The sequence below is a fragment of the Euprymna scolopes genome, chromosome 45 (assembly GCF_053919585.1).
Source record: "Euprymna scolopes isolate OS-2025 chromosome 45, ASM5391958v1, whole genome shotgun sequence".
NCBI classification, from domain to species: Eukaryota; Metazoa; Mollusca; class Cephalopoda; order Sepiida; family Sepiolidae; genus Euprymna; species Euprymna scolopes.
In genome coordinates, this window is record NC_136526.1 from 51,556,310 (window position 1) to 51,628,398 (window position 72,089).

Sequence of the window (72,089 nt, forward strand, 5' to 3'; positions counted from 1 at the left end):
CCGAAAAGGGAGATATCACCGCAATTAAAGCTGCGCTGTACAAGGCATTTGCCATGGATCCTTGTACGGCCTATGAAAAATTTGCTTCCAGAAAACTTCTACCAGAGGAAAGCGTGGACGTTTTCTTCGCTGAGTTAAAGAAACTCGCAGTTCTGTTCGGTGGAGGGGTGTCAGAGCGGACGCTCGTGTACGCGTTTGTGGCGGGCCTTCCCACTCGGGTGAAGCAGCTACTGAGAGCCTCAACCAGCGTTTCAACAACGACCATGGAACACTTGATGGAACGTGCTCGAGCCATCATCAAAGATGAGGAGGACCTTGGGAACCAGTTGTGATGGCGACACAGACAGGCCAGATTGGCGCTCGGGAGATTCCGAATCAGAACCCTGCAAGCAATGGGAAATGTTTTCGCTGTGGCCGACGTGGACATTTTGCAAGGAATTGCACCAACAGGGGGCGTGTGCGCTGTTTTAATTGTGGCGGTTTGGGGCATCTAGCCCAAAACTGTGCAGGAAACGTATCAGGGGAGAGGACGTCAGCACCGCCCTGCTCCCTGAGCAAAATTTGAACAAGGCGCAACCAGTGATGACCATCTACGTAAACAGGATACCCTGCTCAGCACTTCTCGACCCAGGCTGTTCGCATACTATAGTGAGCGCCAGGCTGTGTCCAAGTTGGACTTAGAGGAAGATCAAAGTCACCACGATAGGAGGCGAGACCCAGACATGCTGTGGAGCTGGAACTGTCAAGATCTACATGGACACCGGTGCAGCCACTAAGATCAATATGCTCGTGATCCAAGGAAATCTCCTGGGGTTTGACCTGTTGCTGTGATACGATGCCATCAAGGCGCTGGGAGGAGTCGCAATTCATCGGGATGGAAAGGTGCGATTCTTGGAGGCCCCAGTGTGTGCAGCGCTCCATATCGATCGGCCGGATTTTACAGTGGACTACGACTCGTGCAAGAGGGCCTGGATTGCATCTTGGAAGTGGACCGAGGGAATGGCACCGACTAAACTCAAGAATGGGGTTGTAGAGTACCCTATACCCAGTGGGGCCCGAGCAGAATATGAAAGGGAACTAAAGGCGTGGATCCAAGATGGCGTGTTAATCTCCTACCCTGAGGACAAGCTTGGGCCTCCCAAGGGTCTAATACCCTTGATGGCAGTAGTCCAGCATAACAAGTCGAAAGTACGGCCCGTGCTGGACTATAGGGAGCTTAACAAGCATATTGAAGCCTACACTGCCGATGCTGACGTATGCGCCAGCAAGTTGAAGGAATGGCGTAAGAAAGGCACTAATGTCTCGATATTGGATTTGCGAAAAGCCTATTTACAGGTGCGAGTTGATGAGACGTTGTGGCCGTTCCAGACAGTTTGGTTCCAGGGGCAGAGGTACTGCCTTACACGCCTCGGCTTTGGCCTAAATGTGGCACCACAGATCATGAAGACTACTGTCAACACAGTATTGTCCCAAGAAAAGCCCATGAGGGACTCAACATCAGCTTACATTGATGACGTATACGTCAATGAAGATGTACAGTCTGCGTCGTGTGTCAAAGAAAAGTTGGCTCAGTTTGGTCTGGAATGCAAGAATCCCGAACGTTTAAGGGAAGGAGCACGTGTATTGGGATTGGATGTTTATGAAGAAGATGGCACCCTACAATGGAGGCGTGGCAGTGAAATTCCAAGCATCCTTAACCTCGTTACAAGGCGGACCGTTTTTTCTTGGTGTGGAAAACTTGTTGGTCACTTACTGGTCTGTGGCTAGCTCCACGCAGCTGTTGGTGTAATTAAACGCAGAGCAAATTTAACAACCACGGGTTGGGATGACATATCCGATGATGCCCTACTAACTCTGATGATTAAAGAGACACTGGAGAGAGTGAACAAGAAGGACCCTGCCTGTGGGCGGTGATGTGTTAACGGAGACAACGTAGGTGTGTGGGTTGATGCCAGTTCTTTGGCGTTGGGAGTATCGTTGGAGCAAGGAGGAAACGTGTTCGAGTATGCGTGTTGGCTGCGGCCTGTAACAGATTCTCAGCATATCAACCTGGCAGAGCTGGACGCTGTTGTAAAGGGGGTAAATCTGGCACTGCAGTGGCAGTCTAAGAAGTTGACCTTGTACACAGATTCTCTCTGTGTTTACCACTGGGTGTCTGACACACTTTCAGGACGGACACGAATCCGTACCAAGGCAGCAAGCGAAATGTTAATACAGAGAAGGCTAGACACGCTAAAAAACCTGGTATCTGAGTATGGGCTATCACTGAGCGTTACTCTGGTGCCATCACATTGTAATCGTGCTGACCAACTGACCCGAGTACCTCACAAATGGTATGAAGCCGCGAAGATGGGAAAGGAGATTACTGCTCGATCTTGTGCAGTTGCAATCGACCCATGTCAAATACAAAAAATTCATGCACAGAGCGGATATCCGGGTATCAAGAGGGCCCTTTATTTTGTGAGGCGCGTATACCCAGCAGTGACCAAGATGGATGTCAGACAGATCGTCAGAAATTGTGAGGCTTGCCAGTCTATTGATCCTGCACCAGAGCGATTGCAGAAGGGTCGCTTGGAAGTTGAGAGTGTGTGGCAACGGCTGGCCATGGATATTACCCATTACAGTGGCAAGCCCTTTCTAACTCTCATTGATTGCGGGCCTACGAGATTTGCGGTGTGGCGGCAGATGACCAGACAGGATTCAGCAAATGTTGTTCGCCACCTATCATCCATTTTTTTTGAGCGAGGTGCGCCGGAAGAGCTCCTGACTGACAATGATGCAGCGTTTTGTAGCCAGCAAGTCCGGCAGTTGTTAGATGAGTGGGGTGTCCGACTACGGTTGCGATGTGCGCATGTGCCGTCAGGAAATGGCATTGCTGAAAGAAGCCATCGCAGCATCAAGAGAATTGCTGCCAGGAAGCGATGTACTATTACGGAAGCCACATATTGGTACAACATTACACCAAAGGATGGGACGTCCCCTTCAACCGCACCTGTGAATGCTATTTACACGTACCGAGTCGGAGTGAAGGGAATCAACACTACAGCCGACAAGGGAACATATAACAGATATGAAGTGGGAGATCCAGTGTGGGTGCGGCCCCCAGGAAATCGGTGCACCGACAAGTTTAAGCGAGGACAAATATCTGGAGTGATTAGCCAGCAGTCTGTTTTGGTCGATGGAACTCCACGACATGTGCGAGATCTTCGCCCAGCTACCAATGTGTGTCACACAACTACAGAAGAAAGCAGTGAACCGTCTAGTTATAAGCTGCCGATGCACGGATTCAGTGAGCCCCCTCCAGAGACTGATAGCGATACTTCATCTGATGAGGCGGAACCAGATCCAGAGCCCGAATCTGAAACAGTGAATGTACCTCTTCGCAGAAGCACACGCACTAAAAGGCCCCCCAGTGCTCTCTATGTGATCATCAGATCAGGGGGGAGTGTAACGTGCATCCAGGAGATAAGCGCCCGCGTGTTTGCGTGTTGTGTGGGTACATGGGAGAGACGGATGAGGGGAAAAGACTTACCTCGAGACCAGCTCAGCGTTACCGACCAAAAATAGAAAAGAAAGACCAAGATGGCGGCCGCCGTCTTTTGTAAAGTATGATGTCTCGCAAAGTCACACGAATTCTCGGAATATGCAAATTTAGCCGGCCTAGAACGACGATAAAAGCGGGTGATGAGAAAGACGTGGGGAGAGCGACGATTGAGTTGGCCGGGGAATCGTGTGGCTGTTGCTTCTCGTGCCGTGTGAGGATATTTTACCGTTGTTGGATTCCGTGCAGAACCGGTGTATAATGGTTATTGAATTGCTGCAACATTTATAACATCTTTTCCTGAACTTACCGTGTTAAAGAGAGAGTCGGGCGCCATCTTGAATTTTTCCTTACACATTTTTGTTACACCCCCGAATATTCTTGAGTGTGGCAGAAAGATAAAATAAAAGTAACACACAGAAAAAAAGCAGACACAGAACCCAGTCTCGCAACAAGTTGCAGTAGGAGATCCCTGGAACCATTGTCAAGAAGAAAAAGGGTCCAGAAGCTAATTACTACAGATGCCCAATGGAAATAGACTCCGGCACAATCCTACACATATTTGTGCCATCAAAATTCCGGTTAAAATGTTCAATTTAATATCCCTTTAGCTGACAGCACACAGAAGACAAATAAATCGAAGGAAATTAATCTTGCAGATGAAATGACTAAAACAAACATCATCCGACCATTAAATATTTAATTATTCATATTCCCTTTCGAAATATTTTTATAGGCACCCCTATGTCTCAAAGAAATGTACAAATCTTCTAATCGTTTTGACAAGTTTCACATGATATTGTTGAAGGTTCATTAATGATGCCCAGTTCCGACGTTTGTCGTGATTTTTATTCGTAAACATTTATTGTAAACGCATATTGTTCAATACGTTAACAGTTTTCTTTTAAAATGTGGGTCATTCTACGTACTTCTATTAGAGTATTTGCTACCGATAATATGCTGCTTTCAATTTTATATTTCTATTTGTTTGTATGATAAATTAGGGAGAAATCCATGTGCTGATATCATAAGGAAAAAGAGAATTAATACCTATTCCGCATTAAAAAAAACGTGTTATCAACTGGGATAATAGCACTAAGGGAATATGTCTGGAACGATGTACCAGCAGTCCAGACAAAAAGAAAAGAGCAAGTGGTCGTCTTGAATGTATTATTGTAACAACAAATATGGCTAACTCGCATCTAAATCGAGTAGACTTATAAAAACATCTTTGTGATACAAAGACTGATCTCCTTACACAGATCATAACATCACACATTATAAATCAAAGAAAAAATACAGCAGGGGAATGTTATAGTACATCAGATACTATTCACTTCTGCAGCTGAGATTGGAATTAATCTTTATCAGCCTGACGCTCATCTAAATAAATGCGAAATCAACCTCTCCACTGTTTGTTCCTTCTTTCTTACTGCGCCTCCCGAGGGGGGGGGTCACCTCAAACACACAAAAGGGAATTAATCCGAGAAAGTAGAATCTCTACTCCCGTTGCACTTACTCTCCTGCTACATCTGGAATCTCCCCAGCACCGAAAAATGAAGCTCATTTTGTAGTTTCCAGCTTCACGCACACACAAGATTTTGCGAGAACGCACGTAATAAAATGCTGGCCGCCATCTTTGTTTTTCCTTTTCTCAGCCTGAACTCACTCGCTGCACACCCACAGTAACACTTCTGTTTTTCTTAGCTTCTGACCACACCATCATATTTCGTCGCCTCTCTCTACTTGGCCTCTGAGGTGTCTCGTCCTCCTCCCGTTGCTGCACATTCCACTCCATTGCTTCACCTTCCACTGGTCTGATGTTGAGAATATGCCTTGGTACTTCGTCCACCAAAATGTTGTTTCTGGTGTCCCTCCCAGTCACGCGAGCTCTACTCCATTGTGTGGTGCAGCGCACCCTTGGTGGCTTCATCCATACCTCATCCCCGAGTTTAATGGTCACTGTGGGTCTGCCTCTCTGCTTGCCGGCTCAAACCTGGGATGTCTCCTGGAATATACGAACGTTTACAGTTGCGGAACCGTCTATGACACTTGTCCCAATCTAGGCGACATATTATGCCAGTAGACAGCTTTCTCAGCTGAGGTGCCTCCTCTTTCCGCAACTGCCTTTATGGTGTGGTGGTTTCTCTCCATGATCCCGTTACCACTGTGTCTCTAGGCAGCTCTGAAAAATTGTTGGATATTCCATTTCTTCATTACTTCCATCACTGCTACTGATTTGAATGCGGTCCCGCTGTCGGTTAACAGCTCTTCCATGGGACCTCGCTCCAAAAACACCTCATCGAGGATTGCCGCTATTTCATTGCCTGTTCTTCCACGTAGCTTCTTCCATAGGGCCAATCGCCCGGGCCAGCAGTCAATCATGGTCAGGTAAAGTCCACCTCTGTAATGGGTGACATCGCATGTCAGTCTCTCCCAGGTCCCACTTACCCCCAATTGACCAGCTTCATGCATGCTTGGAGTAGGATCAATCGACTGACATCTGTCGCATGTCCTGACCACTTGCCTCACTTACTCCTTGGTGACACTCGGGTCAACTTTCTTCACCAAGTACCACGTCCTCTCTACCCCCATATGGTGCCGATTGTGCAGCTCTCGTATGCAAACATCATCTAGATCCGATGCAGCAACAATATCTTTCTTTGGCACAAGCCAGCTCTTCTTCACTTTCGTGAGAGCATCTGCTCGGTTCTTCTCAGAAGCCACCATGTCTATGCGAAACTTCAAACAAAACTCCTGCATCAGCTCAGCTAGCATCCCAAGCCTACGCATCACTAACATCTCTGCTGCCCATTTCGTTCTTATCCTTTTTTCGCTTGAAATGAGGGATTTTAGCACAGCAAACACAGTGGCAGATTCTCTTTTGATGCAGATGTCACACAGTCCCCATTTCAAGGGTAGGTTGACCCCTTTCATTATCGCATTTAATTCCGCTACATTGATGTGGCTGTCATCATTCTTCTTCATTAACCAGGCCATATTTTCTGCAATCACTGCTCCAACTTCCAAGACAACCCTTGTTGCAATGTTGCACACGACTCCATCCAATGTTCGCGGTATGTTACAGGTTCCCCGGACTGGGTCTTGCCGTTCTGCTTCTTTCAGGGGCTCTTCCATCAGGCCGACCGTTCTTCCTCCCACTTTATCATCCCATCCTCTTCCTTCGGCATGCCTCTTTATGTAGCTGCATGCTGGTCTAAGCCAGCTAGCAACGGGGTAATGTCCGATCAACTTCCCGCATAGGGGAAAAAGTTCCCGTCTGTTGAGCTCTTGCTTCAGTTGCGGGATATTGTTCCCCTTTCGAAACTCTAGGCTGCCCGACGCACCTCGTTTCAGCCTTAGCTCCAAAGCAGTCCCTCCATCTAATTTTTCCGGCGCTTTGGCGACCAACCCAAACCTCTCCAAATGAGCCACCACCTCTTTGGCAGTTACCAAAGTCTCATTCACAAGAATGTCGTGTATGTATGAACTCACTGCCCCATCTCCTTTTTCCCATTGTTTCCAGAATCTTCCTGAGGATGGTTGACATGATCTTGGGTGCCGAATTCAACCCGAACCCCACTCGCGTAAGGCAGTAGGTTTTGACCTGACTAACTGATATTTCCAGAGCTTCTTGGCGATACGGAGTTGCAAATAGGCAGATTTGGGATCTACCAACATTCTCTAATGGTCTCACAGCACACATCTACGGTGTCGCTTCCATTATGGCACTCAACATGTTGGTTCAGCTCTCGGAAATCCAGGACCGGTCTTACTTTTCCTTTAGTTGGTTGCAGAACAGCCATCAACGGCAAAATGCCCAATTCAATGTCATCCGTCCAAGGCAGCAGTATACCCTCCCCAATCCATCCGTCCACTTCTTATTCAAACTCCTTTCTCGCCCCTCCTCTGAGCGAATTAGTGTAGAACGCCACCCTGTTTGTCAGCGATCGCACCTGATGTTTCCATGCCCACTCCACTGCTCTCAGTTGAATTCGGCTTGCTCTGTCACTGCACTCTCAGCTAGTCCGAACCTCACATTGTTGCATGTGATGGTAACGCCTCCAAATCGGCATATCACATCCATTCCAATGATGGCTTGGACACTAGGCACCAGATGATCGGTGACAATTGCATGGACCCTCATCCAGTGTTTATCAATATCAATAGTGATGGTCTTCCTCCCTTTACATTTCACTTGCGACCTACCGAATGTCACTACTTCACCCGTCCCTTTCCATCTTCCGACCAGGGTCGTGTGCACCATGGTAGTGGTACAGCCAGTGTCGATCAGGACCATAACTCTCTGTCCTTCCACCACGGTCTTCTGCTTGGGCATCTGCTGCGAGTGCGCCACTATTCCCACACTCGTGCATTTCACCACCAAATGGCCTCTCCGATTGCATTTATAACACACTATCAATTGCAAGAACTTCCTGCAGTCTCTTCTCATGTGTGGTCCCCCACATTCGAAGCATGTCACCCTCTGGTTTGGTAGACTCCTGCCCACATCCTGCTGTACTGTTGCTGTTGTCCTGCCAGACTCCATGGGCTGGATGCTCACCAAGACCTTTGCAATTTTGAGCAGCTCACTCACATCCAACATCTCCACTCCCAGGACCTGCTGCAAACGTTTCGATATCTCTTCTGGGAACCCGGTAATTAATATCATTTTGACTATGTGACTCGTAGCGTGTCTTCTGATGCCTCACAACTCAACCAATCTCCTTATCTCGTTCGCATAGACATCAACAGATTCACCAGTCCACATCTCCTCCTCCGAATTATAAAAGGCCTCGAAAGGCGCCTCTGCAAAAGCTTCGATCAGTCGACCCTTGATGGCGTCTGCGTCACCCTGATCTCGTTCGCTGAGCTCCAAATAGAGGGCCAGCGTGTTCCCTTCTAGATACAGTGGTATTACTGTGGCCACATTGTCCAACTTTTGAATCCTTGCCACAAGGTCCATTTTAAGCCACACCACCACATTACCGTCGCCATTAAAAGGCTTACTCATGTTGCTTAAGCCAGCATTGGCCATCGCCGAAATAACTTGCGCCTCCCGAGAATCTCTACTCCCGTTGCACCTACTCTCCTGCCAGATCTGGAATCTCCCCAGCACTGAAAAATGAAGCTCGTTTTGTAGTTTTCAGCTTCATTCACACACAGGATTTTGCGAGAACACACATAATAAAATGCTGGCTGCCATCTTTGTTTTTCCTTTTCTTGGCCTGAACTCACTCGCTGCACACCCATGGTAAACTTCTGTTTTTCTTAGCTTCAGACCACACTTACTAAATTTCAAATTACTACTAAATATCGCTCAGAGTATATACTTAACTCCACCTGACTTAGTGTTAGTTGTAAGCTATACAATAAAGATATGTATAAATTTATGATTCGTTTTTTTTAAATAATTATTTCTCAATAAAATATATTTGTATGAAATGTATTTTTTCTTGTTATAAAACAAAATAGGACATATCTCTTCTGATTTACAAGCAAAGAAAACGTACATAACAGAACTAAAACCGGATGTTGATTGGACAAAGCCAAACTTAAAACATCATTTAAGCATGGGCTCTGCATACGAGTTCTGGTCGATAATGAAAATATTACTTTCTTTTTCTGCCAACTAAACGCTTTGCACCCAGTGTTTCCTCCAAGTCGTCTCGAGGCTACTAGAAGTCACCCACCTCCAGGTTCTGAAAACGTCCGAGTAAAGGCCACGTACCCAGTTCACTGATGTGCTAAAAACCTCATTACGACAGATAACCCAACAGTTCAGCAGCATCACATGTAAGTCAACGCCACTAACAAAGAATCTACAACATCGCAATAGACACAAACAGTTCAACAGGCGAATAGTAGGAGACAAATAACATTCTAATTTCAATATAAAACCCAATTAGCTTAATGAAAAGAGGAAATTTTATGAAAATTTGCTGCAAAGAAGTTGGGTTCCCTCTACCCTGCTAGAAAATTACTGAAACCTGAGAGTATCTTGTACCTTTACAAAGCCACTGTTTACCTGTGTATTGTTGCCATTAGCCTCTGATTGCGTCTTGGACAAGGTCCAAAGAAGAGTCACCAATCTAATAGGTCCCATACTGTCAACTAAGCTTCACCCCCTGGTCCCTCACCACAATGTTACATCCCTGTCTCTGTTTTATAAGCATTTTAATGGAGTGTGCTCTGATGAACTCATCGCACTTGTGCCCTTTTAACGTACATCCTCATGATAAACCCTGCTTAGCAACAAAATCCCACCCATTCATGTAGAAGTTCCTCGATACTGGAACCTCTTACTGAGAATAAATATATTTTTTAATCTATTGTATTTTTCTTGCAACATACGCTTATTTATATATATATCATATATAACACTGGTATGAGAACGCACAGCAAGTGAAATATGGACGGCTACAAAATCATTATCTCTTCATTTTACAATTTTTATTGCCGAAAACACAACACTGGGCGTGCAACAGAACCCACCTAGGCCTGGATCAATGAGGAGAAAAAATCGATAATGGCTACCACTGGAACATAACTTGAACACACATGCAAACACTCTTTTCTCTTTCAACAGGAATTGCTAACTTTTATCTATCTATCTATATAAACTAATTCTACGACTAAACATATTACTGTTTGACTTTAAAACGGAAATAACACAACCACTTGAAGGCACTGTACAAGAAATTTTTAGCAGCCAGTATCATCGACAGCAGCAGCGACCTCATGGTTTACTAATTTAAATGTTTGGTTTATAAGATCAATGATGATTGGTGCTAGCAGTCATCTTCTGTAGCAAAATGTAGTAGGCAAAAATCAGGAACAAAGATAGAAAATAGTCAGTTTCGCCCTGCACCGTCCACCTCTAGAAGAGAGGGGTTTCTTGGCTGTAATGACCGTAGAGAAAGAAGGAGACCGGAAAAAAAGGCAGAAGAAAACTCGCTTCTCGCAGATTCATGGTTCGTCACAAAGAACAATCCAATCGCCAGAACCGCCTACACACAATCTGCAGGACACTGCCTGACTGCTTCCTAGCGTCCTGCCTTTATAGTTGCTGGGAATTATATATTTGCATAATCATGCAAGAGCACACACGATTCATGCATGGGATCAATAAAAACGCCAATAAAAACCCATGGACGCCATCTTGGAACTCTCTTCCACTCTCTTCCTCTCGGCCCGCAGCACAACAACAGACGTATCCGACATAAGCTCTTTATTTTCCCCCATTTCAGTTATTGTCAATACTGCTACATCTTCTTTTCTGGTTTGGCAATCCTTCATGGTGAACTGCGCACGTGACAGAGTGTATAGAAAGGTTAAATGCACAGCCATGCTCCCTTTTTCTTTCCGTTTATAGGTGCTGACAACATAGCTTTTAGGGCGCAACAGAAACCACCCATGCTTTTGACATTGGTTGATGAGGATAAAAAATATTTATCTGACCATAATTTTAACACACATACAACTATTTTCTGTTACATACAGATGGACTAATTTTACGACTAATTCTTTTATAAATGAAGAAACTCACTTTGTTTTGTGTTGGTTTTGGTACGCACGGGAGTTCTATATCTATTTATCCTATTTGGCTTCTAATTTGAGGGATTTCCCCACTGATTAAAGCGATCTTGATATACCTCATGCTCTTTAGGATTTATGCACCCAATAACCCTTGTTTGACGACATTATTCGTTCAACGAATTGATGAGTTTTCCTTCAGTTCATCTATGCCAAACCACATTTGTCTTACAACATTGTTTATTTAGTGTTTTTGAGCTTGTTTGTGTAGCAACATATGCTATCACATTGTAAATATACAAAATACTTTAATAGAATGTGGTATATTTTAACATCAGCATATTTTGTAAAAGGCAAAAAATATACTTTACAAGAAACGAATACTTAATAAGAAAATGGTTTCTTTGCAACATGCGTTTGCATATGTTGCAACATATTTTGTTTCCTTGTAAAAGAAGAACCACATATTCCACATGAATATGGTTTCTCTCCAGTATGTGCACGCATATGTCGCAACATATTTTGTTTCTGTATAAATGAAGAGCCACATACTTCACAAGAATATGGTTTCTCTCCAGTATGTGTTTGTCTATGCTGTAACATATGTTGTTTTATTTTAAATGAAGAGCCACAAACTTCACAAGAATATGGCTTCTCTCCAGTATGTGTCCTCATATGAAGCAACAGATTTTGTTTTGTTGAAAAGGGGGAAGCACATACTTCACAAGAATGTGGTTTCTCTCCAGTGTGTATTCGGATATGCAACAACAAGTGGTGTTTCCTTGCAAAAGAAGAGCCACATACCTCACAAGAATATGGTTTCTCCTTAGTATGTGTCTGCATATGCCGCAACATGTCAGCTTTTCTTGCAAAAGAAGAGCCACATACTTCACAAGAATGTGGCTTCTCTCCAGTATGCATTTGCATATGTCGTAATATGTGTGATTTTCTGGTAAAAGATGAACCACACACTTCACACGAATGTGGTTTTTCTTTAGTGTCTAAATTAGAGTTCATTTTCCAAGTGGAAATATTTTAGATTTTTTTAGTCGAATTTGTTTCTCTATATTTTTCCTATTGTTCTTTACATTCATATTTTATTCAATTTTAATTGATTTGAAATTTAGTAGTTTGTTCAAAAGTTGAAAAGTGTAAAAAATTCTATTTTGATATTTTCACATGTAATCCATAAGTATATTCATAAGAGAAGTGGCACACTGTTAGATTTAAATGTAGATAGCTTTCTTTAAACAGAACACATATAATATAAAATGATACCTAGAACTTATATAAATATTGTAATGTAATGTAGATTCTCAGAAGAAAATATCTATATATTTTGTATGGATGCTTAAAAAACAACTATTTTATACTCATAAATAGCTATAATGTCAGTTTTCACCATCAGCAATACGTGTTTCTTTTCTAGTAAATGCCTTAAATTCTACATCTAATTAAAGGCCACGAGTAAATTATTCATATGCGCATTAGTTATATGCAGCCATGAGTAAATTGGAAAACGTGTTCCATTAAATAAAAGTAGGGAAAGAAAAAATATACAGTTTGTAAGAAAGTTTTTTTCCAATATATTATCATAAGCATCTATAAGTGTATTAGTCATATCGCAACATAAGTAAATTAGTGCTATGCATTTGCTACAAGTATTCGAATTTGTGTGCTATAGAATAATGTCGGTCCATCCGTCAGTCGGTCTGTCTGTCTTTTGTGCTCGGCCTCTTTGGTTAAGATCAAAGGTCTGTTGTTAATAGATGCTGTTCTTAGCTTTTTAAGCTTTTCTTGGTCTCTTGGCCAAGATCAAAGTGTAGTATCTGTTCCGGCAGATACTGCAAGCAAAGGCCATATGTGGAGGCAGCCCCACGTATAAGACCTTGGTCAATGTAGGGGCAACCCTTCATATTAATTGTAACTATCCAGCTCCCCTACTCCCCGGGGATTTGGTCCCCATTTCCCCTTCACTCCTCACATTAAAAATCGGCCTTGTGCCTCATTTGCTCGGGGGGGGGGGGCAAATGAATACAGCTTTTCTTGGTCTTTTGGTCAAGATCAAAGTGTAGTATCTGTTCTTACTACATGCTGTACTTATATTTGTAATTTTGTGATATAAAGTGGGGGTCACTTTTCTGTATTAATTTAATGTAAAATGATCACCCACTTTACAACCAGTCAGTCTCGAAGCCACTCAAGTTATTCTCCAGATAATTCAAGTTGTTTTTGAAGGGTTCCAGTTATTTTTTTAAGCATTCAAGTCATTCTTAAGGTCATTCAATTCATCCTTGAGTTCATGAAAGTCATTATAAGTAATTTACTTTTTATTTATTTAAGTCATTTCAGCCAATTTTTCGGTCATTTTAGTTTATCTTTAAGAATTTCATGTCAATCCTACATTCACGCATTCATTCATTACACGAAAGCACGTGACTAATGAATATCAGTCTTGTTCTATATATTATCTTGTTCTATATATTATCTTGTTCTATATATTATCTTGTTCTATATATTATCATAAAATGAGATTGGGTGAAATAATAAATCGTACAGTTCATGAAATTATGATATTTCAGGTTTCCGACTTTAAACTTTAGGAAATTTGCATTTGTTTGTCTTTGTGTTGATTGCTGTATATTCTGAAAAATAAAAATAAATAAAAAACGTGTTTATTTTATATACATTCTTTACAAAAAACTAAACGATATTATAAAAATGTAGACAAAATTATTTTCAAAGACAAATTAGATTATTAAATCGTGAACTAATGAAAACATGAACTTATTGTTTATAATTTTGTTAAGAAAACTTTAAATGCAATATTGATTTAATTCGAAATATCTACATAATTTTTGCAATATTTATCCACTAAATTGAAACAAATTTTAAAGATAATATTATACTTAATTTTAACAAAACATAATTGTTGCAATATTTATTCATTAAAATAAATTAGTTTTATAGATAATAGTGTACTAAATCTGTACGAAAAATGATTGCTGCAATATTAATTATAATATGAATTAGTTTTTATGGATAATATTGTACTAATTTTTCACAAAACATAATCGTTGTACCTATGTACAATGCTTCCCCATGGGACAGTAAGACACCAGGGTCGTTTTTTTAACGTGGAGAAAAGGTACAAAAATATAAATTGTCACAGTAGTGAAGGATTTCTCCTATAAGTACCGACAATTGGTAATGGTGCATAAAAGGCGATACTAACTTTTAAACACACCGGAAGTTGGTGCCCGCGTCTCCCAATTTAGTTATGGAAGCACAGAATCGATACAATTTTCAATTGTATTTTGCTTGTTGATTTGTTTTTTTTAAATAAAAATATATAAAAACACAAACTTTTTTATCAATTATTTTTTTATTCCTTAATCGCATATCCTATATATATATATATATATATATATATATATATATATATATATATATATATATATATATATATATATATATAACTTAATTAAACATAGTTCCTATTTACAATGTCTCCCCACAGGAGAGAGTTAGACACCAGCGTCGGTTTTTTAATGTGGAGAAAAGGAACAAAAATAAAAATTGTCTCAGTCGTAAAGGATTTCTCCTCCACAAACTGAGAACAACAAATGAAAGTGCCGCATCTGAAGAACAGATACTACACTTTGATCTTGGCCAATCAATTAAAATAAATATTTTTTATAGATGACAGTGTAATAAATTTGCATAAAATAAAAATTGCTGTAATATTTATCCATTAAAATAAATTAGTTTCATAGATAATTTTGTACTAAATTTTTACAAAACAGAACTGTTGCAATATTTATCCATTAAAATGAATTATTTTTTATAGATGATATTTTACTAATTTTTTACAAAACAGAATTGTTGCAATATTTATCAATTAAAATGAATTAGTTTTATAGATAACATTGTATTAAATTGTCACAAAACCTAATTGTTGTAATACTTATCCATTAAAATAAGTTTTTACAGATAATAGTGTACCAAATTTTTACTAAACATAACTGTTGCAATATTTATTAATTAAAATGAATTATTTTTATATAGATAATATTGTGTTATATAGGGGTTTCATTAAAAGCGCAGTCTTATTAAAAGAGAGTCTTATTAAAGTGAGTCTTAGTGAGTCTTTTATTAAGAGGGATGTTGTGAGAGAGACTTAGAGAGGGATGTTGTGAGAGATGCTTCGTTTTATAAAGATATTCATATTTATAAAAACATTTATACTTAGATGTGTAGATGGAAGCTCTTTGAGTGAGAAGACAGTGTTCAGACAGTCTTAGTGTAGATATGAGATGTTCACATTGTCGATATGAGATGTCGAGACGTGTATGTAAGATGTGTATGTTAAGACATTTTATAACACAGATATATAGACATATAATACAATTTTCATTTTACCTTTTTGGTAGAATCACAACACAAAGACGACGTTTATAAAAACACATGATGGGTTTATTTCTTCTCACGACTGGCCGTGGTTTTCATCATCAAGGATTCAAGGCTTCACATTCTAAGTTTCAAAGTGACCGTCTTGCTTCTAGACGTTCGAATTCCAAACTGCAGACTATCGTCTGTCGTTCTCAAACTCCCTCCAAGTTTCTCTCCCAGTTTCTCCTTAGTTTCTCACTATATCTAGAACTTTTCATTTTTCCATGACGTCATACACATGTTAAAACATGTGTCTTCTTTCACGTGTTCTGGACCTGCGTGTCCAAAACTTTTTCCTCTGTTTACAAAAGGAATTTTAACCTATATTCTCTGTTAGCTATATTTCCAATATGTTAAAAAACATGTTTATTAAATTATCTTTTAGCTGCATTCTTTCAATTGAATTTTCATAACAAAATTGACAGTGCACATTCTTTTCTTGAAACTATTTTATCTCTAAGCTAAAACAATCGTTTGTTTTACATTCCATTTTCTAATTCTCTCACATAATCTATTTCTAAACCTAAATTACGAGGTTCGAATTTCGTCTATGCTATTTTATTTTCATTTTAACTAAATCTCTCTATTTTTATACTTACATGAAAAGGGGACAGCCCTTATGTAACAATTGTACTAAATTCTCACAACAGTTGTTGCAATATTTATCCATTAAAATGAATTAGTTTTATAGATAATATTGCACTAAATTTTCACACAAGTGCAGCATGCATGGTCCCCCATGAGTGCACGGTGAATGTGGCATAAAAAATAACTAAGTTGAGTAGTAGACCCCACCCCTATTAAGCCCCAAAAGTCTCCGGGAGATGTCAAATCCTCCTAAAAATGAACAAACGGTGTAGTTTAAGGCCTTAACATATGTAAATTTGAGTTCTGCACCATGCAAATAAAAAATGACTAAGTCCATCATTTGCCCCCACCTTTATATTTAGTCCCAAAAGTCCCCAAGGCCGTAACATATTTAAATTTGACTTCAGCACCATGAAAAACTGCTAAATAAACATACACAGAAAATTTTGGACAAATATGATAAAACAGTCTTGAAAATGGAGTGTTTTTATTGGCTTAAAAGAGCCCGTGGGGCACATTCAAGAGTTATTGCAAAGTATAAACAAACAAAATTATATAGAAATCAGTTAGTTACAACTTTTCAGAAAGTTTCTGGTTTAATCCAAGGCATCATTTTTTTAATAAGCACAAAAAGGGTCAATTTTAGCCATTTTACTGAAAAGGCACCCCTAGAGGGCAACCTGAGTTTTCCGGAAAATCCGTTCTGTTACTTTTTTACTCATATCATGTTTAATTTTTATGCAAAATTTCTAAAAATTCCAAGGCGTAGTTATTGCAAAAAGCGCAGATGTGCGAATGGGCGAAGGTGAATTTACAGGTCTAACCTCCTTTTGTTAGGGGACTAATAATCGTTACAATATTTATCCATTAAAATTAATTTTTTAAGGATAATGTACTAAATTCTCACAAAACATAATTGTTGCAATATTTATCCATTAAAATGCATTATTTTTTATAGATAATATTGTACTAAACTCTCACAAAACATGAGTGTTGCAATAATTATCCATTAAAATGAATCATTTTATATATAATATTGTATTAAATTTCACAAAACATGATTGTTGCAATATTTATCCATTAAAATAATTATTTTTATAGATAATATTGTACTAAATTCTCATAAAACATGAGTGTTGCAATATTTATCCATTAAAATGAATTATTTTATATATAATATTGTATTAAATTTCACAGAACATGATTGTTGCAATATTCATCTATTAAAATAAGTTATTTTTTATAGATAATATTGTACAAAATTTTTACAAAATCTTCATCCTTGAGATGCAAAGTGCAATAATTTTGTTTTTTTAATTTCCAGAATATTTATAGTTTACAAATGAAATATTTTTCTAAATAAGATTTGAGAAGCACCAATACTTTATTGGTGATCGTTAAAACTGTAATAATAATAATAATAATCTTGTTTTTTTTTGCAATATCTTTTTAAATAATGTTTTTAATGTATGTATCAAAATTATAAAATTTTGCTTCTTTTTGTAACATTAAAATAAAGTATCCTGTCATTTTACTAGAATATGAGTATAAATTCGAAGGTAAATCAATGTAATTAAAATCAAATTATTCCAACTCAAGTTTAAATTACTTCTTATAAATTGAAGTTAAAATTACTGGCATATTCAAAATACGATAAAACGTTGTTCATGGAATTTATTTATCAAATAATTTTGATCAGTAAATGTAATGCCTTAGGTGTATTAGAATTTTTGTAGGAATTTTTGACACCCCTAACACAAAACTGCAAATAAAATATAAAAAACTCGTAATTTCTCTTTTAAAAATGGGTTGTTTATTTTCCTTATAAATTATACTTCCAAAATAAACTATTAAAGTTGTATAAAAAGTAATAGAAATATTTTTTTTTATTTTTTCAAAAACAGTAATGAAATTAATTGAATTTTACGAGTTCAGTATTTTTCAATTTTTAAACTTTAAAAATCTATCAAAATTTTTCTATTGATTCTATTTTTACGATATTTTCAGGGTCAATGTGAAACTCTATGCTCTTTCCAATAAAGCAAATAAAATATTTTAGACAAACGTTTTTTATCCACGCCCCCCCCCCACTTTGAAATGTCTATTAAAAACTAAATGATTAATTTACTCACCAAAGTTTTATATATCACAAATTGAAGATCAAAGATCAATAAATAATATATTCAAATTTAAAACCAAAAACGTAGTGTTTTTTTTAATAAATTTACCTGTAAAGTCCGAAGTTTAAAACCTATTTTTTAAAACACGTTTTTTTTTAATGAAACCTTGGCCCTGGCTCCTTAAATTGAAAAAAAAGTTTGAATTACATTTTTCGAGTAGTTATAAGCTTGGAAAAACAGGGGGTCGAATTATTCAATATTGTTCACAAAGTTTCTGACACACCTAGAATGCTTGTGTTATAATATAGTAAACCAGTGGATTTGAATAATAAAAATACATTGATGTTTTAAGTAGCATGGACGTGGTAGTATTTGAACAGAATCACACCCGTCACTAAATAATATAAGTTATCAATCAATCATAATGATGCAACCACTAAGAGTGTATTTTAAATGATTCACTTCTGCCATCAAATTGTTTTTTGTTTTGCTTTTTTTTTTTTTTTTTTTTGCTAATGTATTTTAGCCTTTTAGAGTTTACGTAAGGACACATAATACTCAAACACATTACTTGCGACGTTGTCAATATCAAAATCGGAATAAAAAAGAAAAGAAAAATAATAATTTGACAGTTGGACTCATTGTATTCAACAGTCACGAAAATGTCAAACAACGCATTGGTTAAAGCCTAGCGGTCACGCCTATAACAGTTCCGACTTGTTTGTTTTAAGTATTTAATTTGAATATCATATTTACGTTTATTCATTTATATATTGCAAATAAAGATAATATATAATTAGGAAATCCAGCATATCCGTCGAGACAAGATTGGCAAAATAAAAAATGTACGTAATAAATAAAAAAAATGTATATAATAAATAAAAAGTGTGTATATATAATAAATAAAAAATGTATATAATAAATAAATAGTGTATATAATAAATAAATAGTGTTTATTATTTTAAAAACAAAAGTTCTGTTTATATTGCATAGTAACATAACGGTGATTAGGAAAATTTGGTTCCTTTTATGTGATATAGGGTTTGAGAGTATTTTGATAATCTTGACTCGAGGAATATGCTGGACTAGGTGTATCAAAAAGTGGCCATTAAAAATGATGATCAGAACTTTAATAATTCAACTTACTATTTTTCGAAGCTTATAACTATTTGAAAAATGTAATTCAAACCCTTTTTTTTTCAATTAAAGGAGCAAAGACCAAATTTTAAAAAAATAACAGCCTTAATAGCAAATTATGCAATATTTGTTTTTTTAAAGTGGTTTTCTAAAAAAATATAAAGAAAATCAATATATTTTTACTTGCTTATAAATATATGCATGTATATAAATGTCAAAAATCACTTACTTAAAAAATATATACTATTAAATGGGTAGTTCCATCCTTCATTGTTAAGAATTTATCAATATTTATATTTTAAATTCTATGTATTTGTTAAATAAAAGGATTTTTTTAAAGCAAGAGTCATAGAAAATCGCATTTTCGCAACGTGTTTTGGGTGAAGCTGTAAATAGCTGCTGCTGCTGCTAAAATGAAATTTATGAAGTACAGATTCGTCCAAGGGACATAAATAATGTCTCTTTTTTATTGCGTGTGTTAACCAAAATTAGTATTTTTCATCCTTCGTAGTTAAAAAGGAAACGAGCATTCACTTATAAGTTTTTCCTCTAGAACAAAAAATCCGCTTTCGCTTCATCGATTTAAAAAAAAATTCTTTTAATGAAATACACAAGTTTTTGATTGATATATTTTAATACTTCTTTATCGACTAAATAAATATCTAAAAAAAGAAAACATTCAATGAAATAGAAATAATTGCCGTCAGCGTTTGGTATTTATTTGACGATGTAAGCATAACATGAGCTTTCATTAAAAAAAAACAACGTGTTTTTTAAAAAAAACGTTTTACACCTTGGACTTTACAGTTTCCAAAAAGCTCTTCTTTTTTTGTTTTAAATTAGAATATTTTCTTTATTGATCTTTTATCTTCAATTTGTGATATATAAAACTTTGGCACATAAATTAATTATTAAAATATTAATAGACATTTCGAAATGGGGGGGGGGTGAATTTGAAAAAACCCGTTTGTCTAAAATATTAGATTTGGTTTATTGGAAAGAAAATAGAATTTCACATTGACTCTGAAAATATCGTAGAAATTGAACCCATAGAAAAATTTTGATAGATTTTTAAAGTTTAAAAATTGAAAAATATTTAACTTGTAAAATTCTATTGATTTTATTACGTAAAAAAATGGCTGCATGAAGGCACGCCGGCATTTTGTAAATATTTTGTAAACACTGTTTTTTTAACAATAAAAAAAATAATATTTCTATTATTTTTTAAACAACTTTAATAGTTTATTTTGGGAGTATATTCAATACAGAAAATAAACAACTCACTTTAAAAAGAGAAAATACGAGTTTTTTAATATTTTATTCGCAAGTTTCTGTTAGGGGTGTCGAAAATTCCTCCAAATTTCTGATACACTGCTGTGTGCTGCTGAACTGCCCATAATTTTATTGTTTTTATTATTATTTTTTTCATATTGTGAATAAATATTATTGCTTTGTTATTATTTTATTATTGTTTTTCAAATAAGTATTTTTTTCGTACACTTTTAAAAAATATATTGCCTTTAAATAATTAATTAAATAATTATTTAGTAAAATTTGTTTTTTTTTTGTTTTTTTTTTCATGTGAAAATATATCCAGTATATTACGGTTATTAAAAACTGCAGTTGATGAAAAGTTGAAGGGAATTTAGAAAAAGAGGACGGTAATCTCCAATTACAATATTGTTGGACTTTTCGGTTTTCATAAACTGGAGAGTACAATAAATGAAACTGCTAAATAACCAAAATAATAAACTTACACACACACACACACACATACAAAACAAAAACAAAAAAAACGTGTTTGGGGTTTGTATTACTGTACACATAGATTCGAAAAAGTTGTCACAAAACAAATATATAACAAATAAATGTTATCAAAAGCAAGATAAGTTACTTTTCTACCCAACTGGATATGTTTTTAGTGTTTATATTTAATGTAACATGTTTATTCAGCTCGAAAAACATACAGTGTTTACCGATGTATTGGAAAATTTTAAATGGCAGCCGACTCTCTATGTAAGGCGAAGGCGGTAAGTTTGGGAAAATGAGTGATAAATAAAAGAAACAGACAAAATACTGTTAGAAACTCGCTCAATATATGTTACCGTGACATAGGTTGATATACATTCGGCGGGTTTTTAACAGTATTTTGACTGTTTTTTTTATTTATAACTCCTTTTCCCAAACTTACCATCTCCGAAAGAGAGTCGGCCGGCCGCCATTTTGAATTTTCCAAAACATCGGTAAACACTGTATGTTTTTCGAGCTGAATAAACATGATACATTAAATATAAACACTAAAAACATATCCAGTTGGGTAGAAAAGTAACTTATCTTGCCTTTGATAACATTTATTTATTCTATATTTGTTTTGTGACAACTTTTTCGAATCTGTGTGTACAGTAAAACAAACCCGTGATTGTAAAAAAATCTGTAACATTAGCATTTTTTGTTTATTTATAACGCATTTAAATTCAAATAATAATACTTACATTTTTGTTGTTGTTGTTGTTGTTGTTGTTGTTGTTGTTTTGCAATCTGTTTTCAACAAAGAAACGATTAAAGACGTATTCATTAAAGCGACATCGGTTTGACGGGTAGAATTAAAAAATTCAAATTGGCGACGGTAAAAAAAAAGGTTCGCAGAAAATGAAATCAGCGGTAAATTAAAATTAACTAGTTCGGAATAGAGTCGATATCTTTGATAAATATTACGGGTCAAATTATTATTCTTTTATTTAACGCAATATTTGTTTAATAGTTTAAGAGAAACAAAGCAAAACATGACGGTGCATTGTGCATTAATGTATTTATTTGCTTCTTCTCAACCAAAGCAAATAAGGCACAAGGCTGTTTTAAATGTGGGATAAAAAATAGCTCCCCTAAAAGTAGGCAAAAAGGGGGCACTCTGGTTACCAAAAATAATAATTGTTCCAGTATAGAGGGGTTCCCCTCCATTGACTGGTACAAATTATCTTAAGTGCACTGCAGCAGTGCAGCAGTGCACTGCAGCAGTGCAATGCAGCTGCAGCACTGCAACATCTGCAGAACAGATAATACACTTTGATCCTAGCCCAAAGGATGCATTAATGAACGCTTTAAATGTTGAATTTGAACAATAGGGACGTCCAACGATTTAACCCCATGTAATACAATGTAACTGTGATGTAATTTAATATTATCATCATAACTTTTGTGTCATTTAAAAGAAGAATGTTCAAATAAATTAGCAATATTTTTAACAAATTTCAAGCGTACGAAAATAATGAAACTGAGAGAGCAGAATCCTGTTACTTTTCTACCTAACTGGATTTGTTTATAGTGTTTTTATTCAATGTAACATGTTTATTCAGCTCGAAAAGCACAAAGTGTTTACTAGGGACTGCCAAAAGTCATTACAGAATTACCCCACCCTATATGTAACACGATGAAACTCTATTATAAATTAATATTATCAGTATAAATTTTTGGGTAAAATCCATTGAAAGCGGTCGGTGGTTCTATGAGAAAATAAAGCTGTGTACGCATTATAAATGTTTCTTTTCTGTGTCTTATGTTATACATTAGTACATTAGGGGTCATTTCGAGTTAAAAGTTTATTTACTGCACTCATCTGGACTAAAGAAAATCATGATTTAAATGTGTATGTCTCGTCTACATAACTAACGATAATTCTCTGATATGGCCGACAAGACGGGTGATCAAAAAGTCAGATCGAGCGTACCGGAAAACGAAATGAGATCAAATGAGGTCTCATTTCGTTAGTCTCATTTCGTTTTTCGGTACGCGGTACGCTCGATCTGATTTTTTGATCACCCGTCTTGTCGGCCATATTAGATATTCATCGTTAGTTATTTAGACGAGACATACACATTTAAATCATGATTTTCTCTAGTCCAGATGAGTGCAGTAAATAAACTTTTAACTCGAAATGACCCCTAATGTACTAATGTATAACATAAGACACAGAAAAGAAACATTTATAATGCGTACACAGCTTTAACCACCGACCGCTTTCAATGGATTTTACCAATTTTTGTACCATTTAAACGAAGAAGGGCAAAATAAACCAGTAATGATTTTTTTTAAATTTTGTCATCGAACGAAAATAATGAAATTGCGAGACGAAAATCGTGCTTACATAATTGGCGCTTTAAAATAACGTTCCCATGTAGTAGACATTCCGAACGTTAAAATATAGGTGGATTATGGCTTACACAAGGCCAAACGACATTTCTTTTAACAAAACAATAAAAAAAAAGGGTTTATTTAGAAAAGGCGAGATTGTATCTCAGACTGGAGAGAAAGAAAGTATAAATGTCTGTTTTAAAGTGTCGTCTGCCATCAGGCTGCACTCCTCAACAAGTAGCAGTGGGAGGAGTGAGTGAGAGAGGTGTGTTTAGGTTGCTTGCTGGCGTCCCTCGGGCGCTAGCAGCTGAGACCCCAAAGGGCTAAAAATGGTTCTTAAGAGGATAGCTCAAATCAATGCGCCCTGCCAACCGATTGGTCAGTGCGGCCAAATCACTTTTGCACTGGGCATTGATCCGCTTACAATAAATAGTTTGTTAACTGCTACAAAAACATACCCGTATTTAATAAATCTAGCAAAAATCAACTAATGGTCAGATTTTTGTGAAATTTTCGAAATGCAGTTTTCGTAAAATATACGAGGGGAAATATTTTTTTTTAGTGCGTGTTACCCCCCCCCCGTATTAATGTTTCGAAATTCGACCAAAATATATTTAAATCTGTCGAAATTTCTATTTATTATGAAACATAAGAGTAAGTAAAAATATTTATTTTTTAAAAATTTAAATACACATATTAAACAAAAATTTACTTTGAAGTTACAATTAAAAAAATTGATATAAACTTAATATTATTATGCTTTTTATTAAATACCGCTTTTTCAAATTAATATAATCAGTTGAATTGCCAAGACAAAGAAACTTCGTAAACATTAATTAATTCTTAACAGATTAAAACGATTAAATTCCATTATTTCAAAATGTTCCGTTATCGCATAGATTTTTAAATTATTGTGTTTAAAGTTTTTTTTTAAATATTAAGTTTTAATATAAACATGACTGTAATATATGGCGATACGGAGTTATCCCCCCTTCACCAATAACTTTAATCGTGTTGACTTCGCGTGTATTATCTCCCCCTTGTCTATACGCTCTTCAGTAGAGAACTATATTCTGAAGAAAACAGTCCTGTATATATTTTATCGTGTATTAAAGCCTTCCGTTTTTAAGGTTATTTCTGTCTTTTTCTCTACTCACTTCAATTTAATACACGATAAAATATTAAATATATATAACTACAAAAGCACGAAGATGGACAAATTCTTAAAACCTGACAAACTGGGATACACTTCCTAACAGCGCTTCCTCTACGAAAATATTCAACCACTGGTATCGGACGTTTTCGGCTTTGATGAGGAGAACTGAAATACGGGATGATATCGATAAACTAGACCTGCTGATTACGTACATTTCCTCAGATGTCTATGAATACGTAGTGGAGCAACAAACCTACGAAGCAGTAATCAATCGACTCAGGGAATTATACGTTAAACCCATCAACGGAATTTTCGCCAGACATGTGCTGTCAACTCGCGCACAAAAAGAGGGAGAAACAATTGACGAGTACGTACAAGAACTACGACTTCTATCAAAAGAATGTAATTTTAAAGCAGTTGATGTGACACAAAACCGGGATGATAGTGTAAGAGACGCTTTTATTACTGGTCTACGATTGAACACCATCAGGCAACGGTTATTGGAAAACGGGACTCTCGACCTAGATACCGCCATTGACCAATCTAGGGCACTCGACACAGCTCAGAAAAACTGCGATTCTTATTCGCGCTATTTTCCACCAGTCAGTGCTTCTACAACTGAGAATGGGAACGTTTCAACGATGGAAAATTGTGCTGCGCTCCCCAACTCAAAAACACAGTGTTATTTCTGCAACGGACCACGTCACGATCGCCAATTCTGCCCAGCTAAGGAAAGCATGTGTCGCCGATGTAAAAATCAGGCATTACGCAAAAGTCTGTCGGTCCAGGCCAAATACAACTACTTCAGCTTCAATACATTCGTCAACTGAAACACACGGACTTGCTACTATTACAAACAACAATAAGTCCGCACCCGTAACAGTAGCTTCAGATTCAACGGCAGCTTTTTCTCTTTGTTCCTCTTCATCGATACTAAGGCAAGCCACTGTATACATAATGATTGGAAAAAATGAAGCTGCAGCATTAATGGACACCGGGAGCTCTGGATCTTTCATTTCGCTCGACTACGCGAAAAGAAATAAATTAAAAATAAAACCCACTTCAGGATCCGTCTCCATGGCCTCTTCGCCTCTGAATGCTCCAGTAAAAGGACTTTGCTCAGTCAACCTCAACTTGCTAGGTGAGTCTTACCCAAATACTCCTCTCTCTCTACTACCAAATCTTTGCAGTGACGTCATTCTTGGTCAAGATTTCATGAGACAACATTCTGGAGTCTTGTTTGCTTTCGGTGGTCCTAGGAAAGATCTCGTGTCTTACCCTACTGCATGCAGCGTACCATCAGCTTCAGTAGACAGTCCCCCACTTTTTTAAAACCTTGCACATAACTGCAAACCCATTGCTACTAGGAGATTCGGAGGCAATGAAAGAAACTTTATCGAATCTGAAATAAATACGATGCTTCAGGAGGGAGTAATTGAAGAGAGTACATCTCCGTGGAGAGCTCAAGTTCTTATTGGCTCGAATGAATGACAAAAAAAAAGACTGGTGGTTGATTACAGCCAAACAATCAATAGATTTACAAAACTAGATGCTTACCCCTTACCTAGAATGGATGACTTGGCGTGGGAAATCTCCCAATATAAACTATACACATCACTAGACTTAAAAAGCGCCTATCACCAGATACCTATTCAGGAGAAAGAAAAACCGTATACGGCTTTTGAAGCTAACGGGAAATTATACCAATTTTGTAGAGTACCATTGGCAGTCACGAATGGAGTGGCCTGCTTCCAAAGAACCATAGATAATCTAGTAAAACAAAACGGTCTCCTTGGTACCTATGTGTACATATACAACATAGTAGTGGTAGGAATGACCAAGCAGGAACATGATAAGAACCTCACGAAATTCAGGAGGTAGCTCGGCTACACAACCTGACCTTCAATAAAAATAAATCTGTTATATCAACAGAATCTATTGATTTTTTGGACTACACAATATCTCAGGGTAAAATAAAACCTGACGCAGAAAGACTACAGCCACTGAAGGAACTGCTAACCCCAAGAGATAAAGCAGCACTATGGCGAGTTGTCGGGTTGTTTTCATACTACTCTCAGTGGATTCCCAAATTTTCAGACAAGATCAGACCCTTGATTATAGCCAACTCCTTCCCCCTGAAGAAAATGCCGTGAAGCATTCAAGGACCTCAAAGAAGAGATCAAGGATGCCTTACTACACTCCATCGATGAGAATATCCCACTGGTAGTGGAAACAGACGCCTCTGATACAGCTGTTGCGGCTACATTGAACCAAGCCGGTCGTCCTGTGGCTTTCTTCTCACGTACACTAACACCTACTGAGCGTAAACACGCCTCAGTCGAGAAAGATGCTTGCACCATAGTCGAAGCTGTCAAAAAATGATCCCACTATTTATCTACTCGACATTTTACAATTGTCACCGACCAACAAGCAGTGCATTACATGTTCCACACAGAGAGACTAGGTAAAATTAAAAACAATAAGATCCAAAGATGGAGGATGGAGCTGGGGTGTTATGACTACAACATAATGTACCGCCCAGGCAAGAATAACATCCCTGCTGACACACTATCAAAATCACATTGTGGAGCTGTCGTTAGCAGAGAAAAACTATTCGACCTCCATACTCGACTCTGTCATCCAGGCATCACCAGACTAACTCACTTCATAAAAATTAGAAACCTGCCATACTCGATAGAAGAGGTTAAAAAGGTATGTGCCTGTTGAAAACCTCGTTTCCACACACCAGACGCAGCGAAACTAATTAAGGCCACACAACCAATGGAACGACTCAGCATGAACTTCAAAGGACCCTTACCTTCCAACTCCAAAAATTGATATATGTTGGTAGTGATAGACGAATATTTGCGCTTCCCATTCGCTTGTCCAAATATGACAACAGATGTGGTGATTACGTGTATAAACCAGTTATTCACCATTTTTTGAATGTCCTCATATATCCACACTGATTGCGGGTCTTCATTTGCGTCAAAGGAACTCCGGGAATACCTTACCAGTTTAGGCATAGCAACCAGTCGAACGACTCCATATAACCCTCAAGGGAATGGACAATGTGAACGCTACAACGGCATTGTCTGGAAACACATACAACTGGCGCTAGCCTCTAGAAACCTCCCAGAAGCTCAATGGGAAACCGTACTCCCAGAAGTACTACACACAATCAGATCTTTGTTCTGCACTGCAACTAATGCAACCCCGCATGAGAGACTATTTTCTTATCAACGATGCTCACCAAGTGGACACTCCCTACCTTCCTGGCTCGCTACACCGGGCCAAGTACTTTTACGTCGTCATGTTCGTACCAGTAAGTATGAACCCCTTGTAGAAGAGGTGCATTTCGTAGAAGCGAACCCACAATATGCACATGTGCGTTTTCCTGACGGAAGGGAATCGACAGTTTCCATGAGTGACTTGGCTCCAGTTGGTGACTTATCCTTAAGAAAAGACACAACCACCACCAGAAGTAAGAAAATCACACCTACACCAACACCAACTGAAGGACCAAACATGGAAGATGACCCGGCAGAGACGAGCATGACGGATGGTGAGAGCATCCGCCCGTCAGCAGAGGATGAGGATCCTGCATTAACCCAGGAACCTGAAAAGTTGAGACAGTCTACACGAGAGCGTCGCAAACCAGTACGATACGACGAACTCTAAATCTTTTAAGGATGGGAGAATGTAATATATGGCGATACGGAGTTATTTCCCCTTCACCAATAACTTTAATCGTGTTAACTTAGCGTGTATTATCTCCCCCTTGTCTATACGCTCTTCAGTAGAGAACTATATTCTAAAGAAAACAGTCCTGTATATATTTTAAGCCTTCCGTTTTTAAGGTTATTTCTGTCTTTTTCTCTACTCACTTCAATGCCTCTTGTCAGCTATTTTATCGATAGATTAAAACCAATTTGAAAATATTATTGCACAATATTAAGCATTTTGTAACCCCTCACCCTCATATTTTGTTTGACTCTTTTTACCGAACAAAATATGGAAGCCCGTAGGTAACCAAAAGAACATTCAGTAAAACCGTATTTCATATTTATTATACAAAATGTTTATAATATTATTATTCATTAAAATGTCTAAATCTTAAAACCTAACAAAATTATAACAAAGATTAATTATTAATTGTAGTTTGAAGAAAATAAACAAAGGTTTTAAAAAATCATTAAGTCGCTTCTGCTTTTCCATAGTTCGTATAGTACACACAAATCTGACGCCACGGAAACATACGATCCAATCTTCATAACCGTTTGGCAAGATTTTAAATGGCGCCCGAATCTCTCTTTGACACGGTAAGTTTGGGAAAAGGAGTTAAAAATAAAAAATATGCAAAATACTGTCAAAAACCTACCTAGCCTATGTCACGGTAACATATATTGAGCGAGTTTTTAACTGTATTTTGTCTAGTTTTTATTTTAAACTCCTTTTCCCAAACTTACGGTGTCAAAGAGAGATTCGGGCGCCATTTGCAATTTTCCAATACATCGGTAAACACTATGCTTTTCGAGCTGAATAAATATGTTACATTGAATTAAAACACTAAAAGCAAATCCAGTTAGGTAGAAAAGTAATTTGTCTTGCCTTTGATAACATGTATTTGTTATATATTTGCTTTTTGACAACTTTTTCGAATATATGTGTATAGTAATACAAATCCCAACGTTCCTAGGTAGTGATCATTTTGAAAAGCGTAAATACTCAGGTGTCTTAAATAAATGAGCAAAATCAACTAATATTTATATTTTTCTGAATTTTTCAAGTAATAGTGCATAAAAAGGAGACACTAACTTTTAAAGACACCGAAAGTTGGCACACGCGTCTCAATTTGCGTATGGAAGCACTAGGTGTATCAGAAATTTGGAGGAAACTTTGACACCCCTAACAGAAAACTGTGAATAAAACATTTTAAAAAAACTCGTAATTTCTCTTTTTAAAGTGGGTTGTTTATTTTCTGTATGGAATATACTTCCAAAATAAACTAAAGTTGTTTAAAAAAATAATAGAAATATTATTTTTTTAAATATAAAAAAAACAGTGTTTACAAAATGTTTTTGCAAAATACCGGCGTGCCTTCATGCAGCCATTTTTTACGTAATAAAATCAATAGAATTTTACGAGTTAAATATTTTTCAATTTTTAAACTTTAAAAATCTATCAAAATTTTTCTATCGGTTCAATTTTTACCATATTTCCAGGGTCAATGTGAAATTTTATGCTCTTTCCAATGAAGCAAATATAATATTTTAGACAAACGTTTTTCTTTCAAATTCACCCCCCCTTTTGAAATGTCTATTAAAATTTTAATAATTAATTTATGTACCAAAGTGTTATATATCGCAAATTGACGATAAAAGATCAATAAAAAATATTCTAATTTAAAACAAAAAAGAAGAGTTTTTTGAAAAATTTACCTGTAAAGTTCAAAGTGTAAAACCTTTTTTTTTTAAAACATGTTGATTTTTTTCTTTTTAATGAAAGCTCATGTTATGCTTATATCGTCAAGTAAATACCAAACGCTGACGGCAAATTTTTCTATTTCATTGAATGTTTTCTTTTTTAGATATTAAAAAGAAAATCAGTCGATAAAGATGTATTAAAATATATCAATAAAAAACTCGTGTATTTCATTAAAAGAATTTTTTTAAAATCGAAAGTGGAGTTTTTGTTTTAAGGGAAACATTTATAAGTGAACGTGCGTTTCTTTTTATCTACGGAGGACGAAAAATAATAATTTTGTGTTAACACACGCAATAAAAAAGATACATTTTTATGTCACTTGGACGAATCTATATTTGATAAATTTTATATTAGCAGTAGCAGCAGCTCTTTAAGCTTGCCGCAAAACACGTTACGAAAATGCGTTTTCCTATGACCCTCGCTTTAAAATATCCTTTTATTAAAAAAATACATGGAATTTAAAATATAAATATGGATAAATTCTTAACAATGAAGAATGGAACTACCCATTTAATAGTGCCTGAATCAGCCACCATCTCGCACCGATTGGTCCAGAAAGGCACGTATGGTCAATTCCGATATCTGCTGGGCCAGGGCGCCCATCTCCTCCCCAGCCCACTCTTGAAGCCTGAAAAGCTCTCTCACCGCATCAATGGCGGTCCTTTCACAACTGACTTCTTTTATGAGCGACACCCTCCGCTGTCGCCATGTCAATCGGAGGTTTTCTTTAATCAGTCATCCAATGAACCTCGACGCTTGTCCTCGAACGGCTTTGTATGTCAATAAAACCACCTTTGTGTCCCTATATTTACAGTTAAAAATAAAAATCCAATCAAAAATTGAAAAAGTATCAACAATTTAATGAAAGTCTGATGAGGAGTAGAAAATTTCTAGAATGATAAAATATTTTTCAAGCTCGTACCAAATAGCAACTACATAAGGACACTGTTTCAAGGCGTCGATAATATAAACTTTGTGTATTTATCAATTTTAATTATTTTTTTTATGTTTGAAACATCATTTTCCGTTTATCTCTTTTTTCTTTTGAATGATGTAAAAGTTATGATATTAACAAAATAAAAGTTCTTCATTGACGAATACCTTTGCATGTCTTATGAGAATCGGCATCTATGCTTTATTCAGTTCGTCAGTATCGTCATATACTTACATGTTTATTTCTGATGAGAAAGTCATTATAATATATTTCGTCCAGTAAAAAATGCAGATTACAAAAAATGAAACCTTATATTTAAACTGACACATTAAAAGTAAGGAGGCACAACTCGACACAGATAGTAACTGAGGGGGGGGGGGTTACGTAACTCAAGTAATCAAACAACACAATTTTACAAGACAGTGTTTGGAAAATCAATGAAAATACAAAATCACTTTTGCTATGCAAGCGATTTTACCACATAATAGAAAAAGGAAATGGGGCCAAATTCAATAGCTTAATTCAGTCGAGCTGCACAGGCGAGCAATAAGGGTCAGTATTGGAAAACTGAAGGCAAATGGGTCATAAAAAGCAATTGGAAGGACAATTCAACCGATTCATAAACTGCAAAATTCAAATTACTGTTTAAATAAACTAACGCCAAAAACTCATTTCACTTTGCTTTCGTGTATTAAATTTCCCGTCCGAGGATTTTCTTTTTTCATTTCAACATCAGTTCGGGATAATTACTGATTCCTTTAATTACTGTTACAGTTTCATACAGATCCGTTTCACTACAATTCTGTGAAAGATTAAAACAGTTGATATGCCACAGAGACACGCAGAAAAAAGAAATGAAAGCTAAAGTTTTAATTTGAATTTGAAGGAATCGTAAAAAATGACTGTTTTTTTTTCTCAAAGAAAACGTTTACGTTATTTTGGGCAATAAAAAAATAGAATCAGATAAGAAAAGAGAACGTCGGTAAGTTCATTTTTTTACCGAGTATTTGTGAAATAAAATTCGGTCGACATTAAAAAAAATCGTAATGACCTTTATCAAGACGTGCTTAATATCTTCCAATGGGGCTGGTCCTATGAAGAAAATCTTCCAAGGATCTTATCCCAGGGGGAAATATGACCATAAATTTATTTAAACATTTTCACCAAAATAAAAATCTTGACTAATATCTTGAATAAGGTTAATCAATAATGTAGACAAATCGAGAAACAGAGCAAACCGATCAGTGCTACTAACCAAGTTTCTGAAAATGTCAAGTTGTAAAAATTGTTTGTTAAAAACAGAAAAATACAACACATATTGCTGTGGATAAGATAGAGTTGATAAGACTCCAAACAAAATCTCCTTTGGTAGAACAGATTTTATAATTAAGACATCTGTTAAAAGGCCCTTTTCCGTGGTGTAAACTTTAATAATGAATTAAACAAAAAAACGTTTGTAACTAATGCCAATTTAGAAGACTCGTTCAAGGAGAGATGAAAATAGATGGAGGATTAAGACAAGAAAGGGATAAATGTAAAAGCGTTGATCATTGCAGTGTTATAAGGGCGAATCATGGCATACTAGAACCAGTACATGTGACAGGAAATAACAAAAGGTTAAACTACATTTGAAAATTATGAATTAAATTCGATTAGCACGAGTGAATAGTCATCTGCAGCAAATTCTCAACATAGTGAGGTTTGGCGGCTCTGCTCGCCAACAGAATTCCCGCCATTAAGCTACTCCTGCTCGACTTGCGATTACAATAATTCGAAAATGACCCAGGCTGTGATCGAATGCTGTTAAGAGACTAACCAATAAATTTAGAATTGAAATCGATAAATTTTTCCAGACTCAGTTTAGCTCGCCCAATGACTCCATGCCATTGAATAGTGATCACTAAACTCGAAAATATTATTATTATTCGAAAATGTATTAGTTAACCAGTTGTATTAGCAACGTAAATTTTAAAGTTCTTCATTATGACACAAGTTACTCCCTTGCTTAATGGAATTTATCTTTAATATCTGAATAAAATTAGTGTGATTTTTTTCAATTTCAGATATTCTTCATATTGGATGCTTTTAAAAAGAAAAAGCACAACATATTTCATATGGTTTGTGATGAAACTTTCATTTCTGTGTGGGTAAAAGAAAAAATAATTAATAGGAATATTGTTTAGATTTGTGTATGTCACATACTGCAAAATATGTGTTCAAATGTTTTGCATACTTGAATATTGGATATTTAAGAGGAAGATAGTGTATCTACAGAAAATTCATATTCATTCATTCACTTAATTCACAAAGAATAAATGCACAAACGATTGCCATTAAAACGGGGAAAAGACAGTGAGAATTTAGGGGGCTATATACAAAGAGAAACTATACAGGGGAAAACCATGGAGTTCTGACCAGCGTCTGTATCAAGGCCGCCTGTAGTGTGGGCTGGCTTATGATCTCATCATGTAGCTGGTTCCATGAGGATGCTACTCAAACAAAGACAGCTGCTTGGCATCAAACCCTCAGACCATTGAAGGTATGTCATTTTTTGCGTGCTTACAAATCCGGTGCTCTGGAGAATGGTTGAAGAATAGGAATCGGTCCAGGCTGCACTGTCAGTGAAAAATGTTGTAGGCGAGGATAAAGTCGCTGAGTTTTATAAAAATATGGTTTCTGTGTAAAAAAAAAAAAGAATCACATATCTCATAAGAATATGGTTTCTCTCATTTAAAAAAAAATTTTCTTATAATTTTGTTCAAGTCAGGGATAGGGGAATCCTACCAAATGTCAAACATTCACCTGCTATTTTATACACTGCAACAGAGAGATCATTGTAAGATTTTAACTGTCTTTTTACTGCAATTGTTTGAATCTTCTTTACATTTTGTTTCCCGGCTATATTTGTCAGGTAGTTTTTAAGATTCTTTACATAAGTCCAATTACTTCTGTGTTCACCCATGTTCAAACATATTGTGTTTCTGTGTAAACAAACAGTCACATACTTCACAAGAATATGGTTTCTCTCAAGTATGTATTCGCATATGTTGTAACATAGTTTGTCTCCTTGCAAAGGAAGAGCCACATAATTCGCAAGAATATGGTTTCTCTCCAGTATGTGTACGCATATGAGTGACTAAGTTTTTTTTATCTGCAAAAGAAGTACCACATACTTCACAAGAATATGGTTTCTCTCCAGTATGTATTCGCATATGTTGAAACATAGTTTGTCTCCTTGCAAAAGAAGAACCACATATTTCACAAGAATATGGTTTCTCTCCAGTATGTGTACGGACATGAATGACCAAGTCTTTTTTATTTGTAAAAAAAGAATTACATACTTCACAAGAATATGGTTTCTCTCCAGTATGCGTCTTCATGTGTTTCAACATATGATGTTTCTCTGCAAAAGAAGAACCACATATATCACAAGAATATGGTTTCTCTCCAGTATGTGTTCGCATATGTCGCAATATATTATTTTTCTGTGCAAATGAAGAACCACATATTTCACAAGTATATGGTTTCTCTCCAGTATGTGTTCTCATATGAATGACCAATTTTTTTTTAGTTGTAAAAGAAGAAACACATACTTCACAAGGATATAGTTTTTGTCCGGTATGCATGCTCATATGATCTAACATATTGTGTTTTCGTGTAAAAGAAGAGCCACATACTTCACAGGAATATAGTTTCTCTCCTGTATGTGTTTGCATATGACGCAGCATATTTCGTTTGTCTGAAAAAGAAGAGCCACATACTTTACAAGGATATGGTTTCTCTCCAGTATGTGTTCGCATATGAATAACCAGAATGTATTTATTTGTAAAAGAAACCCCACATACTTCACAAGAATATGGTTTCTCTCCAGTATGTGTTCGCATATGAACGACCAGATTGTGTTTACTTGTAAAAGAAGAGCTACATTCTTCACAAGCATATGATTTCTCCTTATTATTTGGTTTAGAGTTCATTTTTAAGTTGAAGTATTTGATATATTTTAGTACAATTTTTTCTTGTGTAGCTTATTGTGCTTTTTTTACGTAAACGGAATTTATTAAGAAAAATTCACATATTTTCTAACTTTTTATATGCTTTATATGTAGAAGATCATTTAATGGAATTATGTTTGATATAGTTTATCAGAATTCAGATAAATAGCAATGATTGCCAATGTATTTTTCCACTATTTTAGATGCCTAATTAACTGTATTAATTAAACCATCATATTTGCCTTTTGAATCATCATCATCATCATCGGCGGTCACTTGTGTCCAAGTAAGACTGTCCTCTCTTGTGGCTTCTGTGGGTGAGCATAAAGCCCAATCCTAGACCCAATTTTTCTTGTGCAATTTGGGCAGATAAAGGTAGTGGTGGTGGGGTGGGGTTGGGTGTGTCTGGTTGATAATATGTCCTTTCTGTGCTTGCGTTTATCCTCAGCAGCTTGATTTAGGTCACTGCTATAAAGTGCAGCACCTTCGTGGACAGCACTCCTCCATGCCAACCTGCTCCCAGCCACGTCCTCCCATGTCTCAAGGTCCATGTGAAACCGCTTTAAATTTACTTTGATGTTGTCCTTATACCTCATCTTTTGGCCACCCTGGGCACGCTTTCCCTCAACAACCTGAGAGTAGAAAATCTGTTTTGGGAGGTGAAGATCTGAGCTGGCGTTGAGCAATAGTAGCGGTGATAGTAGGAATGTCAGCCTTACTCAGGACGCTGGTGTTGGTGCGTCGGTCCTTTCAACTGCTTCTGAGGATTTTTCAGAGCCATCTTTGGTGGTACGTCTCCAGTGTTTTTACGTGCCTCCCATATGTGGTTCAGGTCTCTGATCCATAGAGAAGAGTGGGCAGCAAGAATAATACTAAGAGAAATTTATATACAGAAAAATACTTTACCAATATATCATCGTCAGAAAACTCATATAGTCCATAAGAGTATAGTTATGAGGTTTCCACCTGTTTATGTATTTGTTTTTCTTTGTGTTGATAATTTAATATCCTGCAAAATAAAAATAAAAGATAAATTACAAGAAAATGTGTATTTAATAATTTGTTTACAAAATTATTTAAATAAATAAGAAATAGGCTTCAACAAACACATGAAATTATTATGTGCAGCTTTATTAGAAAATTTTAAAACTTCATTATTGATTAAATTAAATGATGATATTTTTGCTATACGTATCAAACGATGTCATTTATTTTAGATACTAAACAAAATTTCCACAAAAGATTTATGTAAAAATTTTCGTTTTTATAATGTCCAAGAGGTTTATGAATAAAAATAATTTTCTATCATAATATATTTTATTATTTAAAAATTTAATTGTATTAAATACGCTATTTTTTAAGACTATTGTCACTTAAAAAATTATTGTGGAAAAACAAATTAAAATATACCAAAATTTATAGTTGGAAAATTTAATGGTTGCAATCAAAATATATTTGATGCATGTTTCGACATTTCCTGATCGAGTAGATTTTTTTAATTATTTTATTGTAGCAAATACGAGTCTAAAGACAGTTAATATTAAATCAGGAACTAAGTTTGGCAGAGCTTCAGTGTTAACATTAAAAACTAGGGTGAGCTGCCAAGAAATGCCTGTAGAGAGCGAAGCAATTAGTGACAAGGTGGAATTAGACTGTCCTGACCAATACCGAGAAAGATTAGGAAGACTACTTAAAGCTAATAAGCGAGTGTTAGCTAAGTCAGATAAGGATTTAGATAATACACATACAGTAAAAATGTCGATTGACACGGGAGACCATCAACCAATAAAGATGAGGCCGTACAGAACGCCTATTTGGAAGAGAGAATTGGTTGAGAAAGCAGTGAAGGAGATGGGAGAGGCTGGTATTATTGAGCCGTCTCAATCACCTTGGGGTTTCCCAGTAGTAGTAGTGGAGAAAAAGGACGGAGGAAATAGATTCTGTGTAGATTTTAGAGAACTTAATAAGATAACAAAATCTACTGCTTATCCTCTGCCCTTGATAGACGACATTTTGGCGATGCTAGGGAAAGGCTGCATGTTTTTTCTCCTTAGACTTAAGATCAGGTTACTGGCAAGTGGCAGTAAATGAGAAGGACAAACCTAAAACGACTTTCTGTTGTCACATGGGGTTGTTCCAGTTCCGTGTCATGCCGTTTGGGCTAGCAGGAGCTCCTGGTGTTTTTCAATCATTAATGGCAATAGTGTTGAGGGGATTTTAACATTTTGCCATGGCATATTTGGATGACATCTTAATCTTCTCAAAAACCCCGGAAGAACACTTTAGACATTTACAGACTGTGTTAGATCGTCTGACATATCATGGCTTGAAATTGAAGATCGAAACGTCTCAATTTATGAGAAAAGAGACTAAATATTTAGGATTCATCATAGACCAATCTGGAGTAAGGCCAGATACTGATAAAATAAAGATTATAAGGGCAATGCCAGAACCTCTAACAGTTAGACAAGTTAGAGCATTTATAGGGACTGTAGGTTATTACAGAAGGTTCATAGCAGGGTTATCTAGAATAGCTATACCGCTAATTAATCTAACAAAAAATACGCTAGGTTCAATTGGACTGAGGCATGTCAGAAAGCATTCAATACATTAAAGGCGGAGCTGACCTCTATTCCTTTATTGATTTATCCCGATATGAACAAGCCTATGGTCCTATATACGGATGCTAGTGATATGTGTATCGGAGCTTGCTTGACTCAGCCGTGTGAAGAGGCAGAAGCTGTAATCCCAGGAATAAAGGATGAAATGCCTATCTACTTTCTCTCTCACAAGTTAACAAAGACCCAACAGAAGTGGCCCGTGATTGAAAAAGAGGCCTATGCCATCGCGTACGCTTTGCAAAAGCTGCATTTTTATTTAGCGTGCCCGACGTTCGTAATAAAAACTGATCATCACCCATTACAGTACTTGTTCGATGCTGAATGGAAGAATCGAAAGGTGCAACTGTGGGCTATGCAACTGAGTGGCTACGACTGTAAGATAGAATACCTGTCCGGAAAAGAGAACACGTGTGCAGATTTATTATCTAGAATTCCCGAAGCAGTAGGGGAAGAAGCTAACGCTAGTGATCAGAATCTAGTTAATGATAATAACTATAGAATCTGCATACTCAACTCTCAGCAATTGCAGAATAGGCCCTCGGAGATGGAAGATGAAATAGAGCCAGAAGAAAATGACTCTCAAGAAGACGATTCCGATAAGATTGGGTGGAAATCGATAGATCTGAAACTACTTAAGTTAGAAGCGAGCAGGGACAAAGAGTATAGTGAACTTGAGAAATCGCTAGTAGAAGGGAAATTACCGCTATCAAAATCGAGAAAATACCTGTTGGAAGATGATCGGGTATACTATTTAAATGGAGAAGAAAAGAGCTCAATGTTATGCTTGTATGTCCCGGATGGCCACGTGAGGGCCAGTGTAGTGCAGGTAGCACATGATGGGTTAGGTCATGTAGGTATTGATAAGACTTACTCGCTTTTAGCGAAGAAATACTATTGGCCGGGTATGTATAAACATATCCACTCGTATGTGACAGAATGTGTCACTTGCCAGAAGCGGGCTGTTAAGGGCGCTAAGACACCCCTAATGCAGACTGATATTCCATCATATCCATTTGAGAAGTGGAGCATGGATGTCTCAGGGCCATATAATAGTAGTAACAAGAGAAATAAGTATATAGTCAGCATGGTCGATTGGTTAACTAGCTGGGTAGAGGCATTCCCTGTGCAAAGGAAGGATGCACAGACCATGGTGGAGATACTTATGAATGAAATTTTCCCTAGGTATGGTGTCTCACATATGTTAGTGACAGACAATGGCAGAGAATTTGTAAATACTGCTATAAAAGAGGTGACGGGATATTTAGGAGTGAAACATGTCACCACCTCTCCATACCACCCCCAGAGCAATGCTAAAGTAGAAAGATTCCATAGGTTTTTGGGAGATACGCTGTCAAAGTTATTAGAGGACGAAGTCGAAAATTGGGACTTGTTTTTGAATCAGGCCTTAGCAACGGCCAGATTTTCACATAACGATACGACTAAATTCTCTCCATATTACCTGGTGCACAATAGAGATGTAGTGTTAGCATTAGATAATCTTCTACTACCAAAAAAAAGGTATACTGGAGAAGTAAATCATAAAAAAATGATCGAGCAGCAGCATTCTCTGTTTAGTGAAGTGTGTCGAAGGATTAACTCAGCACAGAAAAAGCGTAACAAAAGAGTCAATGATGGAAGGGTTAAGAAAACATATGGAGTTGGCGACCCGGTATACTACAGAGCACAGGTTAGAAAAGGAAAATTAGATCCTAGATGGAAACCGTACTATAGGATAGTAAAACAAACGGGACCGGTAACATAAAATATGGGACCAACTGACAAATAAAACGAAGAGGGTTCACGCGTCAGATATCTGCAAAGCCAATATTAGGGAGTGGAAAATGCCTAATATACAGACAGATAGGCCTGTAAGGAAAGCCACCCTGATAGATCCAGAAGGAGATCGGGAAGATACGGATAGGTGGGCTTATGATGAGATAGCAGTTGAACAGGAGTTAGAGGTAGAATTTGAGGTAGAGGATACAGACTTGCTGACGGTGACAACAAATACGCCCCCAGATTCGGAAGGTTGGGAATCTGAAGATGACATTCCATTGTCAATACAGAGAGCTAGGGAAGCTGGTAAGGAGAATAGGGCTGACAAATCAGAGAGCAATACGATTCCGTCGACACATCCCCCAGAAGTAATAGGCGACATGATGGGACCTAGACTTCTGAGAAGCAGCATAAACCGACCTATCAATGTTATCACAAAACGAGGGGAAACGAAAGATAGTTATAAAGAAGATGAAGACAAAGAAAGTCCAATTAATTCTATCGTAAAGTCATTTGGGGAATGAAATTGAATAATTGAAATAAAAATTGAACAAATGATAAAAGAGCTCTACTATGTGTACTTGTAGGATGCGTCGCCTGATAGTGATGATGGTAATGATGGCTGGTTGGACAGTAGCGCTGCGCCACACCCACAGCGCAATATTTAAGAAGACCAGCGAGGTGACAATTGCGCGCTCTAAGTCATCGATCTAGGAGCGTATCGGAAGGTTCAAAGCGAACTAGAACACGAAGTTGACTTAGCGACGGACTTAAATCGGCAATTGCAGAAAAATCAATCAAAACTTGGGACAGATTCCGATCCAGTGTTATTTGTATCACTAGGAGGACGATTAGTTAAGATGAAGCAAAGACTCCGATACGTTGGAGGATATTTCAGGGATATTGGATTATTGGCAACAGAAGGGACCCAAAAACGAGTTAGAAAGAGATCTATACTACCTTTCGTAGGTAAAGCACTACACATATTATTTGGTACAGTATCAGAAAGTGACACAGAGGCATTAAGAAAGCATATAAGAGGAAAATCAACAGAAGATAAAGCACGTCGTAGGGGAAAGTTTATCGATAATGAATGTTACTAGATATGAACTTATAGAACATAGACAACGAATTAACTGGCTATCTTGTACGGTCACAAGCCTAAACGGAATAAGTACCGTAGAGGCTGTAATCGGGCAAATACTGGAACTGCTGATGATGACAAACCAACTCGACTCATCAATTCAGTTATTGACATTGGCGATGGAACATGTTAGGACACAATTAGATTTACTTTTATTAGCACACATGTCACCGAGCATCATACCTCCTAAAGACTTAAAAACAATACTCGGGATGATTCAGTCAGACTTGCCGCATGCTTTACGCTTACCAGAAGATCCAAAGAAGAGTCTATGGGAATATTATAAAGCCTTAAGTTGTGCTACAATTATGCAAAACGATAAGATTTATGTAATGGTTGAGTTACCTTTGTTGAGTGGAGATAGCGATTTTGAGGTGTTTAACGTAATTAATTTACCGATACCGTTTCCTAATAACGTCACTGGGGAGGGGGCAGTAGCAAGATACAATGTTGAGACGGAAGGAATAGCTTTTAACCCCACCCGAACCAAATTCATAGTGTTGTCGCCTAGTGAAGCACTAGCGTGTAGCATGAATGCACTGAAAGTTTGTGCAATAAAAAGTCCCATCTAATCAACTAACGGACACAACTTATGCGTCATTCAATTATTTCAAGGTAATGAGGAGAGAATCGATAAATACTGTGGAGCCGAGGTGTCGATGGATACACTCACCCCCCAAGCTATACATCTATCGGATGGTGTTTGGGCAGTGGCCTCAACTAGTAAGCGAAGGCGGACGAAAGTCTGCAAGGGACAGCAACAAGGTGAAGAACTTATTCATCCATCTATGACCATTACAGATCTACCTATGAGTTGTGCAGCAGTCGGCCCAACTCTGGAGATCTTGCCATCCTATAAACTTACAGAGAAGTTTGAGCTCGGGAATGACTTTCTGTCATTAATTAAAATACCGCGTGTAAAGTGGTCGGAAGTATGGACCCCTATCACTAAGGAATTTCCGAAGATAGAAGCTTGCGAAATTCCACCTCTTCTGAGACTGGTCGGAACGACTGTTATGAGCGAGTTAGTAGATGAGTTACGAACAGTGAAGAGTAATAACGAATGAGAAAAATGGCGATGGGAAGAAGTAAGTAAATGGTTATATCCTATGATAATCATCTTGGTCGTGATGATGATAATAGCTTTTCTTGTGTATGGGAAAAGGAGAGTAAACCACATGAATAGCATACTAAGGACTAGAAGAGATGCTAATAAAATAGATGAGGATGAGGGTAACCTTCAATTAGAGAGCTTAAAAGGAACAGTCCATTCGATGTTTGAAATGAATAGGGATGAGCATGAAGTGAAGAACACTACCTTTAATTTTACGAGTTTAATATTTTTCAATTTTTAAACTTTAAAAATCTATCAAAATTTTTCTATTAGTTCAATTTTTACGATATTTTCAGGGTCAATGTGAAATTTTATGCTCGTTCCAATGAACCAAATCTAATATTTTGGACAAACGATTTAAAAAAAAAATTTTTTTTAATTTACCCCCCATTTTGAAATGTCTATAAAAATTTTGATAATTAATTTACTCACCAAAGTTTTATATATCACAAATTGAAGATAAAAGATCAATAAATAAAATATTCTAATTCAAAACAAAAAAAGAAGTGTTTTTTGGAAATTTACCTGTAAAGTCCAAAGTGTAAAACCTTTTTTTTTTAAACAACGTTGATTTTTTTTTGTTTTTTATGTGGAAGCATATGTTATGTTAAGATTGTCAAGTACATATTAAACACTGACGACAATTTTTTCTATTTCATTCAATGTTTTATTTTTTTAGATATTAATAAAAATTCACTCAATAAAGTAGAATTAAAATATATTAAATCAAAAATTCATGTATTTCTTTAAGAGAATAAAAATATCGGCCGAGTGTTTTTTTTTTATAAAGGAAAAAAACTTATAAGTGAATGTGTTCATTTTTTAACTAACAGAGGCACGAAAATACTAATTTTGGTTTACAGGACGCAATAGAAAGAGATATTAATTATGTCCCTTTGAAGCCACTGGAAGACAAAGGCAAATAAAATCAGACGTGTGTCTCCCTTTATTTAAACAGTTGAAAAAATCTGAGTTCACGTTTTTTTTATCCTTGTCTAAAAAAAGTATTTTATTTAAAAAGGACATTGAATATAAGTATAAATATGGATAAATTCTTAACAATGAAGAATGGAAGTACCCATTGAATAGTAGTTTTTATAGGTACGTGATTTTTTCGAATTTATATATATTTTTTATAATCGAAGTAAGTAAAATTTCGTTGATTTTCTTTAAATCTTTTTTGAAGAAAACCGTTTTTAAAAAATAAATATTGCATAATTTGCTATTAAACCTGTTTTCTTTTTTATTATTTGGTCTTTGCTCCTTTAATTAAAAAAAATAGGGTGTGAATTACATTTTTCAAGTAGTAAGTTGAATTATTCAAGTTCATACACGGCAGTTTTAATGGTGGCTTCTGATACATCTATCGGTACAGAGTAGTAGGTTGGGGTTAAATTCCTATCTGTGTATTGCAGTTCTGTCCATCCATATTTTTTTCATATGAATCGTTAGTAAAAAATAACTCATTTTTTAAATTCATTTCTTCATTCTATTGTTATGCTAGTGTTTATATGTTCATACATACAAAAAATATTAGAATATGGCGTTTTAAAGTTTTCAGAAAACATTATCATTAAATTCACATGAAATATTTTTTTTTGTATTTATATTTTATTTTACTTTTGTAAAAATACTGAATAAACAATGCTTAATTAAATGATTATATTGTTATTTTGAGAAATTAATTTTGTTTGAATGATATTATTTTTTTTACACGGACTTAAGGTGTTTTCTCGTAAGATATGAAAAAAATATTTTTTTAAGTTATAAATGTTTACGATTTTATTTTCATAAAAAGCAAAAATAAATTAATTTGTTTTTTGTCTTAGTACGTAAAAAGATGTAATATTAATAAAAGCGTTTTGTTTACAAATATATATATATATATATATATATATATATATATATATATATATATATATATATATATATATGTGTGTGTGTGTGTGTGTGTAAAAAACAAATATTTTTGTATAATTAGTAAACACATTTTAATATCAAAATCGTTTTTATATGTTTAGTAAATACAATTTAATATCGAAAATGTTTTTGAATATTTACCAAATACGGGGTTTCTGTACACATAGATTCGAAAAAGTTGTCAAAATACAAATATATAATAAATGTTATCAAAGGCAAGATAAGTTACTTTTCTACCTAACTGGATATATTTTTTGTGTTTTTATTCAATGTAACATGTTTATTCAGCTCGAAAAACATGCAGTGTTTACCGATGTATTGGAAAATTCAAAATGACGCCCGACTCTCTCTTTAATACGGTAAGTTTGGGAAAAGGTGTTATAAATAATAAACTAGGCAAAATACTATTAAAAAACCACCGAATATATGTAAACCTATGTCACGGTAATATATATTGAGCGAATTTCTCACAGTATTTTGTCTAGTTTAATATTTATAACACCTTTTCCTGAACTTACCGTGTTAAAGAGAGAGTCGAGCGTCATTTTGAATTTTCCATTACATCGGTAAACACTATGTTTTTCGAGCTGAATAAACATGTTACATTGAATAAAAACACGAAAATTATATCCAGTTTGGTAGAAAAGTAACTTATCTTGCCTTTGATAACATTTATTTGTTATATATTTGTTTTTTGACAACTTTTTCGAATCTATGTGTACAGTAATACAACCCCGAATTCAATAATATTACAATCGTTTATAAGCAAACATGCAATGTTGATTAATACGAAAGTGAAACATAATGGTTTGATCGCACACCAGTAGTAAAAAAAATAACATGTAAAATTTAATAAATACTTACTGTTAATTTGGCAATCTGTTTTTAACAAAGAAACCATTATACGATGAGTTAGTTAAAATGAGGCGAATTTGACGGGTGGAAGTTAATATTTTAAGATGGCGACCGAAAAAAGAAAGTTCGCAGAAAATTTTAATATATTTGTTATTTTTTTTCATTTAATGTGATTTAAAGTTTTGTTTTTATTTTTTACTATTACGTATTGTGTTAAATTAAAGGGTACTTATACAGTTTAATGACGACATTAAAAAATGGAAATATTGAAAAAAAAATTTTTTGTACGTACCTGTTATAGACTGAAGTTCTTCGAAAAAAAATTTCACTTCATTTGATCAAGTAGTTTTTTTTTTTTTTTTTTTTTTACAGCGGAAAACAATTATTTATCACGACGACGTCAACGTGGCCATTTTGGAAATGTACCTAGCAGAATACCTCCATTTTAGGCCAGATTTCTCAATCTAGCCTTTTTTTTCTCGCCAGAATGAGATGCACACATACATCACATCTGCAATTTTTTTTTCCGTTTTTTTTTTATTTTTAAAGCAGAATACTATTGAATATGCCAAGAAATTGAAGAATGCAAAGAACTGAAAAATTTTTTACGCGATTATTTTCGAAACATGCGCAGAGTAGTGTTTACCGATGTATTGGAAAATTCAAAATGGTGCCCGACACTCTCTTTAACATGGTAAGTTTGGGAAAAGGTGTTATAAATAATAAACTACACAAAATACTATTTAAAAAACACCGAATATATGTCAACTTATGTCACGGTAATATATATTGAGCGAATTTCTAACAGTACTTTGCCTAGTTTATTATTTATAACGTCTTTTCCTGAAGTTACTGTGTTAAAGAGAGACTCTGGCGGCATTTTGAATTTTCCAATACATCGGTAAACACTGTATGCTTTTCGAGCTGAATTGTTACATTGAATAAAAACACTAAAAACATATCCATATACAGTAATACAAACCCTAAGTTTTTTTTTTTTTAATTCGAAAATTTCGGTTGCATATTTCTAATTTTTCTAATATTTTATTCTTTTTATTTTCTTCTGTTACAAATTAAAAAAAAAAAAAAAAAAAAACCACTCCAAAAATGGCATCTGTCTTCGCAAAAAAAAAAAAAAAAAAAAAAAAAAATTCTCATTCTGGTGGAAAAAAAAGGGCTAGATTGGCCTAAAATGGGGGTATTCTGCTACGTAGGGCAGTTACCTGCCCTTGGGGAAAGTTACCTGCCCTTAGGGAATTCCTGGGCGCTGCAATAACATTTCCAAAATGGCCACGTTGACGTAGCTGTGATAAATAATTGTTTTTCGCTGTAAAAAAAAAAAAAAACTATGAAGTGAATTTTTTTTTCGAAGAACTTCAGTCTATAACAGGTACGTACAAAAAATTTTTTTTTCAATATTTCCATTTTTTTATGTCGTCATTAAACTGTATAAGTACCAATTAAAGATATCTTTTTACATTAGCTCCACCTCCACAATTTTCTTTTAAATGACGACTAAGAATGTTTTCGACTATGCCGAAATCGCATAGAAAGACAAGTAGTGTTTTGTCTCTGCAAAATTTCTATGCGAGTAGTTATCAAGATATAAAAAATGTATCATAGACTCTCTTCTTTAGGGGTCATCTTTTAGGCTAGGTAGCAGTGTCGGTCGTAGAGGCATAGATTTGTTTATGGCGCGCGCACGCGCGTAAAAACATGCCCGCCAAAGAATACAATGCATAATACAGTTTTGTATATCTCGATAACTCCTTGTCTCTACAAAATTTCAATGCGATTTTCGTATTCAGCATAGTCGAAAACCTTACAAAAGTCGTCATTTTCAAGAAAATTGTGGAGGTGGAGGTGGACCTAATGTAAAAAAAAAAAAAAAATACCAAATTAAAAAAATATGATTTTATTGTTTAAATTATTAATGATTTATTAGCAATAAAAAATAAGCACTTAATTTTTAATGTAAAAAATACAATAACTTTTAAAATTAGGAATAAAAAAAAGGCAAATATTTTTTGTGAGTTTTGGTGAAAAGATGATTTATTTTATTGTCAAATTGAAAGAAGAAGAACAACCATACAAGAAGGTAAATATTGCATCAGTTAATGTTAAATGTTGTTTTTAATGCAATGTATGTAAAAAAAATCAGTTCGAAAGGACAATATGAATAAGGTAGAGCCCCGTTTGTTTTTATCGACCTTTCAAAGTAATGGGACGGGTGGGAAGGTAGGTGTATCAGAATTTTGGGGGAATTTTTAACACCCCTAACACAAAACTGCGAATATTTTTTTAAAAATCGTAATTTCTCTTTTAAAAGTGTTTTTTTTTTTTTTTTTTTTAATGGAATATACTTCCAAAATAAACTATTAAAGTTGTATAAAAAATAATAGAAATATCATTTTTTTATATTAAAAAAAAAAACAGTCTTTACAAAGTGCCGGCGCGCCTCCATGCAGCCATTTTTTTTACGTAATGAAATCAATTGAATTTTACGAGTTAAATATTTTTCAATTTTTAAAATTTTAAAATTTATCAAAATTTTTCTATTGGTTCAATTTTTACGATATTTTCTGGGTCAATGTGAAATTTTATGCTTGTTCCAATAAACCGAATATAATATTTTAGACAAACGTTTTTTTTTAATTCCCTCCCATTTTGAAATGTCTATTTAAATTTTAATAATTAATTAATATACCAAAGTTTTATATATCACAAATTGATAAAAGATCAATAAATAATATATTGTAAATTAAAAAAAAGAAGTGTTTTATGAAATTTACCTTTAAAGTCCAAAGTTTTAGAAAACCTCGTTGAATTTTTTTTTTTTTTGAAGCCTTACTGCTTATATTGTCCAGTAAGTAATGGACGATAAAAACAATTTTTTTCTATTTCATTCAATATTTTCTTTTTTTATAGATATTTATAAAAAAAATTTCACTGGACAAAAAAGAATAATAAATCAAAAATTTATGTATTTCTTTGAGAAAAGAAAAAAATTCCTGGAGGGTTTTTTTTTTAGGAATAATCTTATAAGTAAAATTTGACTATTTTAAAACTATGGGAGCACATATTTCTCCAGGTACAAGGCTACACAACTAACACGAACGTGTGGTTTTTATATCCTTTTGTTCATCCGGAGTTCAAAACAAGGAGAAAGATTACTTCCGGTTTTTCGAAAAATGCTTCCATGTGTGGAAATTATCTTCCACCATCTTTCTTTCCTTTTTCTTTCCTTCTTTTTGCTGCTCTGTTCTTCCTTCCTTTCTTCTTAACCCCCTTCCTACCTCCTTCCCTAGCTTCCCCTTTTTTTATGTCACCTGACTCCCTTATGCCCGTTGATTGGATGCAACGTTTTCGCGCTAAATTGAGGCACGTGTGTGATATTTTGAGTTAAAATAGTCAGTTGTGAACAAGGCTTCGAGGGGACCAGAACGGTCGAACTGTAGGTCTCGGATAAAAAGGGACGCCTGGAATTTACTAAGGCGTTGTACAACTCTGTCTTGACGAGACATTAAATTCGTTGAAAAGAAGCACCAAGTTTTCTAAGACACTTGAAAACTAATATCATTATCGAGAAAAGATAATAGAAGTTGAAAAGAAGAATCTAGTTTTCTAAGACACTTGAAAACTAATACTATTATCGAGAGAAGATAATAGAAGTTGAAAGGAAGAATCTAGTTTTCTAAGACACTTGAAAACTAATTCTATTATCGAGAAAAGATAATAGATGTTTTGAACAGAATATTCGCCGCAGGAAAGTTTTCGAAGATACCAGAAAACACCAGAATATACAGCCTCAAGAAATTTCGACCTTGCTGAAAGGACTACGAAAAACGAATTTCCAGGAAAAAGAAAGAAAAAGGGAACTTTTAAACAACACAAACTCAAAAAAATAAAACCCACAAGAAAACGAACTTTCTAAATGTTCCTTTCGTAAAAGGGCGCCCAGAAGCTTCCAGTAAGTGATCCCCTCCTTTTTCCCCCCTTCTTCCTCCTTCTCTATCTCTCTTTCCTTCTATTTCCCTTCACTCTCTCTCCCCCGTTTTGGTTACCACTACAAGACAAGACTCTTGTAAGCCAGATGGACATTTTTGGCAGCCCATAGAGGTCATTACTTTTTCTTTAGATATCTTTGTTAATAAATTCTGTTTCTCCTATTTTTTCTCTTTTTGTTTGTAATTTTTTCCTTCAGTTTCAGAGTTAGTAGTAACGATTAATTGTTTAAGAAGAATTAACTTCCACGGGACAAAGTGGATAATAAAATTTCTTCACATGATAGCGCATTTTTAAAATAGTCGTTTAAAAAATTCTTTTATTTAAAAAATAAATGGAATTTAAAATATAAATATGGATAAATTCTTAACAATAAAGAATGGAACTACACATTGAATTTTTTTTTTAGGTAAGTGATTTTTTTTGGAATTCATATCGATATTTTATACTCGAAGGAAGACAAATTTCGTTGGTTTTCTTCAAATCTTTTTTTAAGAAAGCCGATAAAAAAAACAACAAATATTGCATAATTTATTATTAAACCTGTTATATTTTTTAAAATTTGTTTTTGCTCCTTTAATTGAAAAAAGGAGGGTTTGAATTACATTTTTCAAGTAGTTATAAACTTGTAAAAATAGGAGGTCGAATTATTCAATTTTTTTCACGCATTCTTAAAATCGGTTTCTGACACTGCTAGTGGGGAGGTGAATCAAACCAGAAGAATGCACGGCTCAAATTCTGCAGTAAACTATGGCCTGTTTTATTCAATTACTGATATTAATATAATTTCTGGTACTAGTGCACTTACTGATCCGCTGTTTTTTAAATCGTATTTCCAAGTTTAATTAAAGTTTTATGATACGTTTTTTTATTCAATTGTAAGATTAAAGTATAGAATAGTTACAAAACACCCTCCCCGTCCCATGTTAAGAACGGCTTTTTAAATAATAACGTTATTGTTTCAGCACGGATCATTAAGTGCACCAGTACCTTATTTCCTTTGGAAGGTTCAGTTTCCCAAATTTATTTGTTTATTGCATAGCGAAGTGAAAGCGCCATCTTTATAATGAACTAGGACTCGTCATATTCAGTTACTGATAATAATTAATTAATCAATTATTTTTTAGCATAGCTAAGTGAAAGCGCCCCTCTCCATGCTAAGAACGATTTTCTAAATAAAAACGATATTATTTAAGCATGACCATCAATAAGCTTCAAATATTATGTAGAAAGCCATTCTTAACATGGGTGGGATGGCGTTTAGTTAATTATTTTTTTACATTCACTAAATAATATAATAAATAAATTTATAAGTAAAAATTACGGAAAATTTGTTACCTTGTTTCAAACTTAACTTTTTCCTTTAATATAACGACTGTTATAAATTTCGTGTATGCTGTAAATGAATATCGCATTCAAATTTCTGCAAAGGAATAGTTTTCCAGATATTAAGCAATGACATTGTTGTGAATATGGATTATCTCCTCTTTGATAATCCAAGCTATAAAAGCTGTACATTTCCGCTTGTCAAGTATGTTGCATGAAGGACTAACAAGAGTTTTTCACCATCTCGAGTTGCGTCCCTTACCGGTGTATTTTTTGCTTTGTTTTTTACAAATAATAAATAAAGACGCCATTATGTAAAAGCCGATCTATCGTTATGTCTTTTCTAATCTAGTGACATCCTCAATAAGATAATGACACATGGCGGTAGTGGTGGGATGGAAAGAGTCCAAGTAAGATGTAGAAAAGAATAAGAAGCGGAAAATTATTTGCAGAAACAGATAAGTAACTTTATTGTTCTTGTTTCAAATTGTAATTTATACGTACATCACGTGAACGGGGAAAAAATGTCGGAAGCGGACATCGAAAAAACAAACGGACCAGTAGCTGATGTAAGGCCTCCGGCGCCCCTATGTATCAAAGACAATTTAGCGGTGAATTGGAAGTTGTTTAAACTGAAACTACGCCATTATTACGTGTGTGACGAAACAGTCACTACAATATCAGAGGGCACTTTTGCTTCATACGTTTGGAGACGATGCATTGAAAGTTTACTACGGGTTTCAATTTTCAACACCCGAGTACGAAAGATCACCCACCGAAATTATTCAGGCATTTGATAAATATGCTATAGGGGAAACGAATGAAACCTATGAGCGTTACGTATTTCATTCTAGAAAGCAAGGAGAATCAGAGACTGTGGAATCCTTCATTACGGAACTTTGGACGTTGATAAAAACGTTGCATTTTTGCGACAACTGCGTTTCATCAGTACTCAGAGATAAGGTAGTACTGGGAATACACAACCCCCAGACACAAGCTGAGTTATTGTAAATAAGACAGACTTACAAAAATTCATTGATATCTGTAAGCTGTCTGAAAATGCTACAGTCCAGTCCAGAATCCTAAGGCCTGGAGGAGTGAATAGAATTGATTGTAAACCCAGGAGAAAGATATCAGCACAATCTGACAGAAACTGCTTGGTGTGTGCATTGCGATATGGAGCGAGCAAAGAGTTATGTCCTGCATTTGGTAAAACCTGTTATAAATGTAAGGGAAAACACTTTGCCGTGAAATGCAAAGTATCAAGAAAAAAGAAGGTGCAGACGGTCAAACCCCAACATTATGACCAGGAAAACGACAGTAGTAGTTGTTCAGACTATGGACATGTAGACAGCATAACAATCAAGGAAAAGGTGAATGCTGTAAGTCAAGAGGTGATAAAAGTGGAAATGATGGTGAAAGGAAAACCAATTGCCTTTCAGCTTGCAGCGTCCGTGAACATATTAAATGAGAAGAAGCACGTGACTGGAAAAACACTGGAACATTCAAATAAGGCTATTGTCATGTGGAATGGAGTAGAAGTGAAGCCATTGGGAGAGTGTCGAGTAAAAATAATAAACCCTAAAATCCTTTATGCAGCCATTTTTTTTACGTAATGAAATCAATTTAATTTTACGAGTTAATTTTTTTTCAATTTTTAAACTTTAAAAATCGATCAAAGTTTTCTATTGATAAAATTTTATGCTCTTTCCAATAATTTGAATATAATATCTTAAACAAACGTTTTTTTTATATACACCACCCCCATTTTGAAATGTCTATTAAAATTTTAATAATTAATTCGTGTACCAAAGTTTTACATATCACAAATTGATGATAAAAGATCAATAAATAATATATTCAAATTAAAACAAAAAAAGAATAGTTTTGTGCAAATTTACCTGTAAAGTCAAAAGTTTAAAACCTTTTTTTAAAAAAACACTTTGCTTTTTTTTATTTTGTTTTTAATGAAACCTTATAATCTTTTTATATTGCACAGAAAGTTTCGTTTTATTATGAAAATTATTTCTATTTCATTCAATGTTTTTTTTAGATATTAAAAAAAAATCACTCCATAAAGTGGTATTTAAATATATTAAATCGAAAACTCATGTATTTCTTGGAGAAAACAAAAAAATTCATCAACTGTTTTTTTCTTAAAGGCAAAAGATTATAAGTAAAATGTGACTAGTTTTCAGATATGGAGGCACACATTTTTTTACGTGCAAGGCAAGACAGCTAACGCGCACGTGTGGTTTTTACTTCTTTCTGTCCACCCATAGTTCAAAACCATAAAAAACTACTTCTGGTTTTGATAAAAACATTAAATGTTTGCGACATGGCGGGATTTTCAAATCGACGTTTAAAAAATTCTTTTATTTAAAAAATAAATGGATTTTAAAATATAAATATGGATAAATTGTAAACAATGAAGAATGGAACTAAACATTCAATAGTATTTTTTATAGGTAAGTGATTTTTGGAATTTATATCGATTTTTTATAATCGACGTAAGTCAAATTTCGTTTATTTTCTTCAAATCCTTTTAAAGAAAACCGATTAAAAAAACAAATATTGAATAATTTGCTATTAAACCTGTTATTTGTTTTAAATTTGGTATATGCTCCTTTAATTGAAAAAAAAATTAGGGTTTGATTAACATTTTTCAAGTAGTTATAAGCTTCGAAAATATAGTAAGTTGAATTATTAGTTCTTATCAAGTCAATTTTTAATGGCCGCTTCTGATACACCTATACCAGTGGCCCTTAAGGACAAGCTAAAAGTCGAGTTAGAAAACTGGTTAAGAAGAATGTTATTGAAACAGTGAGTGACCCAACACCATAGGTAAGTGCTTTAGCACTGGTAGCTAAGAAAAATGGAAGCCTACGGATATGTATAAACCCAAGACCACTGAATAAAGCTTTGAAGAGGGAATATTTTAAGTTACGTACACTATACGATTTACTACCAGAACTGGCTGACAGCAAGGTATTTTCTACCCTGGATCTACGAGATGGATTTTGCCATGTAAAATTAGATGAAGCCAGCAGTCGCTTAACAACATTTTCTACACCATAGGGTAGGTTCCGGTTAAAAGTTTTACCTTTTGGGATTGCTCCAGCACCGGAAATATTTCAAAAAATCCTTTTTGACAGTGTGTCCGATTTAGAGGGAGTGGTTAATAAAGCGAATGATATTCTGGTGATTGGGAAGGGTAAAACTATGAAAGAAGCAACAATTGATCATGACCAAAAACTCAGGAAACTGTTGCAGAGATGTCGTGATTGTGGGATGCGATTGAATTCTGAAAAATTGAACCTACGACAAACGTCTATATGTTTCATGGGACACATGATTACCAGTAATTGTTTACGTCCTGATCCTGGGAAGGTAAGAGCCATAAAAGAGATGCCGTGCCCAACAGATGTAAAGGGAGTACAACGATTGGTTGGATTTGTAAATTATCTGGCAAAGTTTCTACCTCCCATATCTGACGTGATGGTCCCTATTTGAAATTTAGTGAAGGCAGATGTTCCATGGACATGGTCCCAAATTCATAAAGAGGCTTTTGGGAAAATTAAAGAGTTAGTGAGTGAGGCACCAGTATTAAGGTACTATGACACTACCCCCACCAAATCTTTGATCATTCAATGCGATGCAAGTGAGAAGGGCATGGGGTTTGCACTACTGCAAGAGGTAAACCCCTAGCCTATATTAGCCGTGCACTGACTGACACAGAAACTTAGTGTGCATAGATTGATAAGGAACTATAAGCAGAAGTCCACGCATGTGAATGGTTTCACCAATATATGTCGGGTCGACAGATAACAGTATTAACTGATCATAAGCCATAAGCCAGAGTCGGCCGCAATTAGCATTTTTCGAGTTGAATAAACATTTAAATTAAATAAAAACACAAAAAATGTATCCAGTTTTGTAGAAAAGTAACTTATCTTGCCTTTGATAACATTTATTTGTTATATATTTGATTTTTGACAACTTTTTCGAATCTATGTGTACAGTAATACAAACCCAACATTTTATCTTTGTGTTTTTATTATATGCTCTTTGTTTTTATTGCTTATTCAAGTAATAAGATATTTTATTATTGTGCTGTAGACAGAAAAGTGAGTGTAATTCCCGGTTTTTTTTCAATTTTGTTATGAATTTTTATTTATGTATGATTTGTCTTTAACCTTTACCCTAACTCTCATTTAATTTATTTCATTTTTGCTGTGTTGATCGTAATTTGGGGTTAACTTTTTTAAAGCATGCTTTGGGAAACTAAAGCAACGCATTTTATTTTAATAAAATTAGACTTGATTACTTTTAGGTCAAGGTTGTTATGTTATCTGTATTGATTTTCCTTTTTTCATTTATTATTATGTAAAGACTGGTTTTGAATACTACTTCACAATGTCGTTAATGTATATTCTATTTTTAATATTGTGAAAAATAAAACTATTATATCCTTTTAAGGAAAAGGCAATTATCTCGATCTTATGCTGAGATGTAGAAAGTGAAGCAAGGGAGGATCAAACTTTTCATTCAATATAATTATTCACATTGAAATCACATAAACTGTGAAAGAATAGTTTGTAATACGGAAGAACCAGAGGAAAAGGGGGGTGTGGGAAAAGGTTGTTAAAACCAAGAAAATAGTTGCTGCTTTATTTACATTGCAACGAATAGATTTTATATTCATGCCAAAATATAAACAATATAAATCATTTAAGTAAAATTTAATTGCTGAAATGGAGACGAAAAAGAATGGGCGGAAAATTTATTCAGTGAAAATTAATGAAATGAGTTTTTCTTTTATATTCCTTTTACATGATCGGTTATATTCGTTTTTCAAGACGTGGTTTTATTGCTCGACTGTGGCGCTGAATGGAACTGAACTGTTTAATTTGATGCCATTTCATTTGAATTCTATATAGAGAAAATCCATCGCATATTATTCATTTGCAAATCCTTGTCTTGTAAATTTGTGTAGATGAATTTTCGCTACCTTCTCCATTGTGAAAAATGGATCAACCCGTTTCTTTTCCCTTTTGTTGCGTCAGTTTAAATTAAAGGTTTTATTGTGTAAATCTAGGAATTGTGCCAAAAACTTCAGTCCTGGTAGTTTTTATAATATTCGAAAAGATGTCTGATTATAACTTTCTCATAAGAGAAATTTGGAATTAAGAATATGACTGGATATTCACGAACTCATCACATAATTCATACATTAAACTGCACCACATTAACATTGACGACTTCAGGCACTCAGCTATAGTAGCACTAAGTGTTATGACTGAGAAGTTTGGAAAACTTTGCAATTTTTGGCAGATTAGCTGCACTGGATTGCTTTAGTTCATTGGACATTTTGTATTGTCTTCTTATGCTGCAATCGGCTTCACTTGATTTCTTCAACAAGTTGCTCATTCTGATTTTGAATTATCTTTAAATGTTCAGTCTCCTTATATGCTCTCGCTCTAAAGAATGTGATGTCGTCTGTAGTTGTAGCTATAGGTTGAAATTCAAGACCTGGAAATATCCTCAATTCTTTTGGGCGTGAAGGCATCTCCAACAAAATTTTAACATAATAATAAACATAGTGAGTTTGGAGGCTCTGGTTTGCTCACCAACTGAATCACCATCGTTAAACTACTGATAACAGGGTTGAAATTGTTAAACTCGAAATTGACGAGACTATCTCTGCTCCCCCATTAAATTCATGCGGTAAAGAGACCAACCCTTAACTAATGGTTGAAATAGATGAACTCGAAAATTGCCCAGACTCAGTTATGCTCGCCCACTGACTCCTCAACATTGGAAGTGACCCTTGACTTAGAAAAGAGATCACTGAACTTGAAAATAGCCTAAACTTATCGCCGTCCAGGCATGACAATCAGGAGTTTAAGTCAGAGACTTGTGAATAAGATTTGTATAAACTTTCAATGAATACTTATTGATATTTTATGATATATTCTTTTTTTCTGTTTTCACTCACCTTCACCCCTTTACAATTGATAAGGGGTTTCTCTTTGAGGCCATGCATAGGAAAGATACACAAGATATTAATGTTACATTCATACATCTGCATATCATTACAGTCAGAGAAAAAGGAAGTAGGAAAGGAATTCCAAAGTCTAGCTGTTTGAGGGAAGAAATATTAGAGTAGAAAGCTATCTGGCATTTACCGACTTCAATACTGAAGGCGTGTGATTTTGTTGCTGAGCAGGGTTTTTTCTGAGATATGTTTGTCAGGGGGCACAAGTTCATCAGACTACATCCCATTCAAATATTTATAAAAAGACACAGGGATGCAACATTGTTCTGATGAAAAAGGGCTTGACGCTTAGTTGGAAAAATGGGACCTGTGGCAAAAATTGTGGGAATGCAGGTTCTTTGAAGTGTGTGTTTGCACATGAATGACCAGTTTTTATTTACTTGGAGTAATAAGGCTACATAGTTAAGAATAATACTGCTTCTCATCAGTATGCGTTCGCATATGTGCCAACATCGTTTGTCTCCATGTAAAAGAAGAGCCACATACTTCACAAGAATATGGTTTCTCTCCAGTATGCGTTCTCATATGTGCCAACATAGTTTGTTTCCTTGTAAAAGAAGAGCTGCATACATCACAAGAATATGGTTTCTCCCCAGTATGCGTAAGCATATGTGTCAACATATGTTGTTTATCTGCAAAAAGCAAACAACATATTTTGCAAGTATATGGTTTCTCTCCAGTATGTGTTCGCATGTGACGGACTAAGTGTTCTTGTTGTCTAAAAGAAGACCCACATACTTCACAAGAATATGGTTTCTCTCCAGTATGTGTTCGCATATGTTTCAACATAGTGTGTTTATGTGTAAAAGAAGAGCCGCATACATCACAAGAATATGGTTTCTCTCCAGTATGTATTCGCATATGTAGCAGCATGCTGTGTCTCACTGTGAAAGAAGAGCCACATACTTCACAAGAATATGGTTTCTCTCCAGTATGCGTTCGCATATGTTTCAACATTGTGTGTTTATGTGTAAAAGAAGAGTTGCATACATCACAAGAATAAGGTTTCTCTCCAGTATGTGTTCGCATATGTAGCAGCATACTGCGTCTTACTGTGAAAGAAGAGCCGCATACTTCACAAGAATATGGTTTCTCTCCAGTGTGCATTTGCATATGTTTCATCATATATTGTTTTATTGCAAATGAAGAACCACATACTTCACAAGAATATGGTTTCTCTCCATTATGCGTTCGCATATGATTCAACATAGTCTGTTTACGTGTAAATGAAGAACTACATATCTCACAAGAATATGGTTTCTCTCCAGTATGCGTGCGCACATGAATGACCAAATTTTGTGCATTTGTAAAAGAACAGCTACATACTTCACAAACATGTGGTTTCTTGTTAGTATCTGGTTTAGAATTCATTGTAAAAATATTTTAGTACAAATTCTTTCTGGTTTTGTTTTTTTCAATAAACAGTATGAAGTAAGAAACATTCACGTTTTTTCTTATTGTTTATATATTTTATATGTAGAAGATTATAGAAGGAAATTATGATGTATATAGATTATCAAAATGTAATTAAATAGCCAAAAATGCCAATGTATTTTAATGGATGATTGTAGTATGTGTTTCTTTCCTACTATTTTAGATGCCTGAAGTTCTTTATTAATTAAACCACCCATGAGTAGATTAGTCATATGCATTTGTGACAAGTATTCTAGCAAGAGGTCTTATGAATAGAAGAAATTTATATACACAAGATTATCCCAATATATCATCATAAAAATCAATTTGACAAAACCAAAAAAAATCGAAAGTCCTCAACAGTATACATCTCAGGTTTCCAGCTGTTTAGGCAATTTGCATTTGTTTTTCTTTGTGAAGTTTGAAGTGTCTTTTTGAGTAATACTAAGAATAGAAACAAATTATATACAGGGCATATTTTTTCCAATATATTTTTATAAAGATAGATTTCACAAAACATAAAATCTTGAAAGTCCACAAGACTATAGTTTTCAGGGTTCCAGCTGTTTAACCAATTTGCCTTTATTTATTCTTTGTATTAATGCTTTAATGTTCTGAAAAATAAGATAAAAGATAAATTTTACGAAAAAATGCATATTTTACAGCGGTTGAATTATTGATTAAGTATAAATTATTTTTGGAATAAATTATAAATAGCCTGAACAACAAAATTAAATAATGTGCAACTTTGGTAAGAAATCTCACAATTCATTATTGATTGAATTAATATTAAAATATTTAAAGATTTTTAGAAAATAGTTTACAAAAGTTTAATCATTATATATTTCCTTATTTCGTATATTTAGTTGTACTACATAAGCCATTTCTTTTGGGAGTATTTTCACTTTAATAAAAACAAATATTTGTTTAACAATTGGACTAAAATTTGACAGTTGCAATCAAAATATTATATTTCATTTCTGAATGTTTCGACATTTATGAACGACTATATTTTTATGAAAGTTTAAGCATATTGTTTATACACGCATACAAAATATATTTTATTTCAATCATTTTCATATCATTTAACAACTGAAGAAATAAATGAACATACTTTAATCATACATCAAGTCATATTGAAAATAAGTAATTTTTAATACTGCGGAGTCAGGTTTTTGATGATTGACACAAAAAGACTAGGTTACAACTAATTTGTTTAGGCAGAGCCTATCCCCTAATGTAATTAACATGAGCTTTAATGTGTTATGCATCATTGGTATAAAATAAAAAATGCTAAGGTACCTGTAATAAAACAAGTATTTCAGACTAGATAACATGGTATGCAACTTTACATAGAATAAATGTTTGCAAACCAGTAATTTGTTTGAGTCACTAGAAAGGTCGTCGACTAGGACTGAAGAGATCTCCCTCCACTTTATTTGATACCAAGATACCTGGAAACAGACTATGTTGAAATATATGCGAAAATATACTGATGAGAAGCAGTATTCTTCTTAAATATGTAGCCCTATTACTCCAAGTTAATAAAAACTGGTCATTCATGTGCAAACACACACTTGAGAAAAATCATTTACTTGTAAAATATGTAGATCTTTTTTTTGCCAGGAAAAGAATTATATTGAAACATACGGACACGTACTAAAGAGAAATCATATTCTTGTGAAGTATGTAGTTCCCCTTTTACACAGTAACATATGTGGGAACACATACTGGAATAAAAACATATGCTTGTGACGTATGTGGCCTGTCTTATAAAACTAAGTGTTAGTAATGGATATTTCATAAAGTGTCTTACTTAAGGGGGCGGTTTATCAGGAATCTGTCTATGTTGGACATGTGTAGTTAATATTTATTGGGTTAGTTACTAAAGGTTATATTTTCCTTTTCCTAGATGGATGACCTGATAAGATCTACAGATCCATCAGCACCCAGACGAGTTAGCTCCACACCTAGCTCATAAACCAGGTATTTCTGTGGCCCTCTCTGTGTAGTTAATATTTATTGAGTAAGTCACTTCTTATATATAAGGTTATATATCTACTGAAAAGTTACTCTCATCAAAAATTATAATAATATATAAGGTTATATATCTACTGAAAAGTTACTCTCATCAAAAATTGAAAAGGATATTACTATGCTTTCCATTTCATTGTTACTGGGAAAGGGACAAGTAAAAATTCATGTCGTGGAAGCAACTAAATTTGCAGCTGGTTGGTCTGAAAGAGAGGAGTTAATATATAGTTAAAATATTGTTTATATGGTAGTTTAGGAATAGAATACCATGTTAAGGTATGATTCAATTTTAGTAATAGGAATTAGAATAAACTTTGATGAATGAACTCTGAATATTTCAGACGATAAGATGGATAATAAAATGTATCTATTCAATATAGAATATACTAATGATATTTCTATTATTTGAAGAAGAATTCAGTAAAGGTATAATTGGGAGTAACGTAGGAGTTATGACGAATTCAGTATTTATAATTAAGTATGAATAGAAATATTGAGAAATTTACACTAGATACGAATATATAGAAATTGTAGATATTAAGTATATTACTAAGTTTTTCTGGCATCAAAGATTTAAGGTTAAAACCCCCTTTTTATTAGAATTTGGACATGTATTTTGCATAACAATGAGTATCGGCTCAATTTTTTTAATTAATTTAAATTTGAAGAAATCGAATAAACTAAGGTAAAGAAATACAGTATTAGTGTATTTTAAGATTCAAAGATGGTGGTAAGGTGAGATTAAAGGGTTTAACACAAGTTTAGATAATTTCTAAAAGCGGAAAAAAAAACATATGCAGTGATTTTGAACCAGAATAATTATTTATTTTCAACTGGCAAAACTTTACCGGTTTAGCAGCGAAGGCGTTCAATCGTAGGCATTTATAAAAGAGAAAACAGAACAGAAACAATAAAGGAAGAAAGAATATATGATCGTTTTCAAGTGAAATTAACCTAAACTCCTCCATACCCTCTAACCATTTTAACATGCTAGGCTATCTCCTACTTTGCCGTAATCAGACGACCAGACCTTTATGTGCTTTAGACTTAACCTGCAATATAGCGTTAGCTACTTATATTTTCTCTACTGTTCTCCCTTGACCCAGAACTGTACTCTAATCAACCGTTTCTGACAGCATAGATACCGCACTCTCCTTTGATACTAGCGAGCAAGTACATGCATTTTAATACAAGTTTAGATAATGTCTAAAAGCGGAAAAAAACATATGCAGTGATTTTGAACCAGAATAATTATTTATTTTCAACTGGAAAAATTTTACCGGTTTAGCAGTGAAGACATTCAATCGTAGGCATTTATAAAAGAGAAAAAAAAAACAGAAACAATAATTTTTATACTAGAGCGCAAGTACATGCATTTGATCACTTCAGTGCCAACCAGAATAATTGGTTTGGGTGCTTTACTTACACAGACACAGATCGCAGCATAACACAGAGCTTCTCTATATCGAATTCCATATGAAAGACAGTTACATGTTCGACACATTTCTCAGACCAGCAATTTCAACAGGCTTCACTTCTAGATCGATTTCTCACCACAGTTCCTGATGATTGTGTAACGAATGCCCACAACTCAATAGGGAATCTGATCACGCTGTAATAATGGTAAAAATCACCCAAAATTCTCTACCCAAAGCTTCAGCGCTATTAATAAAATGACAAGGTATTATAAGAAGGCTGACTGGGAAGCAATCAGGGATCTTATCAGAGATGTCTTATGAGGAAATATCTTTTCTCTTCCTGCAGAATAACATAATTAACATGAGCTTTAATGTGTCATGCATAATTTGTATAATTAATAAAAACCCTTCATAAAAAATGCTAAGTTAACTGTAATAAGACAAATATTTCAGAGTAGATAACGTGGTATGCAACTTTGCATAAAATGTTTGCAAATCAGCAATTTGTTTGAGTCACCAGCTCTATAAGGGTCGTCGACCAGGACTGAAGAGACCTCCTTCCCCTGATGATTGGTACAAAAAGACCAGGTTACAACTAATTTGTTGAGGTAGAACCTGTCCAGTAATATAAATTGAATAGGGCTGGAATGTGTCATGCATAATTGATATAACTAATATCTATAATATATGACTAATGTGTCATGCATAATTGATATAACTAATAAAAACGTATGATAAAAAATTGCTAAGGTAACTATAATAAAACAAGTATTTATTTATTTAGATAACGAGGTATGCAGCATTACATATAAAAAATGTTTGCAAACCAGTAATTTGTTTGAGTCAACAGATCTAGGAAGGTTCTTTTACCAGGACTGAAAAGGCCTCCCACCCCTTTTTTTTGGTGCCAAAATGTACGGAGTCAGTAGCACAGATTTAGCTTCAGAATTTTCCTTTTCCTAGATGGATGACCTTATAAGATCTACAGATCCATCAGCACCCAGAAGAGTTAGCTCCACACCTATTTCTGTGGCCTTGTCTGTGTAGTTTATATTTATTAAGTAACTAAAGGTTATATATCTACTGAAAAATTACTCTCCTCAAAAATTGAAAAGGGCATTACTATGCTTTCCATTTCATTGTTACTGGGAAAAGGACAAGTAAAAATTCATGTCGTGGAAGCAACTAAATTTGCAGCTGGTTGGTCTGAAAGAGAGGAGTTAATATATAGTTAAAATATTGTTTATATGGTAGTTTAGGAATAGAATACCATGTTAAGGTATGATTCAATTTTAGTAATAGGAATTAGAATAAACTTTGATGAATGAAGTTTGAATATTTCAGACGATAAGATGGATAATAAAATGTATCTATTCAATATAGAATATACTAATGATATTTCTATTATTTGGAGAAGAATTAAGTACAAGTATGACTGACAGTAAAGTATGAGCTATGACGAATTCAGTATTTATAATTAAGTATGAATAGAAATATAGACGAATTTACAGTAGATACGAACATATAGAAATTGTAGATATTAAGTATACTACTTAAATAAAATTTTTCTGGCTTTTAAGGCTTAAGGATAAAACTCCCTTCTAATAGAATTTGGGGATGTATTTTGCATAAAAATGAGTATCGGCTCATTTTTTAAAAATAATTTAAATTAGAAGAAATCATCTGAGCTAAGGTTAAAAAATACAATATTAGCGTATTTAAGGATTCAAAGATGGTGGTAAGGTGAGATTAAGGGGTCTAAAACAAGTTTAGATAATTTCTAAAAGCGGAAAAACATATGTAGTGATGTGGAGTAAGAAAAATTATCTATTTTAAACTGACAAAATTTTACCGGTTTAGCAGTGAAGGCGTTCAATCGTAGGCATTTATAAAAGAGAAAACAGAACAGAAACAATAAAGGAAGAAAGAATATATGATCGTTTTTAAGTGAAATTAACCTACACTCCTCCATACCCTCTAACCATTTTAACATGCTAGGCTATCTCCTACTTTGCCGTAATCAGACGACCAGACCTTTATGTGTTTTAGACTTAACCTGCAATATAGTGTTAGCTACTTATATTTTCTCTACTGTTCTCCCTTGACCTAGGACTGTACTCTAATCAACCGTTTCTGACAGCATAGATACAGCACTCTCCTTTGATACTAGCGAGCAAGTACATGCATTTTAATACAAGTTTAGATAATGTCTAAAAGCGGAAAAAAACATATGCAGTGATTTTGAACCAAAATATTTATTTATTTTCAACTGGAAAAAATTTTACCGGTTAAACAGTGAAGACATTCAATCGTAGGCATTTATAAAAGAGAAAACAGAACAGAAACAATAAAGGAAGAAAGAATACATGATCGTTTAGGACTTTTTTCAAGTGAAACTAATGTACACTCCTCCATACCCTCTAACCACTTTAACATGCCAGGTTATCTTCCACTTTGCCATAATCAGATGACCAGGCCTTTATGTGCTTTAAACTTAACCTGCAATATAGTGTGAGCTACTTATATTTTATGTACTGCTCTCGATTGTCCCAGATCAACAAGCCTTACTTCTAGATCTATTTCTGTCCACAGTTTTTGTTGACTGTATATGGAATGCCCATAGCCCACTAGGGATGCTGATCATGCTGTGATAATGTTGGAAATCACCCTAAATACTCAACCAAAGCTTAAGGGCCATTACTCAAAACAACAAGATATTATAAGAAGGCTGACTGAAAACCATCAGAGATGTCCTATGGGGAAATACCATTTCTCTTCCTGCAAATGATACCACTGAATGGTTTAATGCAGAAGTTCTAAAGCACACTCCACTCTACCCAATGATTTACTTCTACATGTGCAGCTACCATTGCTCAAAGGCAGCATGCATACTGCAGGTTCATCCGATATAAGTCCAGTACAAACAGACAAAAGTTTATTGAAGCTAGAAGTAATTGTAAGAAATAGCTAACAGAGAATACATTGAAGCCACCACAAAATGCATTGAAGCACAGAAATTAGGAACTAGTCATTTCTGAAAAATCTCCAAAAGTGTAGTAAATAATGGGAAATCAACAATTCGCCCACTATCCAACAATCATAACGTTGTTTGCACGGTTAACATGTTTGCCAGTTGGTTTGCTTAAAACTTTACATTCGACCCAGCAAACCACTCCCTGTCTGATTTTCATTTGTGCTGATACCACACAAGATGATCTGAAAATCACCCCTTCTCAAGTACATGATATCATAAAAAACCTATACACACACACAAAAATGCTCTGAAGAGGTTGTTCCAGTGTTCTCCAAAGTTTACAACAAATGCTATAACAAATCTTGCTTTCCTGAATGCTAGAAACTGCTTTTGTGCTACCAGTTTACAGAATTCTGGCAAAAGAGCTGACCTATTAAATTATTGCCTTTTAGTCTCCTCCCTCTTTTTCCAAAATATTTGAGTCCATAATTTATCAAACTCTAGTCCATCACCTTACAGCTGCTAAATTTCTGTCCAACCAACAATATGGATTTAGGCTAACCCTTTCTCCAGCAGATATCCTAACTGTAATTTCAGAACATATATACAATACACTGGACAAAGCAGAGGAGAGTATGGCAGAAGCTCTAGCTATATCTAAAGCTTCTGACAGGGTATGGCACGATGGTCTTCTCATGAAAATAAGATCATATGGTATCACTGGACGAATACTTAACATAATAAAACCCTTCTTGAATTAGAGAAGAATCCAGGTTGTCTTTGACAGTCGTACATCTAAACAATATGATATAAATGTGAGTGTACCTCAGGGATTGATCCTTGGATTTTTATTGTTTCTAATATTCATAAATGATCTCCCTGATAAAATTGTCTCTGAGATGGGTATATTTGCTGATGACACCACGTTCTATAACAAACAGGAAGGGAAAACAAATGAACACATATCCAAGGCAATAGCAGAAATCCCAGAGAAAGAACTCCATTCTGTAGTGGAATCGGGACAAAAATCATGATCACATTTAATACTGCCAAGACTATGCTTGTTTCCTTTAATAATTACAAGAAACCTTCTCAACTTCCAATAGCTATGGCTAAAGATATATGACTTTAAAGTACTTCTTTCAAACTCCACTGCTTAACATTCACAAGGAACATTAGTACGAACAGACACATTGAGAGTATTGTCAAGGCTGCTTCGAAGAAGGTGGGCTCTCTCTACTGTGCTAGAAAGTTACTTATGCCTGAAAGTATCCTGTACCTCTACAAGGTCACCATTTTCCCATGTATGGAGTATTGTTGTCACATTTTGGCTGGTGCATCTGCTCCAAGTCTCTCACTCCTGAACAAAGTTCAAAAGAGAGTCACAAACCTGATAGATCCTGAAATGTCATCTAGACATAGAAATGTTGCATCCTTCTTTCTGATATAGAAGCATTTTAATAATGGATGCTCTAACGAACTAAAAGCCATTGTGCTCCCTCCACATAAATACCCATGTCAAAGCCAACAAGCAGCAAAGTCCCATCCCTATGAAATAAGCTGTATTCATAAAAGTCAGTACATTCAGTGAAGTCAAACAAGAGTCCTGCGGTTGAATTTCTCTGCCAGGTCAACACATGCAAAAGTTTTTTCATTAGTATTATTTAATCTAAAAAATGAAATAAATTTAGTATTATGTAATCTGATAAATTAAATATATTAAGTATTATGCAATCTAAAAATTAAATAAATTTAGTATTATGTAATCTAAAAATGAAATAAATTTAGTATTATGTAATCTGATAAATTAAATATATTAAGTATTATGTAATCTAAAAATGAAACAAATTTAGTATTATGTAATCTGATAAATTAAATATATTAAGTATTATGCAATCTAAAAATTAAATAAATTTTGTATTATGCAATCTGATAAATTAAATATATTAAGTATTATGTAATCTAAAAATGAAACAAATTTAGTATTATGTAATCTGATAAATTAAATATATTAAGTATTATGCAATCTAAAAATTAAATAAATTTAGTATTATGCAATCTGATAAATTAAATATATTAAGTATTATGTAATCTAAAAATGAAACAAATTTAGTATTATGTAATCTGATAAATTAAATATATTAAGTATTATGCAATCTAAAAATTAAATAAATTTAGTATTATGTAATCTGATAAATTAAATATATTAAGTATTATGCAATCTAAAAATTAAATAAATTTAGTATTATGTAATCTGATAAATTAAATATATTAAGTATTATGTAATCTAAAAATTAAACAAATTTAGTATTATGTAATCGTATAAATTAAATATATAAAGTATTATGCAATCTAAAAATTAAATAAATTTAGTATTATGCAATCTGATAAATTAAATATATTAAGTATTATGTAATCTAAAAATGAAATAAATTTAGTATTATGTAATCTGATAAATTAAATATATAAAGTATTATGCAATCTAAAAATGAAATAAATTTAGTATTATGCAATCTGATAAATTAAATATATTAAGTATTATGTAATCTAAAAATGAAACAAATTTAGTATTATGTAATCTGATAAATTAAATATATTAAGTATTATGCAGTCTAAAAATGAAATAAATTTAGTATTATGTAATCTGATAAATTAAATATATAAAGTATTATGCAATCTAAAAATGAAATAAATTTAGTATTATGCAATCTGATAAATTAAAATATATTAAGTATTATGTAATCTAAAAATGAAACAAATTTAGTATTATGTAATCAGATAAATTAAATAAATTAAGTATTATGTAATCTAAAAATGAAACAAATTTAGTATTATGTAATCTGATAACTTAAATATATTAAGTATTATGCAATCTAAAAATGAAACAAATTTAGTATTATGTAATCTGATAAATTAAATATATTAAGTATTATGCAATCTAAAAATGAAACAAATTTAGTATTATGTAATCTGATAAATTAAATATATTAAGTATTATGCAATCTAAAAATGAAACAAATTTAGTATTATGTAATCTGATAAACTAAATATATTAAGTATTATGCAATCTAAAAATGAAACAAATTTAGTATTATGCAATCTGATAAATTAAATATATTAAGTATTATGTAATCTAAAAATGAAACAAATTTAGTATTATGTAATCAGATAAATTAAATAAATTTAGTATTATGTAATCTAAAAATGAAACAAATTTAGTATTATGTAATCTGATAAATTAAATATATTAAGTATTATGCAATCTAAAAATGAAACAAATTTAGTATTATGTAATCTGATAAATTAAATATATTAAGTATTATGCAATCTAAAAATGAAACAAATTTAGTATTATGTAATCTGATAAATTAAATATATTAAGTATTATGCAATCTAAAAATGAAACAAATTTAGTATTATGTAATCTGATAAATTAAATATATTACGTATTATGTTATCTAAAAAATGAAATAAATTTAGTATTATGTAATCTGATAAATTAAATATATTAAGTATTATGCAATCTAAAAATGAAACAAATTTAGTATTATGTAATCTGATAAATTAACTATATTAAGTATTATGTAATCTAAAAATGAAATAAATTTAGTATTATGTAATCTGATAAATTAAATATATTAAGTATTATGTTATCTAAAAAATGAAATAAATTTAGTATTATGTAATCTGATAAATTAAATATATTAAGTATTATGTAATCTAAAAATGAAATAAATTTAGTATTATGTAATCTGATAAATTAAATATATTAAGTATTATGTAATCTAAAAATGAAACAAATTTAGTATTATGTAATCTGATAAATTAAATATATTAAGTATTATGCAATCTAAAAATTAAATAAATTTTGTATTATGCAATCTGATAAATTAAATATATTAAGTATTATGTAATCTAAAAATGAAACAAATTTAGTATTATGTAATCTGATAAATTAAATATATTAAGTATTATGCAATCTAAAAATTAAATAAATTTAGTATTATGCAATCTGATAAATTAAATATATTAAGTATTATGTAATCTAAAAATGAAACAAATTTAGTATTATGTAATCTGATAAATTAAATATATTAAGTATTATGCAATCTAAAAATTAAATAAATTTAGTATTATGTAATCTGATAAATTAAATATATTAAGTATTATGCAATCTAAAAATTAAATAAATTTAGTATTATGTAATCTGATAAATTAAATATATTAAGTATTATGTAATCTAAAAATTAAACAAATTTAGTATTATGTAATCGTATAAATTAAATATATAAAGTATTATGCAATCTAAAAATTAAATAAATTTAGTATTATGCAATCTGATAAATTAAATATATTAAGTATTATGTAATCTAAAAATGAAATAAATTTAGTATTATGTAATCTGATAAATTAAATATATAAAGTATTATGCAATCTAAAAATGAAATAAATTTAGTATTATGCAATCTGATAAATTAAATATATTAAGTATTATGTAATCTAAAAATGAAACAAATTTAGTATTATGTAATCTGATAAATTAAATATATTAAGTATTATGCAGTCTAAAAATGAAATAAATTTAGTATTATGTAATCTGATAAATTAAATATATAAAGTATTATGCAATCTAAAAATGAAATAAATTTAGTATTATGCAATCTGATAAATTAAAATATATTAAGTATTATGTAATCTAAAAATGAAACAAATTTAGTATTATGTAATCAGATAAATTAAATAAATTAAGTATTATGTAATCTAAAAATGAAACAAATTTAGTATTATGTAATCTGATAACTTAAATATATTAAGTATTATGCAATCTAAAAATGAAACAAATTTAGTATTATGTAATCTGATAAATTAAATATATTAAGTATTATGCAATCTAAAAATGAAACAAATTTAGTATTATGTAATCTGATAAATTAAATATATTAAGTATTATGCAATCTAAAAATGAAACAAATTTAGTATTATGTAATCTGATAAACTAAATATATTAAGTATTATGCAATCTAAAAATGAAACAAATTTAGTATTATGCAATCTGATAAATTAAATATATTAAGTATTATGTAATCTAAAAATGAAACAAATTTAGTATTATGTAATCAGATAAATTAAATAAATTTAGTATTATGTAATCTAAAAATGAAACAAATTTAGTATTATGTAATCTGATAAATTAAATATATTAAGTATTATGCAATCTAAAAATGAAACAAATTTAGTATTATGTAATCTGATAAATTAAATATATTAAGTATTATGCAATCTAAAAATGAAACAAATTTAGTATTATGTAATCTGATAAATTAAATATATTAAGTATTATGCAATCTAAAAATGAAACAAATTTAGTATTATGTAATCTGATAAATTAAATATATTACGTATTATGTTATCTAAAAAATGAAATAAATTTAGTATTATGTAATCTGATAAATTAAATATATTAAGTATTATGCAATCTAAAAATGAAACAAATTTAGTATTATGTAATCTGATAAATTAACTATATTAAGTATTATGTAATCTAAAAATGAAATAAATTTAGTATTATGTAATCTGATAAATTAAATATATTAAGTATTATGTTATCTAAAAAATGAAATAAATTTAGTATTATGTAATCTGATAAATTAAATATATTAAGTATTATGTAATCTAAAAATGAAATAAATTTAGTATTATGTAATCTGATAAATTAAATATATTAAGTATTATGTAATCTAAAAATGAAATAAATTTAGTATTATGTAATCTGATAAATTAAATATATTAAGTATTATGTTATCTAAAAATGAAATAAATTTAGTATTATGTAATCTGATAAATTAAATATATTTAGTATTATGTAATCTAAAAAATGAAATAAGTTTAGTATTATGCAATCTTAAAAATTAAATAAATTTAGTATTATGCAATCTAAAAAATGAAATAAATTTTTATTATATAATCTAAAAAATGAAATAAATTTTGTACTAATATAAAAAATGAAATAAATTTAGTACTATGTAATCTAAAAAACGAAATAAATTTTGTATTATGCAATATAAAAAGTTAACTTTCACTGATGCCGTAACTAACAAGAACTCTTAATTTTCATGTTTCCCTTCAGCTGTCAAATACTCAGCTCGCTGCCATGATCAATTCATAATACTTAATGCAGCAAGTCCTATCCTATTATATGCAAAATAAAGTGTTATATTTTTAAACAATACATTAAAAACACATTGAGTGAAATTTTACTTATTAAATTTCAAATATATTTTTAAATAAAAACTTTTCCGTATCATCTCAACATGTCACTTACAATGTAAATATGCGTACATTTTGTTACAAACACAAAAATATCATGTTATCTGTAGTATTTAATGTTTTCTATTTTACTTCTAAGAGGAAAGTAAACTTATGTAGTTTTTAATTTGTTTTTAGGCATGTAATTCTAAAATATTCTAAAAAGTTTTACTTCCCTAGTTGTCTTTTGAATTTTTATCATCAAAGTTTAAAAATATTTTCTATTAATAAATTTTACCTGTTTTTAATTTTTTTTACTTTAAAACGTTTTAAGAGTAGTCATAGCAGACAGGATGAATTACTCAGTAAAGTTCAATCAAACATGATACACATTTTCATTGAATGATTAATTCTTAGTATGGATACTACTAATAATACGATTGAAAATTATTTAAGGCTTATCTGCTAATCCAAGGATTCAACATAGGACAGATTTCTGAATTAATCAGAAAGATTCCCAAAACAATTGAAAGTAATATATTTCAGAACATTGCGAAATAACACAAAAGATGAGAACAGTAGTTTTGATAAAAAATTATTAAAAAATTTATGAAACAAAATGGTATTTGCAGTGCAACTATATTTTCTAATTTTACATATTTTTAAGGAGAATGCAGTTTTTAATAAATATAATAATTTCCAACCCACTATTAATATTTCCATCTTAATTCGAAGATTTTTAAGATTATTATATTTGTTTTTTATCTTTATATCTTCACATTTTTATTTTAAGAAATACTACGGGTAGTATTAGTATCGAAGCAGAACATTCATAAACTTATGTTATTAAAATTAATTTTTAAAATAAACTCACACCGTTACAAAATTGATTAAAGAAAAATGAATATTAAACATTTTTACAAAAAGAAATAGTTACCTGTTCTTAAAAAGCTATTTCAACGGAACACACAGTTTGTTTTCTGTAAAGCTCACAAAGGTTTGCCTATGGATTTTGGCTATAGATATTTGTAGTTCAGATATTCTGGTATGCGTCTGAAAAATTAATTCAAATAAATTTGTTTTAATACAATAAAAAAGCAAGGAATTATTATTTATAAAGCTTTAAGATTTTAATATATTTTAACACCAAAAATTAAATAAATTATAAATAATAAACTAGACAAAATACTGTTAGAAAACAACCGAATACATGTCAACTTATGTCACGGTAACATATATTGAGCGAATTTCTACCAGTATTTTGTCTAGTTTATAATTCATAATACCTTTTCCCAAACGTACCCTCTCCGAGAGAGAGTCGGCTGCCATTTTGAATTTTCCAATACATCGGTAAACACTGCAACTGCATGTTTTTCGAGCTGAATAAACATGTTACACTGAATAAAAACACAAAAAATATATCCAGTTAGGTAGAAAAGTAACTTATCTTGCCTTTGATAACATTTATTTGTTCTATATTTGTTTTTTGACAACTTTTTCGAATCTATGTGTACAGTAATACAAACCCGAATTCTATATTACAATAGCTTATATGCAAACATGCTATATTAGGCACCGCCAAAAATGGCCGCAAAATCAAGTTGTTGTTGTTTTTTAAAACTAAATTACATTTATTAAAATCCATTATTTCTGAGTAACTTTTTTTTTCCAGAAAGATAAAACCCTGAATTTTATCATATAGAAAACAAAATAATGTAAAACTTTTTCTACTATTTTTAATTCAATTTTAAATGTTAAATTTTCCCAAAAAGTTAACAATTGACATTTTTTGTCTTGCACAAAAAACGTATTTAAATATTAAAAAAAAAGGGTTTTTGAAATAATTTATTTATTTATTTATTGTCTAACTAAGATTTAGGATGATTTTCTAAGAGAATATGCAAAAATATTATAATATAAGTACCTGAATTTCAAATAATTCCACTTATTCATATAGGTAACCAGATATTTCGCGTTGACGTAGAGTTCAGATCGACTCTGTTTACGTTTTCGTTTGATAAAAAGCAAACTATGGAAGACCAAACAGGCCAAAAAAAACTTATTTTTCAGTGACGAAAATTTCAATGTATTATTAAGCTGAGGCTGGCCAGTAC

General features: G+C 33.4%; 2 protein-coding genes and 2 long non-coding RNA genes across 4 annotated transcripts; 2 read left to right on the top strand and 2 right to left on the bottom strand.

The window, feature by feature from the left end:
• Positions 1–9,972: 9,972 nt before the first annotated feature.
• Positions 9,973–22,164, bottom strand: LOC145269617 (uncharacterized). The gene is made up of 2 exons (XR_013865137.1): positions 21,867–22,164; positions 9,973–13,722 (listed from the first exon to the last, which is right to left on the bottom strand). It is a non-coding gene; the product is annotated as an uncharacterized LOC145269617 (long non-coding RNA).
• Positions 22,165–24,813: 2,649 nt separating this feature from the next.
• Positions 24,814–25,488, top strand: LOC145269187 (uncharacterized). The gene has a single exon (XM_080124800.1). It carries the CDS (start codon positions 24,814–24,816, stop codon positions 25,486–25,488), a length of 675 nt encoding a protein of 224 aa, XP_079980926.1.
• Positions 25,489–27,143: 1,655 nt separating this feature from the next.
• Positions 27,144–28,487, top strand: LOC145269087 (uncharacterized). Its single transcript, XM_080124681.1, has one exon. The coding sequence runs from the start codon at positions 27,605–27,607 to the stop codon at positions 28,337–28,339; it is 735 nt and encodes a 244-aa protein (XP_079980807.1). The 5' UTR covers positions 27,144–27,604; the 3' UTR covers positions 28,340–28,487.
• A 2,533-nt stretch (positions 28,488–31,020) lies between these two features.
• LOC145269618 (uncharacterized) lies at positions 31,021–44,724 on the bottom strand. Its single transcript, XR_013865138.1, has 2 exons — positions 44,511–44,724; positions 31,021–36,080 (listed from the first exon to the last, which is right to left on the bottom strand). It is a non-coding gene; the product is annotated as an uncharacterized LOC145269618 (long non-coding RNA).
• Between the last annotated feature and the right edge of the window lie 27,365 nt (positions 44,725–72,089).

Bases quoted from the DNA above. Each gene is read 5' to 3' on its own strand.
- LOC145269187 (XM_080124800.1), top strand. From the start codon at position 24,814: ATGAGGAGAACTGAAATACGGGATGATATCGATAAACTAGACCTGCTG.
- LOC145269087 (XM_080124681.1), top strand. From the start codon at position 27,605: ATGTCCTCATATATCCACACTGATTGCGGGTCTTCATTTGCGTCAAAG.